Source organism: Panthera uncia, chromosome B1 (genome assembly GCF_023721935.1).
Source record: "Panthera uncia isolate 11264 chromosome B1, Puncia_PCG_1.0, whole genome shotgun sequence".
NCBI classification, from domain to species: Eukaryota; Metazoa; Chordata; class Mammalia; order Carnivora; family Felidae; genus Panthera; species Panthera uncia.
The window spans coordinates 90,623,816-90,695,713 of NC_064811.1; the positions used below are offsets into that span (position 1 = coordinate 90,623,816).

General features: G+C 44.7%; 1 protein-coding gene across 1 annotated transcript; it reads right to left on the bottom strand.

Annotated features, from left to right (window-relative positions):
• Nucleotides 1-13,539: 13,539 nt before the first annotated feature.
• PITX2 (paired like homeodomain 2) lies at nt 13,540-18,589 on the bottom strand. Its single transcript, XM_049631044.1, has 3 exons — nt 18,353-18,589; nt 17,287-17,492; nt 13,540-14,817 (listed from the first exon to the last, which is right to left on the bottom strand). Exons 1-3 carry the CDS (start codon nt 18,558-18,560, stop codon nt 14,254-14,256), a joined length of 978 nt encoding a protein of 325 aa, XP_049487001.1. The 5' UTR covers nt 18,561-18,589; the 3' UTR covers nt 13,540-14,253.
• Between the last annotated feature and the right edge of the window lie 53,309 nt (nt 18,590-71,898).

A 71,898-nucleotide genomic window follows, 5' to 3' on the forward strand; every position in this document is an offset into this window, starting at 1 on the left:
CTCTTGTGAAGAGAGACCATTTCTATAATTGGCAGCCTCCACTAGAACAATACAGTTTAAGTAAAGAAAAGAGCATTTCCTCCAAAAAGAAGACACTTCTGTCTCCAGAAGGAGAGCAGTGCTGGGCAGACAAAAGAAATATTCTTAAATTATACTTTTAAAACTCAGAATCTTATTTATTAAATATGAAGTAAAATATCATTTTCAGTTGCTTCTTATTTTCTGTAAGTTTATTTTTCTGTCTCAGAGTGTCTATCTCATATTTCTTCTAACTCAAATGTTTTTCTTTAAAAAATTTTTTTTAACGTTTATTTATTTTTGAGACAGAGGGAGACAGAGAATGAATGGGGGAGGGTCAGAAAGAGGGAGACACAGAATCTGAAACAGGCTCCGGGCTCTGAGCTGTCAGCACAGGGGCCCGATGCGGGGCTCGAACACACGGACCGCGAGACCGTGACCTGAGCCAAAGTCGGCGCTCAACCGACTGAGCCACCCAGGCGCCCCTCAAATGTTTTTCTTAAACAGCATCACTAAGTCCTATCCTTTCCCTCCTTCAAAGCTGTGCTTAAGATTCCCCTCCTTGGACTTCTGGTAAAATTTCGTCACATCAAGTGGTGTCTGGGTAGCTCAGTTGGTTAAGTGTCCCACTCTTGGTTTAGGCTGGGGTCATAACCTCACAGTTTGTGGGTTTTAGCCCTGCATCGGGCTCTATGCTGGCAGCATGGAGCCAACTTGAGATTCTGTCTCCCTCTTTCGCTGCCCCTCCCCCACTTGTGCTGCCTCTGTTTCTCTCAAAATAAATAAATAAACAAAAAAAAAATGGCAGATCAAATAGATTTATCTCTATTTTTCCCCCCAAATGCTATTAAAATGGTAGGGCGGGGGGAGAGAGAGAACCCTTAAGTGCAAAGAAGTGGGAGGACTATAAAAGATAAAAAGTGACAGAAACTTTTGGAAGATAGGAAGTCTGTATGTAGTGGATTAGTTACATATTGCAACGTAACAAATTACTCAAAATTTAACTTGTTGAAACAATAAATATTTATTTCACTCAGTTTTGAGGGTCAGGGATCTCGGAGCAGCTCAGGCTTGGGGTGAAGTTAATGACCAGGGCTGCAGTCATCTAGAGAGTTGGAGAATCCACTTCCAAGCTCACATACATGGCTGTTGGCAGGAGGCTTCAGTTTCTCACTGTAAAGAAACACTTCATGCTTGTGAAATACTAACTACAAAGAGAGGAGATGTAATAATACAATAGAGAAGCTAGCTGATGTCACCTAAACCAAATAAACAATGTAACATCATGAAATTTTAAGCAGGCATTGTGTGCCTAAGAACACAGCATCACTTTTGTGATATTTCTGAATATCATAGAAGATATGTAATTGGAATCTAATCACAGGAAAATATCACACACACACACACACACACACACACACACACACCCTAAACTGAAAAACATTCTACAAAGTAACTGACCTATAATCTTCAAAAGTGTTAAGTTCATGGAAGTGTGTTATATGCTTTTTTACAGGTATGTGAGCATACAGGAGGGGCACCTTGACCTAATCCAATGCTAAGATGTCAGGGAAGCCTTTTCCAGGGATATCTAAGCTGATACCTAGAGTTAGCATTGAAAGGGACAATGGAGGGTGAGGAGAGGCAAGAAAGGAGAAAGCAGGTCATAACGTACAAGACCAAGGAAAAATCATTTCATCATATGCCAACTGGTGTGTGTGTGTGTGTGTGTGTGTGTGTGTGTGTGTGTGTAAATTCTTTCTTTAATATTAGCAAGAGTTTGCTCCGTTTCCTATCATATCTAAAATGTCATAGTTCAAGGGAACCTGGCTGACTCAGTCAGTAGAACATGCAACTCTTGATGTTGGGATATGAGTTCAATCCCCATATTGGAGGTAGAGATTACTTTAAAAATAATAATAATAGGGGCACCTGGGTGGCTCAGTCAGTTGAGCATCCGACTTCGTCTCAGGTCATGATCTCACGATTTGTGAATTCGAGCCCCGTGTTGGGCTCTTTGCTGACAGCTCAGAGTCTGGAGCCTGCTTCACATTCTGTGTCTCCCTCTCTGTCTCTCCCTCCCCTGCTCACACTCTGTGTCAATCTCAAATATAAATAAAGAATTTAAAAAAAAATTAAAAATAATAAAATGTCACACTTCAAAATAGCTTAAGAGGTTATACCTATTACTTTAGTCTGAGAAACGTGCCTTGAGACACACAGAGAAGAGTAGAATAACATTACCATTAATGGTCTCAGTTACTATAATCATCATTTTTTTCAAACACTAATCATTTCATAAACTAGGCAACATTATTTTCATAGCACTCTTAATATATTTCCTTAATCTGTATGTCTTTTATGAATGACATTTTCTAATGACATCAACAGAAAGTGGTACAGAAGACTGAATTCTTTTACAGTGGTCATTTGTTTAGATTGGCCTGATTTGTCAGACTGTGCCTGGTTTGAGTCCTATTCTAGGCCTGGTCCTGGCCACTCACTGGCCAGGCATCCTGAAGCAAGTCACTTCTGAGCATCAGTTTCCTCATCTGACAAATAAAAACATAACAGTATCTATTTTATAGGATTGTTATGAGAACTGACTGAGATAATATGTGAAAAACGCTTAGCACAGTACGTAGCTCCTATAAATATTCAATAACTCAGATGATCTTTTGCATCACCCTATAGTTACATTTAGAAAAGATTATATATAAAATCAGGTCAAAATATAATGGAAAAAATATATTTAAAGTACTGTGAGAATAATATTGGCCCATTGTTTCTTGAGTGTATAGATCATTTTTTTAATTGATGATTAGAGTGCCTGAACCAATCAAAGGTAATTTGCCTATCACATCGTATAGTTTCCCAGTCATCTTCCCCCTTGAGCGTTCTTCTAAAGAACAGCAGGGCAGGGACGTAGAGATGGTGGTTTCGAAAGCCATATAGGCACCGTAAAACTCACCTTATTGTAACTCTCTGTCATTTCAGCCTCCCCATTTATATATTTGTTTGTTCATATGTATGTTTGTTTGCTTTTTTTTAGCATAATAAGGTAAAACATTTTTTTCTTGTATGTAACAAGAATTATTAAATGCTTCATACTTGTCTCATCAAAGGTAATGACAATCTTCCTACTGTTCTGGCGAAATGTATTTATTGTTTACGATAGCAGTTGGCAAGTGGGAGTGGATAGGGTAAGTGATCTAGGGAATATTTTGCCACCAATAAATTAATCAAAAATATTGGAGGTTTGTGGGGGCAACAATTAGCAGAAATAAAAATAACTGTGGTTTGTTTGGTCTATGACGTTAGTGAGAGTCTGATTGGGTTAATACTTTTTTGTTGTTCTGGGGTTGACTAACAGTTTAACTTAATTTCTCAAGTTCCTTATCTCTAACTATAAAAATGAAAAAAAGAACTTTGTCTATTGTATATTGTGAAGCACTATGTTTTACTATTTATTATAAAGAGTGAAATTGTTAAGTGCGTTAAGTAATTGTGAAGATTGGAGATCATAATACCTTAACTAGTAACATGATTCTACTTCCTGACATTATAAGCTGGATACATCCGTCATCTATGTGCCCCCCTCCTCCAACCACCACATACACATCTCCTTAGTGTCTCCCTCACCACACACATTCTCCATGCTATTTATTAAGAAACATTAAAATTTTTCCAGTATCTTACAAGCCCTGACTATCATCCTAAAAATGATGAATGATTTGATTCATTATCCTAAAAAATGCTCTGATGTAATAAAAATGATAGTAGTGATGATAAAAAAAAAAAAAGATCACGATGAAATTTCTACTATGGAATTCTTTCACATATCTGATTTGTTGAGAGAAAATTAGAAATGAATTAGAGTTGGGGTGCCTTGGTGGCTCGGTTGGCTAAGCGCTGACTTCAGCTCAGGTCATGATCTCATGGTTCATGAGTTCAAGCCCCACGTTGGGCTCTGTGCTGACAGCTCAGAGCCTGGAGCCTGCTTCAGATTCTGTGTCTCCCTCTCTCTCTGACCCTCTGCAGCTCACGCTCTCTCTCTCTCTCAAAAATGAACATTAAAAAAGAAAGAAATGAATTAGAAATAATCTGAGATTTAATTCATGCTATTTCTATAGATTTTAATCTTTGAACTTTAATTTTTGTGGACAAAAGTTTTAATTCTACCAATTGATCAGTAGGCATTTATTGAACACCTACTACTTAGCAAGTATTGTTCCAGGCTCCCACAAAAAGCTTAAAAGAAAATAAGTCCCAAATCTCAACTCATAGTAATACATCCCACATGGTAATTGACAAAGGAGTAATCTAGAGGTTTAAGGTATGGGAACACTAAGTGCCCAGAAATGAAATTTAAAAAGTAAAAAGGAAGAGAATTGTGAGATTTAGAATTATCCCTAAAAGAGATGTTGGAAGAAGTTACAAAGGAAAAGGAATCAAAGAAGGATGGTAATGGGACAAATCTTCTATGGAGAAAGACAACGTTCTATTAAGTTCTAATCTGAAAATGGAGGATGACAATGAAGGTGCTTTCCAACCATAAAAGGCAGGAAAATCACCAAAAAAATACTGCTGAGCCAATAACAATAGGATATAGTACAAGAAAAACAAGTACCTTTATACGGAAAGATGCAGAAAGAAACTCATGTTAGCACATAAACTCCACACCGAACTGTATCTTTGCTGTTTTAGAACACATAATTTTGAGAACGTGTCCAAGCCTACAGGTGGTGGTTTCAGGCAGAAGAGGAGCTTCCAAGTTGAGAGTAGTAAACTGAACTGAGATTTACCACCTTGCTGGTCATAATGCCAAGGGTGATGCTTCCTGGGATTAAAGGAGTGTGTTCACTGACCCTTCCACGATATCCAGTCTTCAATGGGGCTTTGTAAAAGAATGTTCGCAGTCCCTCTGTTGCTATGAAAAGACATATTCCAATGTTGCATGTTTTACTTATTGGCCCTGACACCTTTATTGTTCATACAAGCACTCTATATTTATGAATACACATAGTTTACAAGCAGGCTATTGATTGGATAAAACAACTTTTCATATCTGGAGTTGTAAACACTACAAACAATCTAAAGCCTTGATTCAAAAGAGGAGCCAGGTAGAGGATAACCCCAAGAGCAGCCAGAATTCTGGAGAGAGCCAACTGAGGTGGAAAAGAGCAAAAGGAGAAGGAGGAAATGAGGGTGACAGGAAATAAAGAGAAGGTAAAGACAAGGGCTGTGAAGAGAGAGACATAAGCTTCTCCTGTCCATAAAGTTGTGTGGATAGCTCTTCCTCTCTGGTCTCTGATGAGGCATTGCATGTGAATGTAGAGTCCAGCAGAGACTTGGGGCTCCCAGGCTGCTGCAGCCACGGTGGCCTCGTCTTTCCACCTCCACGGTGGCACCCCACCCAGATTCCTTTCTTGTCAAACTTGTTTCCAATCACCCAAGCCCTCTCGTCTATGACCTCTTGGTCAAACTGTCTGTTACCCAGGACACAAATAGATTGAGAGTGTCAGATAACATGGTAATTTGATGGGGGAGAAGACAGTTTGAGTGAACACTGCAATACTCTCTATCTTATCCCTTTCCCCAGCTACCTGCACCTTTAAAAGTAAATGTCCTTTTTCCACCTATGTTCCTCTGTGTCTGTAAGTCACTGTGGGCCAACTGGGTGTGACTCAACTCTCTTTTTATTTCTTTGCCTTGATGTGTTCATTCCCTCTGGGGAGCTAACTGGTAGAACAGTTGAGTCCATTCTATTTTTCTTGGAGAAGTGGGGTAGCACACAGTTGGGTGATGACAATCTTGGGTTGTGTTGCTCTTTGGGAATCACATAGAATATTGTGTGCTCCGAAGGCAGAGCACTGACATTACATGAAGTGAGGAACATTCTGTAATTACATCTTACACTCAAAGTCATTTCTCCTGGAACTAATATCCAACTAATACAAATATATGGTATTCATCACATGCTTGATGCCTGCTGAGTCTCTGAAGTCTTGTCCCCTGAATGTCACTGTTGTCGGTCTCTACCTCCTGCCAGAAATTCTCACAATTGCTGTACAGGCTATAAACACACTAGAGAAGAAGTAGTTTTTTAAGAAGCTAAAGCATGACCATGAGAGTAATGGCATGATGCACAGCTCACACCAAATATGCACACCACCACAGCCACTTCCTCACACCCCTAAGTACAAAGATTTGGGTGAATGCTCTCAGTAAAAATTACGCTGCTTCAATGAACAGGTTAGAGATAGACTCCAAGGTGTGGGTAAGAAGTAGGGGGTGTTACCTGTTAAAGAAATCTTTACTCAGAGGTTATTATGGGCCAGGCACCACATTTTGAGTAAAGCAGCCACTATGGATAGAAATAAACCAATCATCTTAAGAAGTACAATTACTCTGCAGGTTGATTGGCAACTCCTGAAAGCTTTCTATAACATTACAGCTTTCTCTTGCTAGCACCTAACTTTATCTCTTTTCTTGAATGGGAGAGAGGGGAATGGAGAGGTTAGACAGAGGGAGCGAGAGATACACAAACGGAATCACCTTTCTATTCAGGGATTTACCAAGCACCACGGGTTGCTAATGATTCCAGGTGAGGGCATAAGAACTGAGGACGTGCGCTCTCTTGAACTCTTTCCCCGCTGTTATCTTTTCATAAATTCTGTGTATTTGACTGGGCAAGTGGGTTTAGTCAGTACTTATGTTTAAAAAAAAAAAAATCAGAATCGGAAACAGGCAGGGCCCAGGCGAGGGGGGATGGGAATGCGACCTGAGCCTGGGATTTCAGCAGGACAGCTGGCCGGGGCAAGCGCACCGGCTCAGCCTCCCGGCCAGACCCCCCCACCCCCACCCCCGCCCCTTGCGCCGCCCACCGTGCGCCGCCCCTCAGGCTCCAACCTGGGCTTGCAGAGCTCCCGCTCCACTCTCTACCCGCCCAGCCTGCCTTTCAGGGTCCATCGGGAGCGCCAGGGCTGGCGGCCGATTCCCAGAGTCGACCGACCAGCCTGGGTTCTCGACCCTGTGGGCAGCGTCCCCTCCTAGAACCTCAGGTACTCCCACTAACTTTGCTAAGATAGGAAAGGCTGCTCCAGACCTGTATACCTCAAGTGTAAAAGGAAAGGAAATTCGCTTGCGTTAGAAAGCTTAAACATCAGGCCACTCAAGGAGAACGGCAGGTTCGATAACCCCCATTCTCCCCGCCTCCACCCACCCTCAGCCGCGGGCGGCTCAATGGTCCCTAGGAAGTGGATGCCAGAAGGGTCTGTGCATTGGGCCGGGGACGTAGCCGGGCAGCTCCAGGCGCGGAGCTCTCTATAGGTCCTCGCTCCCAGGATCGGATAGATGATTCATTTTTATATGTAACGTTTTACCCCACTCTATAGCTCCGGCTGGTTAATGTTCAACCCTAGGGCTTCGAAAGGCAGCTCTAGGGAGGCAGGCAGGAATGACCCACTCAAGGTATATGGCCGCTCGGGAATGAAGGCACAGAAGCCCAAGAGAGGGTGAGGAGAGAAGTGGTGGGGGTGCGGGAGGGGTCGCTGCTCCGGCCTGGGCCTCCTTAGGCCGCCTCTGAGACTTCAGAGCAAACAGCGGGTCCGCTGCCGAGGCGCAGCAGGCGTCCCCGAGGCGCAGCCAAGAGGCTGCGCTCTGGCTGGGCCCCGACCGCCCACGACGCCGCTGCTGGGGCCGGGAGCGGCGCGTGCGGGGGCGACGAGTGCGCGGAAGCCAGGGCGGGCACTTTGCCCCAGAAGGACCCCGGGGGCGAGTCTGTGCTGCCCCAGCGTCCGGGCTTCGACGCTCGCCAGCCTGCCGCTGCCGGTTGGGGACGCCGGAGGGAGGTGCGTGCGCGGCGGCAGTTGAGGATTAGATTCCGTTTTGTTGTCCCAGGGGACGTGCAAACACTAGTGCGGCGACACGAAAGGGATCCCCGGAGGTGCGTAGGTTGCCTTCTGGGCCGCCACTTCTCAGGGTGCCTCTGAAAATATCGTCAGGGTAATGCGAGGCAGCACGACTTGCCATCGCCCTTTTCCCCTTGTTGCAGGGCCAAAAAAAATTAAAAAAAATAAAAAAGAACATTAAGATAAAGCAGCTGTTCTGGTCAATAGAAGGCGGTAGGACACGGCTGTCCCCGATCCACAGTTCAGGCGCTTCAGTGAGGCCCAAGGCGAAGCTACCCTTGGGGGCAAGTTCAGGTAGAGCGGCGGCACCTAGGGTCCTTCTGAGAGTTGGGCCACGTGGCTCCCGCGGAATCCATGGGTCCAGAAAGTCCTGGTCAGATGTCCAGACTGCCATCCCTTGGAGCTCAGAGGTGGACCGGGCAGAGGTGGGGGGGGAGGGGTGCTGCACGGGAAAAGGAGGTTCCGAGCTGGGGAGGGGAGCTTCATGCCGTGGAGCAGCAGCCTAGAATTCCGCAGGCGGGATTTTTTTTTTTTTTTTTCTGTCAAAGAAACAAACAAGACTCTGCCTCATCAGATAAGAGTGGCTCCTAAGATTTCACGGATTTTAAGCGAGGGGTGGAGGCTCTAAGGTTAGTAGAACACTGCGAATGAACATCGCCCGAGGCCCGCAGAAGAAGGGTTTTAATTTCCTTTTTTTTTATTGGTTTGTTTGATATTATATTATTTTCTAACAAAGTGACCTGTCGTCTGTAGCCTTGGGCTCTGGCCGGCAAAGCCCCTTCCTCGGCACTGGGGATGGCCTGCAGGGTCTCTACCTCTGTCCACATCAGCGTCCCCTACCCTCCCACTACCCGGTGCCCGCACACTTCCTGGTGAAATCAGCCAGATATACTCGTCCGTAACCAAACGCAAGCAGCCGCGTTAAGTGACGACAGAGAAGGCCCCGCTAGTCCATCCCGGAGGACAGAGAAAGATACCATCAAACTTCAACTGGGTTCAGCAGCCCCACCCCGAAACCCAGAGAAGCGGAGTTGAGGGGGTTGTTGACACAAGCCGAACGGGGAAAGAGTCCAAGAAGTGGGTTGCCACTAGTCTGGGATCCACGTCACATTGCATGTGCTGCCCCACTGCCTTCTCAGCTGAGACAGTTCTAGGTCCCATCTCCCCAGAGGGACGAGGATAAAGGTTCCTGCCCAGGACCGCGTGCCAGGGGGTCCCGCGCTGCCCTGCCGCAAACTGTCGCAGAAGACAGAAAGGCCTTGCTACTTCTGGACAGAGGAAGCATTGGTCGAGAGTCCTGGAGCTCTAAGGAAACCACCCCAACCAAGCCTTAGCCTTGCTTAGTATATGAGGTCCCAGCATCAGCGGACCATTTTCTAAGTTGATAGAACAGGAAAAAAGCAAGGACAAAAAACTTTAGAATGGGTAAAGAAAGGAGAGAGAGAAGATGGGGAGGGGGAGGAGAAAGAGACAGGGCAAGGTTGGGGTGGGGGACATTTTAAACATTTTTGCAGGAAGAACAGGAGAACTAGGTCTGGAAAGATCCATCAAAGTCAGAGGGTGCAGACACACACCCGGCTCAGGGAGGACCAAATCAATGAGTCTCAACTTCTCTTAGCCCTTCAGAGAGAGGAAAAAAAATGCAACCCCCACACAACCTTCCAAAACCAAACAACTTTACCATACATCCATTAAATAGTTTTTTTTTTAAATGTTTTTATAAAGAGGAATTTAGATAGTTCTTTTAGTCACTTTTTTTGGCTAGGTAACTTAAGCCTCAACTATCTCCTCTTTTCCACAATTGCCACTGAACTGTTCATACGTTGTTACAACAGAAGTAGCAATGATTTTTTAAAGGCAATTAAGTAGAATTAAATACATCTTTAATGGTATATTTTATGTTTTCCAGGCCTTCTCTAATCTTCAAACAAAATCTAATATCAACATTTACATAAAATGCATAAAATACTCAGAAGTGAATGGAGTTATGCATCCCAAACACAGTAAATTCTGGATTCTATCTTTCCAAATAGAAAGTTAACAATGAGAAGGCCTCCCTTCGTGGGGGGTGGGGGTGGGGGGATTGGGAAGCAGGATGATAAACTTTTAAGATGAGAGTAAAATGTCCCTGCTTTAGTCTGCTAAAACCTGAAAAGGAAAATTAGTTATGTATCTAAAATCAGATTTCTACTTAACCCATTATTATTTTTTAAAAATCTCTTCCTCAATTATCACTTTCTCAAGTTCAGTTAAAATGCAATTGTCAGATTAGGGACACTGGGGAAGGAAGGATAGTTTTTAAAAATTCCTTCTGAAAATCTGCTACAAGAAATTTCTCCCGTTTACTTCAAGACCTCTCCTCTCTCAATCAGCCACGTCTCTTGCTTTCCCCCTGTGCTTAGATTAACTGCTGCTTGCCGGGGGGGGTTTATAAATCAATCAATAGGGACCCTATATTCATAAAGGCCTCTGATCTGATTACACCCTCTCCCTTTTTTCTCCCCCTCTCTAAAAAATTTACATCGGCTAGCCTGAGACTCCCAAAGTTGCCTGCGTCGACGGAGAGCGGCGGGCGGGAGGCTGGCCAGCCCCGGCGACGGCGGCGAAGGCGCCCGTGGATTAGGATGTGGATTGCAGGACAGACCTTTGTTTGGTCACATTCGCGACGCGGGGTGGGGGTGAGGGTGGGGGGATGGGGTGGGGGTGGGGGTGAGGTTATCCTCCTTGGAGAACGCGCCAGGTTTTTATAGACTCTCCTTAAAAGAGTTCGCTGCTTTTCACAGGGTTAATTTATGGGGCTTTCGAGGAATACTGGGACTTTTAAGATGCTCTTCATTTTTTTCTCATTATTTTTTGTTGTTGTTACACTCCTAAAGGCACTCCCGGGTTTCAGCACCTCGCGGGACAGGGGTGGGGGGTGGAAGAAAGAGCAGGGCCGGGAGGCGAAGGGAGGATTTACCTACAAATCAAGACGCCTACACGGCTCAGGTTGCCCAACATTGTTTTTAAAATTAGATTTCTAACCAAGTTGCGGGCAGTAAAACTCAGATTGAGGACCTGGAAGGAAGTTGAGACAAACGTGGGGCACATACACCTTTTCCTAGGTCTCCGCCAGTCTGAATTCGCTACTAGGGGAATGAAGAGTTTGAGGCCTCAGGAATTTTAAAAGTTTAAAAACCGAGGGCAGGCGGGAGAAAGGGTTAGAGTAACAGGTGAGGGGTGGTTGTTTGGGGGAGGGGGGAGGGGAAAGCCCCGAGACCGCGAACTATCAGTGTGGGGTTCCTGCCCCAAGCACCCCCGCCCCAGCCTCTGGGCGCGCAGAGGGCTTAGGCCTGCGAGGCCTGGGCTCCTGGGGGCCAGACCTCCGGCTCGCCATCTTTGGTCCCTAGCGGAGGCTGGTGGTGTTCATGCTATAGATTACCTTAAAGGTTCCTTTAAGCGCTTTAATACACAACTAGCTCAGAAATCATTAAGAGACCTAGAGAAGGAGAAAAAAGACCCTCACACTCACCGGTAATAAGTGTTGACATGCAGCAAAAATCGATTGAGTGGAACCGAGGTGGTGGCAGTAGCGGTGGCTGAAGGGGGCCCCGCGTGGGAGCGGGAGGGGCGAGAGGACCGACTCCACTGGCTCAGGAACTAAGCTTTTCTCACTTGAAGGGAAAAAGAGGTGCAGAAAAAGGTTGGCGGGAGAGCGGGGATGGGTGTGGGGAAGAAGGGGGGGTGAGGAGGGTAATTCTTCTTTCTGGAAGTCCAGGGAAAGGAGCTGAGGTGGGAAAAAGGGCTTCTCCTCAGTCCCGAGTCTCCGCCCCCAAGCCCGCACCACTCAAGTTGGGGATGAGACAACTCTTCCCAAACCTCGACTTCCATTTTTGTTTTTTGCAGACTGATTGATTTCCTCGAAATAGAGTTCTATTTCAGCCAGCAAACTAGGCCCAGGTCCGCCTCCTCTATCCCGCTCTCCCAAGTCACTCTTAGACCTGCAGGAGACGCAAGTCCTCCCAGCAGGTCTCTTTAGCGTTTCCAGCCCCCATCCCCAAATCCCCTCTCCCAGTCCCCTCCTCCCCCTCCCCCGTCGCCCCTCCCCCCATACCGGGCGGAGCTCGGGGAGGCCCGGACCGCTGGGCTCCGCGGCTCCAGAAGCCAAAGTCCGCCCGTGGGGACCGTTTTCCTCTCCACTGCTCTCAAGTGAACAACAAGGACGGAGGTGACCCTCGGCCAAAGGGCTTTTATCTGCCCCCCACTGCCGCGTGATCCCTCCGTAGGTTAGAGGCAGAGCTTAAAAAAGAAAGAAGAAAGAAAGTTAATGTGCATTGAGCACTGATCTTAAACCGGGGACATTATCTGCGATCTCTTTAAGTGGCAGCAGCAGTCCTATGCAGAACAAAGACTCAGTGTCCGAGGCTCAAAAGCTTATAGGTAAAGTTTCAGTTAGATAAAAGTAACCTAAGCGCAAAAACACAGGTTTTCTCGGCTCCAGAAAACTCCGGGCTACTTTTCACTCCCTGTTCCCTAGGGTTGTGTTTATCCTCACCCGCCGGGGGGAGGACGGTGACCAGAATAGCAAAGGACCTCAGGATTTACCCCTCACTCCCCCTCCCCCAGCGCCTCGGTAATGAATTCCTTCGGACTAAGTCGTATTTGCTACGATTTGTTACGAAATCGAATTTCACATTAAAAAGAAAAAAGCTGAAAACCACCAACAAAGGAAGAGCGGGTGCTTAAAAGTTCTTTGAAACACTCACACGGACCTCATTCCCCGTTTAGATGTCAGAGGATGGGAGGGAGGGCCAGGGTTGTAATTCATCTTGATTTGCTTCATTGTCCCGCAGTTTGCAAACTATAATCCTGTATAATTTCAGGAACAAGCAGGTTTAGAATTAATGGGTCAATATTATTTAAAACAAAACACGGGGAGCATGACCTTTGCCTCAACTACATATTGCTCGACAAGATTCAGGAAACTCCACTCTCACCTCTCACCCCCTGGGCTCTTCGGGAAACTAAGGGGCTGTAGTTATTAGAAATGGTCTTTGTTTCTTTTAATGTCTCCTAAGGATTTGGAAATAGAATGCAATATAACATGAAGAATCTCTCTACTTAAGCCTGAAAGATAAACGTGGAGGCCTAAATATTTTGAACTGGAGGTGTTTCCTTGTAAACTTATTATAGATGTATTCCTCTTGAGAGGAATGTATATAAACTGTACATGTATACATACACACATGCTTCTCCAGAACAATTTACCGGATGTGTAGAACCGCCCTCCCACCCCCACCAAATTTGAGAGTCATTGAAAGCTGGCATACTTTCTAAATTTCTTTCTCCTTTCTTCTTTCTCTCTTATATTATTTCCTAGCAATAATGGAATCCTCTGGGTTTAAGCCAAAGAAAAATCTGGGAGACAAGACCAGACTTTACAGGCTTTTTTTTTTTCCCCCCTGGGAGTGGCTTTTCTTTTTTCTTTTTCATTTTTGATGAATGACTATAATTTATTTCTACCAAATTTAAATAAGGCCTGCTGCCTTGTGTGTTTAACTAGGTGGGCAGAGGAAAACTGGTTTGTTTAGGAAGCAACGACTGAGAGACCCTGGCCAGGTGACAGAGGAGGGCAGAAAGAATCCAGACCAATTTGTACGTAGTATATTTTACTCCCATGAAATAAAACACATTTTTTTCATATTTGCTGAAAAGTAAAACAATAATATTGTACGAAATGTTATACACAGGGTAGGTTGTACATAGCAGTTTCAGAAACATCATTGCATCCACCAGAGAAACTATTCTAAAACTGATATTCACACATTTTTATAATAATAATATGTTAGAAACATACAGTGTGGCATTTAGTATATACATTCCTTTGCTCACAAGCGAAAAATCCTAATCGCTTCTGTATAACATGCTTTATTTTAAAGCCTAACCTTTAAAAACACTGTTGTGAGAGTACTAACAACTGCTTTTTATAAAATTAATTTGACATTTCGATATATATACATCCTTTCAGTCATTTTAATGTTAACAATGCTAAACTTAAAAAATAACAAGCTTATAGTAATGTTAAAATGTCATATCCAGTCAAACATTTGTGTATGTCCTTGCAACTGTTGGAAATACTTTTAGTGAAAGATGTCAGACATTGAGGAAATTCCTTTGAAATCAAAGGAGCTCTCTTTAATTCAGTGGTTTCCTTTTCTCTTTATATCTTCTCTTTGTCTCCTTTTCTTTAGTGCCCACGACCTTCTAGCGTAATTCCCAGTCTTTCAAGGGCAGCACTGCCCCATCCGGCACGGTCCTAGGATCCCGGTGCTGTGGGCGGGGCTCACACTGGCCTGTCCACGGCGTACTGGCAAGCACTCAGGTTGGACGCCGGGTTCTGCACGCTGGCGTAGCCGAAGCTGGAGTGCTGCTTCGCTTTCAGTCTCAGGCTGGCCAGGCTCGAGTTACACGTGTCCCTGTAAACGTACGGAGGAGTCGGCGGCGCGTAAGGACAGGCGGGCGTCGGCACCGCGGAATTCAGCGACGGGCTGCTCAGGTTGTTCAAGTTATTCAGGCTGTTGAGGCTGGAGCCCGGAACGCCGGTCACGGCTGAGGGCACCATGCTGGACGACATGCTCATGGAGGAGATGGAATTGGGCGGGGAGAACATGCTCTGCGACGACAGAGGGTTGACGTTCATAGAGTTGAAGAAAGGGAAGCTCTTGGTGGACAGGGAGGCTGACGTGAGACCCTTGGCGGCCCAGTTGTTGTAGGAATAGCCCGGGTACATGTCGTCATAGGGCTGCATAAGCCCGTTGAATTGCGGCCCAAAGCCATTCTTGCACAGCTCAGCCTGCTGGTTGCGCTCCCGCTTTCTCCATTTGGCCCGGCGATTCTTGAACCAAACCTGGGGGTGGACGGCAAAGGAGCAAACAGATGCCACAGATCGGATTAGTAAAACCTTGATCACAGAAAGCACCAGAGGCCACCCATGTCCAGCGCGCGCGCACACACACACATACACACACACACACACCATAATTTCCCCCACCCCCCACCGCCCCACGGGCGGGAGCTGCCTGAACCGCGTCTAAAGCGAGGGAGGCCTGGCCGGCTGAGGCCCAGGCTCTGAACTGCGCCACAAACCCCAGTCCAACGCCTGGCAGCCTGTGGACGGCTTGTTCACTAACCCAGGCCCTCCTCAGGATCCAAACTCACTTACTGTAAAATAAACGCGGGGCAGCAGGTTTTCTGCCCAACTCTTACCCTGCCACCTTGCAAACTTGCTTCCATTCCAAAGCCACAGACACAGTGGCTATGCCACAGACACAGGCACAGGACTAGTGGCTAAGAGGGCACCAGAGGCCCGCGCTCTCTTGCACAGCTCCTCCCTCCAGTCTCAGACCTTCCCTGCAGCCCCCACACCACAGAACTCGTTCTCACAACTGGCGCCAGGCCGCGACCCCTATCCTCGCCTAGCAAAATAGCGAATTAAAAAGCAAAAGGCCTTCAGTCTCCTAAACTCCAAAAGCTTGGCTTGTAAATCTCTGGGAACCCAGAATGGGTCACTCTGCAACCTCCCCCTCCCTTCCTCCGCTCCTACTCATCCTCCACCCTCTCCAGTATAGGCCCCGGCTGCCAGCACTGCTCCCGCCGGGCCCAGCGGGTTTGCTTGGCTTTGCAAGCCGTGGCCTGGCCCGTCAGCCCCCACCCGGCGTCCGGTGGCCCCGACGCAACCCTTCTCTCAATCCACATCGGACCCGCCCGTCGCCGCAGACTGCGGCTTTTGTGTATTGGAGCGAGGCCTGGCCCCAGATTTCAGAGCTGACATCGGTGATGTTTCACATTACACATCTCAGCCGGGCCCAGACGCCTAATCCGCTCTTTTCCCCCCCTTTTCCCTTTCATTCTCGATTTCCTTTTTATCCTCCTTCCTCTTTGCACCCGACTGCTATAAAAAAGCACGCTTCACTCCCACTTGGCTGGACACACAGCGGGCCTGGAAGGAGGCAGCCAGAAGGAGCGACAGCCCAGCGTGGTAGAGGCGGGGACTTGGGAGAGACTCCTGGAAAGCTGGAGGGGTGGGAGAGGTCTTTTCAGAAGGATTCCAGAGAACCCACTGATTGTGTTTTTATTTTAATTAGTTTTAATTTCTACCCTAGGCCGTGTAAACTTTGCTCAGGCAAGAAGAGTACGTGCAAGGCCCGTTCCCCTGATGCACGGGAGGGCTAATCAAAGCCTGACCTTGCTCAAAACCACGCGGCCAGAGTCAGAGCTCTAGCTCTGTGCAGTTAAACTAAAACCATCTCCAACTTCATCCCGGCTCTTATCCACCAGCAAAGCCTCATACCCTACACAAATGCAACCCAGAGAGTACCTTCCTTCCCTCTGCTTTGGGAATGCATTTTGGTCTTTATTCTTTTCATCATTATTGCCATCTTATTGTTCTTTCATCTCTGCTTTAACTGGAGGCTCTATTTTTCTATCCAGAATTGTTTTGTTTTTGTTTTTAACAGCAAAGCCTCTGGATCTTGCTATGGGTGTTTCTGCTTCCAGAATCCTAACACATTTGGAGTTTTCCACTGACCAGCATAAACCAGGATGTTGCTACCGGGTAATTTATTTAACTTCACTTTTGCCAATCCATAAAGTACAGATTTGCTACAAAGGTAAGCCCCCCCCACCTTTAAAAAATAAAACTATTATCATTGGGAAGAAGGGTGTGAATAACAATCTCCTGAGAAAGATAAATAAACCAAACCAAAAAGTCTTTCTTCTTTTTTCTTTCTAAGAGGACTAGCAGGATAGTAGTTGTGTGTCAAAATGCTTCCGTGTATCACAAAACTAAGGGATAGGGTGTGGGAGAAACCTGAATGGCCGAAAACCGAAAAGACTGTGTAAGGAGGATGAGCCGAGTAGAGAGAAAGGGCCGGGCGAGCCTGGGGGGAGAAAGTTTCCCTAGGAGGGCCAAGCCTTGCTTGTCTCCGGTGGGTTTTCCTTGTAAAAGGCGCACAGGTTGGAGCCTGTTCTCGGCTCCTGGCCTGGGAGGGATTTTATTAGCACTCTTCCGGCGACCGCAAGCCGGGAACACAATGCCCTATGCAGGGGAATGCCACGCGGCCCAGTTCCGAAAGGACTCAGGGTAGCGGGGCAGTGAGCGGGTGCCGCTCGCGGAGCCTGCGCCGGGCCTGCAACCGCTGGTCTGTAAGGGGGAGCTGTAACCTTGCGACTGGGGCTGCGGAGAGGCCTTCTGCCTGTGCAAAGGCACACCGTGCCTTTCGGGAGACTGCCTTCCACACTCCCTCCGGTTCTAAGTGGCCCGCATTTCTACAATGCCTTCCTCCCTAGCCTTCCCAGGCTCCGTGAGGGGTCCTACCCGGACTCGGGCTTCCGTAAGGTTGGTCCACACGGCGATCTCTTCGCGCGTGGACATGTCCGGGTAGCGGTTCCTCTGGAAAGTGGCCTCCAGTTCCTGCAGCTGCTGGCTGGTGAAGTGAGTGCGCTGGCGCCGTTGCCGCTTCTTCTTGGACGGGTCTTCGGGGCCCACGTCCTCATTCTTTCCCTGCTGGCTCTTATCTTTTTCTGAAAACGAAACACAGAGAGGTTCCCGTCAGCAAGTCCCACCTGCTACCCGTGAACTCCAAATGGACCGGGCTGCAGAGGCCGCGGAAGCGATGGGCTGCCAGGCAGGGGAGGAGTGTGCGAGCGGCCTCTCCGGGCCGCGGCGAGCGCTGCGACTGTGGGGCGTGCAGACGTGAGTGTGGGTGTGAGCGCCCCATCTCCTCCCCTCCCCCAGCGCCGCACGTTTTATTTACATGTTTATCTCACTGTGAAGGCACATTCATTTTTACAGCCTCTTTCAAGTATATTTATACTCTTCTGCGCAGACACACCAAATTTTTTCCGGACACCTACACGCGCGCATTTTTCAGACCCCCACAGATCTCCATGCGGTTTCAGGAGACTGGTAAAGGTAGACTTTGGGATTCGGTGACCCACCCAAGTTCCTCTACCCTTTAGAAATACCGCCTCTTCTGCGGCATCGTTTCAGAAATACTTTTCTAACAAGTGGAGCTTTTCGGGAGCGGAAAGCGGAGAGAACAGACTCTGGGTTGGGGAGTCGGGGGTGGTGGCTTCTGAACGTCTTCGAATGGAGATGCTGGGATTTTTGTGACCCAGAAAACAAACATAGGGAGGCCAGGATAGGAATAGGGCAGGGAATGGCTCGCGCAGTTCGCCCCACCCCGGCGGGGCGGTCGAGGTAGGGCGAAAGAAACTCGGGGCCAAAAGAATCCCGGCTCCGGAAGTTCTGCGGGAGGCAAACTAAACGACCACTCCCACTACGCCTCCCCCTGGAGGGGTCGACTTCCTTGCGGGCGGGAAGAGCCCAGCGGCGAGGGGCGGCTGGACCCCGGTGTCCGCGGGGCCGCGCGGCGCCTTACCTGCGGCCTCGGGGCTGGAGGTGTCAGAGATGGTGTGCACCTCCAGCCTGTGCTTGGAAGAGTCCAGGGAGCGGGTCTGACCGGGAGCCAGTACCGAAGCCATGGCCAGCGGCTGGGGATGGTGACAGGAGGAAGACGAGGAGGCGGCCAACAGCTTGGTCCCTACTGCTCTGTGCTCCAAGTGCAGCGGGCCTTTCATGCAGTCCATGGACGAAGGAGCGCGCCGCCCTACAAGTCCTGGGCTGCCGCCCGGCCGTAGCCCCGTGGCCGCCGCCGCCTGCTCCGCTTGGCACTACACGCGCAGAGTTTCCGCGCTGTGGCCGCCGCGGGCAAAGCCAGGGAGCACAATCCCTGCTGAGTCTTTTTGAACCGAGCGGCCCCCGTCTCCTTCGGAAGGCTCAAGCCTTAGGGTCCGGCGGCGGAAAGTCAGCGGGCAAACGGAGACATGGGGATGTAAGTAGGCGGGCGCAGCTCGGAGCGTCTTTGGATAGCAGGCTTCCAAGCTCCAAAGCGAAACAAGAGTGGGCAAAGACCCCTTTCTTCCCTCCCTCCCTCCCCCACGTACCCCTCCAATAAGGAAAGCTAACGGCGACCGCGCTCTGCCCGCCCCCCGCGCGGCAGCCCTGACAGCAAAGTGTCAAGAGTGACAGGGACAGGTAGCTGATATTAGATCCCCCGCAGCGGCGGCAGCGGCTGCGGCAGCAACGCGGGCCTCTGGGCGCACCCTCCGTGGCACGCACACGCACACCCCCCTCGGGCCGTCGAGCTCGAGCGCGGCCTCGCAGCAGCTCAGCTCCCGGCACCCAGGCGAGCGACGGACCAGCTCTGCGGCTCCGAGCTTCCCTGTTGGCCTAACATCTTAAAACCAGAGGCGGGCTTCCTGGTGCCCAGACGTCACTTTGCCGCGGCCCTCCCAACGCTCCCCGCCTCCGCCTCCTCCCAGACCCTTCGCCCAGCGGGAGTGACGTGGCTCCGCACCAATCAGAAGGCCCCGAGCCCCGGCGGAGGGACAGCCCTGTCTGCACCTATCAGCTGTGCGGGGCTGGGCTAATACCTCACTGTGCCCACCAAGTCTACACCGGCCGGCTCCCGGGAATTCTGCTCCGGCCCAGCCGAAGAAGATCTTGCTTTTAGTTCAGGCGGGGAGGCGGAGAGATGAGGCTAGGAGTAAGAGGCTCGGGAGAAAGGAGCGGAAAGGTCCAGAGCTGAAAGGTACAAGGATCAACATGGCTCGCACCCCTTCCTTTTTGTATCTCACTACATCCATTTCCAATCGAGAGATGCCTTTTTATCCCCCTTGTGTGGAAAGGGGATATGCTACTTAAAACCAGAAAAAATTGAAAAACAGCAACACATCACCTCTCCGATCTTAAATTTTCCAAACAGCCTGTCAAGTGAATGCTGCGCTAATCTGAAGAAGCTTTATTTTAATTGCAAAGAAGACAAAGCCCTGAGAAGGCCGGCTAATAAATTAGAAATCGAGAAGCAAATGGACCCGTCAAAAGAAAATTACCTTGACTTTAAACGAACAACTGTTTGGCGGTTCACTCTGGATTTATACAAGAATAAAAAGTCGCCTCAGATCACGTTCTCTGTAATGCTTATTAGACCCCAGACAGAAAATACACAATAGAATAGAAACCCTAACCCAGCATTTTCAAAATGCTGAAAGCTTATCCATTCTACTTAGCGTTGATTAAGACACATATCCAAGATCTTTCAAATTCCTTGTACACTGTATTAAGCTTGTCCTAACCCTAGAGAGAGCCCGCTTTAAATTCGACTCTCTTGTTTACTTTATTATCAATCAGATTCAAATCCATAAAGCCTGCAGAATCAACAACCTTGAGCTAATTATATATAAAATGTGCTTTAATGAATTTCCATACAATTATGAATGTTGCCAAATAACCACTTTCAAGGATATTTTTTTAAGTCATTTTCTTTTCCTAGAGAACTCAAGGCTGCTGAATCTTTAAAGTCCAAGCAGGCAGAGGCAGTAGAATGGGGGCGAAGGGCAAAAGCTAGGAGAACACTCAGCTCAGAAAAACCAAAGCTTTATTTATTTATTTTTTAAAAAAGAAAAAAGAAACACCTTGGGGACATACAACTCTTTACAACACTATTTCCAAAAAAAAAAAAAAAATTAATTTCCAAAGGAATTAAAGAAATACAAACGTATCATTCAAAATAACTTTTGAAAGTCCTTTTGTCCTTTGCTTACTTAGGTCATGGGGAGAGCAGAAACTAATCTCTTCTGGGTTTCTGCATTGGTGATTGCTTTATTGTGGAGTTAGTGTTATCATCCCTGAATGTGTATTTGTTTGACATTACAGTCAATGATTTGTAACATCAGTATGAGGTATCTTCAGAAAACTCCCTCCTTGTCCTTGTTCTCCTTGTTCACAAGATTGGGAAACTTACTCAGTCTGGGGCAGAGTGGATGAGGCAGACTGCAAATTATGTTTGTAACCTATGTGTCTCTACTTTGCCGGGCTCTCTCTGCCAAACCCTATCTGCAACTCCTCCCCCATTTTAAACATGCTTGAGAGCTATCCAAAGAAGCAAATGACATTTGTTCTTCAGTTTCTACCCAGAAGTATCATCCCACTTTAAGAAAAATTTAGCTGAAAGGAGAAATTTTCTTTATAGTAAGCTTTAAAGCAGCATTTCTAGTTTTAACCTTTTATTCCAGTTCACCCCATTCCAAGCATACATACACCTGCTCAGAGCAGAACACATCCTCATGTGACAAGTCTGCATTAGCTGAGGCTCATACATCCAGCTATATTAGGTCCTGCAATCTTATCACTAAATTATACATATTACACCAGCAGCCTGTTGGTAAAGAAGGTTAAATTAATTTACATTCTGCTCATTATCTGGTGCTTAAATGACGCATTTTATCCCTGAGATTTGGCGGAGAATCTCCTCAGACCCCACAGCGTTTCACCGAAGACAATGCTCTTACATTTGTAGTGGTTTTTAATCTGATAAGACTCTAATTTGCTTAAGTCTTTTAAATAAGGGTTTTAAATGTTTCTAGCCGTTTTCTTATTGAATTTCCTCTAATTCCCCCAAGATCATAAAGTGTATGTGTAAAGTAAATATTTCCTCCCATTGCACTGCCAGCCGATGACCTATAACTAAGTCAATATGAATTCAGCTCTTTTCTGCCCAATGTGTTTACTAATCATATTCCAGTTTCTTTTTTTAAACCTCAGTATAGCTCCAGTCCCCAAAATAACACCCCCATAAAGCTTAATTTCATGAAGAGATTCCATCATATGAACAAATGATAAACTATAGTGAGTATACTTTCTTTCTTGGTATTAGTTTCTTTGAGATTCAAACCCTGGAGAGGCAATTTTTGGTGGAGGCTTTGGGTGTTTCTCACAACTCCTTACTCAGGAGAGCTGAGGAGCTCCACAGAAACATATGGATTTCTAAGCTCATCTCTCATTAAACCCACAGAATTTTGATTTAAACTCGGTGGCTCTGTTGACTAACAACTCTCATCAGGGCAGGTACACAAACGGGAAGACCTAGTCTCCAAACCAGCTTCCAAAGCGGCTGAAAAACCCCAGGGCGAGTGACAGCTCAACATAGTGCTAAAGGGTAGTAGAGGTTGGAAATGCTGGTGATCTTCAGGCAGCCTAAAAGCCTAAAAAGATGAGGAATCTTAAACTGTACCTATCCACTGCAAAGTCAAGTGGAGAATAAAGACAATTATCTGGAGATATCTGGTTAAAGTAAATAAAAAAAAAAACATAACATAACCATGTCTATGTATCTATCTACCATCTATCTAGATAATGCACATATGAAATATATACCCCCCCCCCAACTCAACTGAGCCAGTAAGGCATTTCTTTGCATTTTTCCAACCAGAGTTTAACTCTCTCCTAATCTCCTAATCACTTCACACATGGTGAGATCGGCTGACCCCCTTCTCAGACCCAGTTCCATGGATGGTGGGAGCACACCAACATGAAAAGTCTAGATGGAGAAAAGCAAGTGAGTAATGGGAACCCCCCCCAAAAAAACAAACAAACAAAAAACAAACCCAAAAACAAAAGAAACAAACAAACAAAAAAAACCCCAAACAAACAAACAAACAAACACTTTTCAATGAAAACAGTGGTGATGATGGTCGGCAATTTAGGAGACTTAGTCTACAAAAACCTAATCCACTTAATATTGTGGGTGCACAGATATTGGTAGTATAGATAAGGAAGGGGTTGAAAGCAATCCTATGTATTTTGCAGGTTGAGCACTACCTCTGCACCCCCCACCTCTGCACAGTCTTCTTTAACTGGTTCTAGAAATCACTATGACTTCAGCCTCCATCACAGAAATTTCCAATCCAGAGAAATATCAGGATGGTCAGTTCAGGGAAGCTGGAGGTGCTGCAAGGCCCCAACGGAGGGCAGGGGTGGGGGGGAAGGGAAGCCCAGTGCGGGTTTAGGTTTTCAAGTCCGAAGACATTCAAGAATTGTCTCAGTTGGGTTTTCTTTGCTTATTCTTGCAAAGCCAGACCCTTGAGGAGGGAAATGTGTGACACGGGGTCAGGCGTGTTTTGAGCTGCTGGTATTTGCCACCGATTACCAGTCTTAAGGTCTTATTTAATTTCACACTCTTTAGTGTTAGTTGCGCAAAGCCCCTCTGGCCTTCGCGAGGAGATTGGTTGGGTTATGCTTCCAAAGTCTGGGATGCGGGGTCCAAGTATGGACTTCAATCCAACCAAGCAATCCACAACTTTTTTGGGGGGGGTGGGGTGGAATCTGTCTTCAAAGCTCACCTGTAAGATCGCTCATTAGATGTCTCCCTGTGCTGGCTGTCAGGCCTTAGAGGGGTGGGAGTCTTGCTCTGGCCCAGGCCAGTTCAAGGCCGAGGCGGCCCAGACTCAGCTCAGAGCCACGTGACAGGCGTGAGTGTGTGTGCGTGCGCGTGTGGTATAAGGCGCAGAGGTCAGATGGAGACCTTGCACCCCGCTCAAGAAGTGGCCCTTCCTCCCCTCCTTCTTCTTCTGCCTGCCTTTTCTCTGCACACAAACCAATCTGGAAAGGCCCCCTTTGCTGTACCCCGTGCTCCAGGCACGTAGCGGAAGCACCCAGACATTTAAACGTTACTGTGGTTGATCCCCTCCTACCCCATTCTCTAAATGGATTTAAAAAGTGCTGGTTTGTGAAAAGGGGCAGATTGTTTTCTGAATCAAAGTCTGTGCACGTACTGAGCAGCACCTACATTCTCTGGGTGTCTGCCAACGGCACCCATATTTTAGTCTCACACTTGAGCTTCGGAGTAACTAGCTGGGGGTGCTCAGTGTCGGGGTGGGAGAGGCACCCCCACACTGGCAGGTGAAGAGAAAATCGGGGATTAGCAGAGTCAGGACTGGTGGGGGATGCTGCTGAAATCATTAAACTCACGTGCTACAATGCCTTTTCACGTTAGTTTGTTAACACAACAGGTTTATTCCGAGAACGTTTAATCCCAGAAAACTAGTAAAAGTAGAGTGGTATAAATATGTCTTAGCAATGGGGGGGGGGATGAAAATGAGATAGACACTAATATCCAGGTCTAGAGAGAACTGGAAAGGTACTAACTAAAGTCACTTTTAAAAATTGGATTAAAACTCGCCTTTTTCTCTTTTCTCCATTTCTCCTCTCTAGCTCATGTCTGTTTCCCTTTTCTATTTCTCTTGCTCTCCCTTCTTTCTGTCTTCCCTCTCCCAGACATGCTGGTAGCTAACATTCAGCATTAGTTGTCATGGTGACCATAAATCACATAAATCCAAAAATACCCACCTATAATCTGAGATGAAGCTTTTATTTCCCTAGCGAAATAATATTTTAAAAGCTGTCAGCTGACAAAAAAAAAAAAAAAGGAACCCACCTCATCGTAGTAACCCAAGTAATATATTACTTCTAAAGGTTTAAATTAAAATGCCATCCTGTTAAAAACATGGTGGAAGAATTTTGGGTACTCTTCATGTCAGATCCTCACAAGGAAGTCGACTCCACTGCTCCTGATCACTATTTAACACATATACCCAATTCTGCTGCTCATTCTCCTTCCATTAATTTCTTCCCACCCCTCTCAACTATCTAAGTCTGCACAGACTCTGCCTTAGGTTGTAAAAGAAAGGAGTCTCCACCTGGATCAGAAGGAGCTCAATCCTCTGCCTGAGCCTTTTGAGGACCTTGTGTATTGGTCCTCTGTTATCAATCACTTCCCCAAATGAAAGATGGGGGCTTTGGGGAAGAAAAGGTTCTGGTCAGGATCCAAACGAGGGTGACTTCCTAGAGGAACTGAGAAGAAATGCAGAGAGGACTGGTGGGGGCAAATGGAGTAGTGGAGAACTGAGCTGGGTGACCAGATTCAGTGGTTAAGCCCAGCCTAGGAAAGGTACCTGTATTCTCCCACTTCTGCCCTTTTCTCCAGAAAAGAAACTTTGCTATTTGGAGTTCCTGGTGGGGGAGGGGGGTGGCGGCCACAGTTGGGCCTTTTGTCTTCTACCTTGGGCTTGTTGTCTTTTGCCTATCTTTGGATTACAGGGTATTCGCCTAGATGAAGAGCCATTAATTACCCATTCAGTCAATATTAGGAAGACGACAAAGCTTTTTACATAGGATTAAGAAGACATCAGATTGTTCCATTAGTATATTCCTGCTCACGAATAAGCTTTCGTTATACATTTCCTTTTCCCTCCGAGTCGCTCTAACAACTGCTGCATATATTAACAGCAGGCGGTTTGGAATAACAACCCAACCAGCCTTATGAAACTTTGAGCGCACTTGGTGTCAGTAGCAAGGAACACGACCTGTAAAAAGACTACCTCTGCGGGCGGGGATCCACAGGGAGTGACTACCTATTGCACAACTGGTACAATTTCCCCTGACGGGGAAAAAAACCCACAAAAGGCAGAGGCAGCTGCTGACAATAAGCTAGACTCGGTGGCGGGTGGAGTAGGATGGGGTGGGGAGGCAGGGGTGGTAGAAAAGAAAATGGAAATCCCTCTCCTTAACCCTGTTCCCCTCTCTCCTGGCTTCTTCCTCGGACCTCCTGCCCGTTCTGCAAGCCCCTGTCCCTTACCCCGGGCCTCACCAATGGCCCTCTACCCTTCTAAGCATCCCCTTTCTTTCTAACAACGCTCAGGCCCCAAGCACAGACGCAGGTACCACCACATCGCGTTTTGCAAGAGATGGTCTGAACCTGCTCTAGCTAGTTCCTTGTTAACATTAAAGCTGCTTCATAACGGTGAAGGGAAACCGGCTTATTTGCTTTCAGGGGGTACATTAGGAATCCACGTAGTATGTGCTCGGCAAACATTTGCTGATTGAATGAATGAAGGGTTTGCTGCCGCCAAGGCGGCGGGGGGTTATCCCGGGTTCTCTGAAGAAGACTGGGGCCAAGCTGCCACTGAGAGAGTGTGTCTCGGCTGGGGGCGCCCCAAGGGGCCTTGGGGTCCCCCTCCCAAGGGAAGGACGTCGGCACACGCCAGAGACCTTGGTGAGACTCTTTCAGCTCACCCATTTAGCCAAGGCTACTTAAAAATTAATGGCGTCTCTGGAGAAGGTACCCGCCCAAGTCTGGTCACCGAAGCTAGGCACCCCGACCGCGGGGCGGCAGCTCTGTCCGATTTCAGCCCGGAATCCAGAGCCACCGCCCCGAAACTTTAAGGGTTACAGACAAGGGAGGATCGTTCCCCCCACCCGCCTTCCTGAAGGTCAAGAGCGCTTTCTGAATTCAGCAAGCAGGCTTTTTTGGGGGGACACTCAAAGCAAGGAAGTCAAGGATCTCTGTTCTAGGGGGACGTTCTCAGCAGACCTCTGAGCCTTCTTTCTGGGTTACAGCTAAACTTGCCAACTCTTCCCGCCTCCACTTGGATGCCTAGCCAGTCCTTTTTCTACACTCTCTCAAACCCCTGGATTTAGGGGTCTCCAGCCGACCTCCTACTCCACCTGCTTCAGGGTTTGAGCCAGGCCGTGGGCCAGCCCAATGGGTATCAAGGGGACAAAGATTTGCTTGGAAAGGAACGCAAGAGTCCCAGCCTTCCAGAGGTTAACCTTGTCTACTTGGGGACTGTTTTCAGTCTTTAACGAAGACACGGTGTTTTGGAGGGGTTGAGGAGAGGGTAGTGCCAATAATAAAGTACCATGGCCCCTTTTGAAAAAAGACATGCCATTGTAAACATTTTTTTTCTTTCTGAAAGAAAAAAAAAGCTATCAAAAAAGGGAGAAAAATCTTTCTTTTCAAAGCAGGCTGTGGCCAGGGGTTTGCATATGACATAAATTAAATTTACTTATATTTAGTAAAGGGGACTCTGGCAACCTTCCTTGGAGGCACTGTAGTTTTGCTTACTCATGTGTGACATTTTTTTTTTGTCTATTACATCCCTAAAAGCCAATAAAATCAAGATTTTCAGCATTTCTCCCTATCGCATGCCTCTCCTTAATTAATGGTATTAAACATGTTTAGGCAGCAATTTTCCTCTTCTGTCCAAAAGGTAGAAAACAGATTGTTGCCAATGTGGAGGATCAGTGCACTAGAATAATCCGGACCTGAAAGTTAATGGGTAAGGAAACAGTCCTTCATTATTTCTAGTTCTTTATTTATCTACTAATTATCAAAAGTGGATGCCCAGTGGCAACTGTGACAGGAACAGAAAGGACTCCCCGGCTGACCACGGCTTCTTGCCCACGTTAAGAGGCTCCCATCCCATCTCTAGCTTCCCCTCGGACGGGCTCCCATGGAGACCACCTGTCCTCAGAAACCATTCCTGAGGTCTAGGAGCCCTGGGTTGGGGTGGGGATAAGAGACGTTAGGCAGCTCTCCAGCTCCCAACGCATCGGGAAACGTCAGCTTCCGCTGGGCGATTGTCAGCCCGCCCCGCGCGAAGCGAGATTGGGGAGCTCCCCTAGTCTGGCCAGACGGGAACCCGCACGAAACATTTCTCCAGGAGTCATCGCTGTTCTTGATTTTTAACCATACCCCAAACATACTCCGGTCTAATAATTTATTTTTTACGACCGATTATCAAACAGAGGAAGAATTTAACACAATCTTAATGACAGAAATCACCCGACGTTATCTCTGCACGGCCCCATTTAACCCCATGGGGTTAATCCCGGACAAGTGAGCGTTTAACTAGCCCAGCGGGAGGACTCGCGATAGTGTGCAGTGCCAGGCTGCTTCGCTCCCGACCATTTTAGAAGTTTTACTTATGCAAATGATAATTTTCTCAGGTTTACCGGGAAGCACGAATGCAGGGCCTTTGTTTTCTTCTTAGCAACACGGTTTGTTTATTTGGCGGGGCGTCCCAATTCGCCCCCCTCCTGCACGCATTACATTTGTATCCTTACACTTTAATCCGGAAAGAGGGGGTTAGGGGCCGAGGGCTGTGGGGGGGCTTTATCTCCTCACACTATCAAAGGTCAACAACTTCCTAAGGCTAGGCACTTGTTATTACAGTAGCCTGGAAAACCCGGAGAATAGAACAGTTGTTAAATTTGAATTTTTCATGTATTCCAAGGGAAAGCTTGCACACACGCGCGCGCGCACACACACACACCTAAAGGGCAAGTTTCCGTTTAGCAAAGGCCTGTGCAGTGAGTTGGAGACATTCTGGCTTTTACACAAGCCTTTGAGCAGCAGGGCCCCTTGACTCGTCCACAGTGAAACCAGCTAATCAAGCAACGACACCACCAAAACCCGAGGCCTTGCAACCTGCACAACAGGTAGGTTCGCGTCGACAGGGGCGCACACTTCATTACACCCTTGGCTGCGGCGCACAGTCGCTGCCCTCAGGCTCTGCGGGGCTCTAGTCAGCTCCTCCAACTCCCGGCCAGGCGAATCTTCGCCCTACGCAAGCCTCTGGTGCATGCCCTCCGCGGCAAACCCCGCGCGCACAAGCCTGGGCGGGGCAAGGCTGAGAGAGGCCGGGGCGGAGAGCACCCTTGGTAGTGCTACACGCAGTGGGACATGGCGGGCGACAGAGGTCGCTGTTGGACTACTTTTCCACGCCAGCTAGCGGCGCAGAGGTAGGTTGGGGTGTGCGTAGGAGATGAGGCCACAGGGAGAGAGCGAAAAAGAGCAAGAGGGAGAGGTGTTGGGTCTCAGGAGTGCAGTATAATTTTGGGGAAAGGAATTAACGTCCCTGGGACGGCTGCTTCCCGTCCCACACAGGGGCCAAGTGTCTAAGTCAAGGGGCAGGCGCGCCTGTCTGGCGGCCTAGCCTCGGTGCGCTGTACCCGAAGCCCAGAGGCCCAGAGGCGGGTGACCTGCGCGCGGCCTGCGCTTCGCTCCCGGCCTTACCAGTGGCGCCGGGATGCTGCCGCGGGAAGAGCTTGCTGCTGGCCGCCTCTTTCCGGCTCTCGGGAGAGTCTGTGAACTCGACCTTTTTGATTTCGGAGTCTTTGGAGAAGAGGCATTCAACGGCCGCCGGCTGCACGCCTGGGCCGCGCGCGCCCGCCCCACAAGCGGGTAGAGAGACGCCCCGGACCGCGGTGGAAAGAAGCGAGGGTGTTGGGGGTGGGGGTAGGAGGCAGGACGAAGAAGAGAAAGAGGGACAAAGAGCAAAGACCCAGTTAGAGGAAAGGGCGGAGGTCACTCGCGTCTCCCGGACCCTCTGGCAACCCGGAGCAGGGCGGCACATTCTTTCCGCCCCTCCCAGGCTGCCAGCGGCTCCCTCAGAGGGAGGAGTAGGCCCCGGGCATCGGGACGCGGTGAGCGGCTCCCTCCCTATCCATAACCCCCAGTTCCTACCCCCGGGAGAGGCTGCCGGTGTCCCGGTTCTGATTCCCTTTCCGCCCCGGCTGGTCTCTCTGGGAAGAGCCCCTCGCCGCCGCCTCGCCAAGGGACCGGTGCCCTCCTGCCGCCCTCGCATGGTGCGGTGTCCCGTCGAGTGACCCCGGCAGAAGAAGCGCGTTCTTACCTAATTGCACACACGCCGACACTAGTTTGCGGCAGTTGGTCTCCATTCCCCGTTGTCTGCAAAATAAAAGAGAAGGAGGGTCGTGAGAAGCAGCGGGGTCTCCGAGCGTGCAGGGTTCAGTGGACGCTACCTGTAGGGCGGACAACTGCAAACTCGCTCTTAAGTGCCTACTCTGGGTTGGGTTTCGGGCGTGCTTCTCAGCCTCATCCCCACCCTAGCCCCTGGTCCAGAACAACTGAATGTTTACCAAAAGGGTGATCTCCCTCCAGAGTTGCGGTGAATGGGCGCAGGGGCTCTCGACGGATAAATCCATCATGTCCTGGGGGACTTAGGCTGTGGAACTACTCTCAAGGTGTTTATGTCAGGAGTTAAGAGCCCGTCTGAACACGGGGGCAACCTTAGCAGTTACAGAATTTGGGGGTGAGTGGAGAGGACTTTTCTGTGTAAGAGGTTGTGTGGAAGACCACCATTCAGCACAGGACTTTCGGTCAGTAGACGCTAAGTAAACATTTGTAGACTATCAGACTCAACTTGTACCTGCCCTAGACAGCGGTTTTCCTCGATTTTCTGTAATTCTGAAATGAACGGGACTCTCAAAGCTCTTGGCCTAGGGTACTCCAGGAGCGAGCTGGCTTCGGGCCTCTCATCCATCAGGAGCCACTTTTCCATATTTAGCCACACTTTTCCCTGGAGATACTCACCCGGCCATTTATTTACCCTAAACTAAGATTTAAGATCGCAGAGGAGGGAAACGAAGTGGACTGAGTGAGACAGAAGAGAACGGGGCAAAAGTCCGGAGGGTTTTCTACCCAGCGAGAACGTAGAAATAACTCTCAGAGAACGGCTGCCCCGATTCAACCCCGGCAAACCAAATCTTTTTCAAAATTCCAACCACAACGCAGCGAGCCAAGCGTTTAACGCGCGCCCCCTTTTTCCGCCACAGGCAAACCGGGAGAGGTGGGTGGCAAGAGGCTCTGTCCGGGTGGGTAGAAGAGCCGCGGCAGCTTTAAAGACAGAAGGAAAGAAAGAAGGTCTCGGGCTCCCCAGGCCCTTTGGATCTCGGTGCCTGCCTCTCTCCACGCTAACCAGGGTATGCCGGCGGCGGGAGGGCCCACTTCTCTGTGGTCCAGGGTAGAGGGGAGGAGCGGGCGTTGCCCCTTTGGCGCAAGAGCAGAGGCGGGGCAGGGAGCTGCGGGTCTGGCTCTAGTCTGGGTAGTGTTTCCCCGATCCTTGGCCTCTGCTGGAACAAGCCGAGCCCCGGGAGCCTCTGGCCAAGGTCGCCGCTTAGAGGAGGGGCTGCCCGGCGCCGCGGCGTGGGTGTCCAGGGGTTCCCCCCCACCCGCTAGTTGGGACGTGGGCGGGGGCTCTGCCGACCCTTGCAGGCCCGGGGACCCAGAAGTAGCAGTTTGGCGGCTCCAGATTTAGTGATTCTGCAGTAAAATCACAGGATTAGTCCCTGATTGAGATGTCTGTTCGTGAGATATTACAAAATTCATTATCACAGCTTTCTACTAACTCGATATGAAGTAACACAGATGGGATTTTATTAGTCCAGACTTCAAATGTTTACTTATGATAATTTCGGGGGAAATTTGCATGTCACCATCAATTCGATAATCTTTTTTTTTTTTTTTTTTTTTTAAACATCTGAACTGGCTGCATTATTAGCGGGTAGGCGAAGCATTGCAGATGGTAACTGCAAATAGTTTTCATTTTTTTAAGAAATGAAATATACAAAAGAAAAAGATGGGGTCGCTCAATATTAAAGTCAGCCAATTATTACACATTCTCCCCCCCCCCCCACTCCCAAGCTTCAGTGCTGAAGGCCAAACAAAGCAATACAAAACAAATCAAGAACTCTGCTCTAAGGATTGAAAAGAAGGTCAAGGCGTGTTCCTTAGCTCACTCCTAAGTGTCCTTGTGACTTGGGGATTTATTTTGCAGTCAAAATGAGCCGTGAGACCTGCATTTTTTTTCCTTCATATAATTACCAGGCCTACTGGACGAACTGAATCTAAATAACTGAGGGAGATAGTTTTTAAAAATAACCTCCAATTCCTGCCTGCTGATCCTTAAACTTGCCCTGTCAAGCAAGACAAGTCTTACTAGGCAAATTTGGCTGCAGGATTTAGGGGCCAGCCTCCACCACTAATCTCACAAATTAAGATGCGCAACTTTTCTTGATGAGAAGTTGTTCTCACCCCAAAAGTTCAAGTCCTGGTTTGAACGTATATGCCAGGCAATCTTGTTTTGCCTAATTTGACTTTTCTATTGTGAGTATGCTAAAAAACACCACATAGTTAATGAAGCATACTGAACCACACTGGCCAAAGCAGGCAGTAAAAGCCTGAGAAATAAAACAATTTTCTTAAAAGTAATTTCTGATGATTGCCATAAGAGGAAATCGCAGGAAAAAAATACAGTTCTAATAATTCCAAATTCTTTTACATTCCCCCCCTTTCCATTTTCTGTTACCCCGTAACAAAATCTTTAGTGGAAAGTTTAAAAATAAACAGCACAAGAACATATGTTTTAAATGAACTAAATTAAGGAGATTAGCCACTAAATTAATTTGCAGTGGGTAATCGTTTAAGGAAATTAAAATACTGCCTAACACAATTCTGTATTTTACCAGTTTAAGCCTTCTTTTAAACCAATTAATATTGATGCTTTAGGAACACTTGAAGACAATATGCTCAACTTGAGGAACAAAGCACCTGAATAATTTAAGTGTAGTTTTGCTGAGGTAAAGTAAAACATTCCATAAATGAAGTAGCTATTCACATTTTAGGGACTGTTTGATTATTAAAACCTTGTACGCTTATTTTATGTTACACTAGTAAAAATCCTTATCGATTCTGTGCCGGTGCTTTGTTTCCTTGACATAATTGGTATTTGAATTTTAGATAAATTTGTTCCAAACTTATATTAAAACCACCTTTAATTCTTACTAATGGCCTAAGAACTGCAAGGAAATCTCTGTAAGTCAGATTAGTTTTCATAAAAATATTTTAGAATATATGAATGCCTGTGTTATTTTAATTCAGAATAGTAAAAGTTTTTTTTTTTTCATTTAGTTTACTTTACTAAGACATAATACACACACAAAAAGGAGTAAAAATCACACTGCCCTATGGTGGCTTGATTTCTGAATTATTTAGGAAAGTAAAGTCATTGAATTGGAATGAAAAGAGAACCATATTTCTCAGATTTAGAATCATAATTTTTTTCTTACTCGACAGTTGGAAAATAGTCCTCTCCTCTCTACCCATTTAAAATGTATCTCCTGAAGTGCAAGATTGGAGTTGACTGGTGATCAATTTAAAGGATTTATAATCCGAAGTAATTGTGTAAGCTTGGCATCCAGGCCTGGTTCCCAGGTAATTCGCTTGGGCCTGAGAGGTCACTAACTGCCAGTTAAGATGGAATCTTTTTTCCAATTGGTAACAATGGGAAAGGGGCTAATCTTCCAGTAGCTGAAACTTTGTACCCTGCCCTTTATCTTGAGAATGCTAATCCTCAGCCTGAGGATTTGTCCCTGCAGTGTTGGCACCGAGATTTAAGGGAAGATACCTCGTTTTAAATGCCAGCCGTGATCTCGCTTCCCACTCGACTTCAGCAACCCCATAGATTGTTAGTGTCTGCGACTGGGGACGAGAGGAACAGGGCTTTGCGAGGTCTGTTTGCCAACTGAGTTACTTCGGGGGGGGGGGGGTGGGGGGAAGGCAGCCCCAAGAACCACAAATCACCTACGGTGAAGATTCTCCAAAGTGGAACAAATTTCCAAACTCGCATTATCTCACATCCCTGCGGAAAGAGACGGCCTCCACTTACCGGCTACCGGGAGAGAGCTGCTGTCTCCGCGTCCCACCGCTTCCCGGGGAGACTTCCAGCGATCCGAGGCGCAGGCTGCACCGCAAGCGCCGGAAAGCCAAGCCCGAGAGGACTGCGGGGCTCCCGAGGGTGCCAAGTTCCGAGGGAGTCCACGGGTGCGCGGCGGCCGCCGGAACCTAGCCGTCACTGGCAGTTTCTTTCTGCTCCTCTCCAGCTTTCTCGCTCGGTCTCGCACTCTCTCTCCCCTCCCTCGCTCTCATCCCTCTCTCTTCCCTCAGCTCGGTCTCCGTGTGGGGAGTGACGTGACGTCAGCAGAGATTCCACCAAACTCCACTGCACAGTGGCGGGCGGGCGGGCAGCCGAGCCCGGCTGCGCGGCGGGCGTTCAAGGAGCGAGCACAGCGTTCGGGCGAGCGCGGGGGGGAGCGAGCAGGGGCGACGAGAAGCGAGGCAGGGCAGGGAGGTGAGGCCGGCAGGCCGGAGACTCGGGGGCCGGAGGAAGAGCCCGGAGAGCGAAAGAGGGTTTAGGGGACCGGGCAGGGCGCTGAGACTGTAGCAGAAGAGCAGCAGGCGCAAGCACTCCCACTGTGGATGGGAGGATAGGAGGGGAGGGTGGGATGGAGCAGAACTAGGAATCTGCGCCGAACCGGGAGCTCTAATAAATCAGAGGTGGGGTGGGGGTGGGGGTGGGGGTGGGGAGGAGACCGGAGCGTCCGGGAGACAGAAACGTACTCTTGGGGAGCAAACCAGGACGGAGAAAGAGGAAGGGCCAGGGAAAGTGGCCCAAGAAATGGAACAAAGGACTGTGTGCATGGGTTTTGTTTGGGGCGAGGCATGTAGGGTGTGAGTACGAGAGTGCCTGTATGTGACCTTCTTTCAGGCCTGCAGGGTTGAGAGACGAGTTCACAGAAACAAGAGATTGCGGAGTGGGGGTGGTGGTGATGTGAGGGACGCACTGGAGGCTGGAGAGAAAGTAGGCGGAGTGGGGGTGAGAGAGGATGACTGAGGAGTAATCTGGAAAAGTGGGGCCAGCGGGGAGGGGGATGGTGGGGAAGAGGGCTGGGAAGGCGACAACCGAGACTAGTCAGCCGGGGAAGGCCCAGAGACTTGGCCCAGCACCGCCGGCCGGGACACCACGCCCGAGGTCAAGGCGGGTGGACCAAGCACGCTGCACCCGCTGTCCGCGCGCAGGTGGGCACGGTCGCGCACTGACCAGTGTACACGAAAGGATTGCTCTGGACGAGGTTCGGGCGTTCATAGAGTCTAGAATTTCCTCTGCTGTACCTACACTCAACAAGTTCACCCCGGGTCACGGATATCTCATTTTTTAAAATGACGAGGTTAAGGTTCCTGGCGAGCATGGTATTAAATTGCAAGGCATGGTGGTGGGGGTGGGAGGGGAAGCTACTCTCAAATTCACATTTGCTCTTAAAAATCGAAGAACACGTGAAGTTAGAGGAGTCATTTTCATTCGGAAAGTGTGTCTTACTTCTAAGCCCTGATTTTCCGATTTCTTGACTGGAGCAAGGCATGTATTTTGGTAGCCAGCAGGGTGTTTTTGCTTCGTCCTGCCTTTGGGTGTAAGGACTATAAATATGATTCGTCTGGAAGACCAGGTGTGAAGGCTTCTGCCAGGCATACTAGACAAAGTTTGTTTTCAATTTCAAGGGCGTCCTGTTAATGTATGTTTTTGGAAAGCGTCGGAAAGCAGTCATAGGTTCCGGTTTGGTTTTCCCATCAATATTAATTTCTGCATAGGAACAAAATTCGCCCAGGCGCGCCATGAAAAAGCCCTCCCCTTTTGTCCTCAATAGAGAATAAAGTTCCTTCTAAAAGTTGTATTGCTCTTCCTCAATCAGGATACCAATTCTCTCAGTTCTAGGGAAATAAATGACTTGTTGGGGGAGCATGTGTGAAATACATACATCTTTAAAAAGCTTGGCGTTTAAAATAACCCAGGTCACCCTATAGGTGCTGGGCTTTCCCTGCATTTGGGGGCTGTCTAGAACGTGTTATGTGTTTTCTTGAATTACTCCGTGTTTTGAATTCATTTGAGTTAGCAGTAAAAACAGGCAAACAAACTTGCTCGATTTGTTTTGAGTGCTAAATCCCTTCACTTTGAAATAGCTAACAGTCGACAGATGGACTCATTTTATGGAAAGGGCTAGCCTCTTCAGCCACGAAGAAAACTGACTGAGAGATCTACATTTTAAAGCCATCTCTAACCTCTCCATAACATCCATGAAAACTCAAACTTTCTCTCTCTACCCGTTGGAGAGTCAAGACCGTTTTACTTAAAGGGAGAGAAGAGAGGAGGAACAGCTCACGTGCTGTTTTTATCTTTATTTCCCCTCTGTTCCTGAGAATTTTTATTTCTGGTTTTTGAACTCTTGCTGAATCAAGAAAATCAAATTCTTTCAACAAGTTCCACAACCGAAATCTAAAGTCACTGAAAACCAGAGAAGGTGGTCTGAGAAAGACATTTTCATCTGTATCCATCAACGATTTCTGCTGTCTCCCCACTCCCCTGAGTAATGGGTTAATGTCCTCCCCATTTTTCCTTTTCATTTTATAGAGATTAGGAGACGCTTCTAGCAGAACGACCTCCCTTCATCTGGTGGCGAAGATGAGGAATCTCATGGAAAAGTGGGAAAAGAGTGAGAAAATCAGAGACGGGAAGATTCAGAGACTTGCAGAGAGACGAAGAAAAGAGAAAGGGGCAGCGCTGGAGAGACGCGCAGATAAGCGCGTGCAACCCCCCACCCCCTTTCAAGATTCGGAGGTTTGCAAACCCGGGCTGGGATGAAGGGGCTCCGGGAAGCTCACGTTCCCCTCCCCACCCCCCTCCTTCTGTCTGGAGTCTCGTCCGCCAGAGGCTGGTTAACCCCAGTCCCGGCCGCCTCAGACATCGCGCTGAGCTTTTGGGTCTTCGCCTCGCCCAGCGCCAGTGCAGCTGAAGTGAGCAGCTGGTGGGAAATGCTAATGGCTCCTGGAGAAATAGAAGATACAGAATGATTCTCATTCCCTCCTCGAGTGTGCGGAAGGAGCTGGACATACGTTTCACGCTCCTAATCCTTCTTTTACATTTTTAGTCATACTCCTATTAAACAACTAATTAATGCTCAGAACCACTAGGGAATACATTAGGCATGCAGCGGAGAGGCAGGGTGCTGGGGGGCTACAAACCACCGAGCTGATTTAAGACACGGATTTCAGGTTTTTCCCTCGTCAGAGCAGAAATGAAAGAGTGGGCCGTGGCGATTGTATTTAGATTCCGATTACTTCAAATTAGAAGGGGGTGGAGGGAGCGTCCGAGCAAAGCAAGCAATTCCCTGCCCGGCAGATGTAAACAAGATTGTAGCATCAAAGGTACCAGCTCCTTAAGGGCCAGATCGCCTGGGCCGGGAGTCGGGGGTGGGGAGACACTGACCTTATGTATCTGTGAATTTCAAGGATGTTACACTTTTACGTAAACAACTCCGGTGGATCTCCCGGTGATCCCCAGTGAGAGTCACTGTTCTAGAATATCTCAATTTTTTGTTGTCCTCCGGAACAATACCCCCTTTTTACTTTTCCAAACATTTAAACTATATCTAAAGGTAATAACCTTCCAGTAAGCCAACGCACTACATAATTTCTCACAGCCGTTTTTTCTGTCTTTTTTGGTCATCTAATTTAATGGTGGGAGGACACAGGGAATTAAACATATGCGTCCCCTCCCCCCCACCCCCAAATCAGCATAAGAAGAGCGGTGTTGGCTAAATGGATTCGTAGAATTTTTAGTGAGATTCTGAATTATACCCCTCCCTCTAGTATTTTCAGACGGGTGACAACTGTTAGAACAAAAATTAAAGCATAGGGAGGACAGACAATTTTGTGAGCAAAGCGGGCAAAACCGAGGACAAATTTAGGATGACCTCCGCCAACTCACTCTCACCCAAGAGTCAGGATTTGGGAAAGGTACAGTATTATTTTAGAGCCCGCCCTGACGGGGTGCGTGCTATCATTTACTTTCTTCACTTTGGATTATGATCTCAACCCAGGCAAGCAATTTCCCCAGCTCCTTATCTGACAACAAGCGAGTATGTAAATACCAATGGCTAGAGATGTTTAACTGCCTCAAACGTTATTGATTTGTTGGCGGTTTTAGAATTTCCCTCCCCAGTCCAGGTCCGGTTTCGGAATTGTCCATTCGGGCGCTTTGATCCATACCCCCGATGCTACAATACAATAATTGTTTTTTTTTTTTTTTTTTTTTTTTTAAGGAATTAAGATGAACCAATTGATTTGCATATAAATTAAAATTACTATGCGTTGCCTATTCCTGTGTTTTATAATCATTTCGAAATTAGTACTTAACCACTCGAGCTAAAAGAATATATAAATGTCTGTATTGACTCACTAATGAATTACCTAATTAAAACGTCCCGGGGATGCTGGGCTCTGGAAAGATTGTTAAACCGAGACATATTAGGGAAGGGATGAATATTGGAAGGGTAACAGACCAGTGTCTGGAACTCAGAACAGAGTTTCCGGTGATTGCAAGCGTTAATTTTGGAGCATTGGTTCTTTCCTGTGGGTAATGATTTTGTGCTTGCTTGTAAATAAATGAGTTAGAAGGAGCGCTCTGGTGGCCGCGGTCACTCAGGCCCTTTGCTCTGGCAGAGACTGTTCAGCCCTAACCCAGCAGTGCTAAATCCTGGGAGAAGCTGGGCCAGCCCCGGAGGTGTGTGGACCCGCTGGCCGCCTGGCCAGTCTTCCCCTCTCCTCCTGCCTAGCGGACTGGCTGGCCAGCTGCGGCAGCGCGCTCTCAGCGCGCTCGGAGAGCTGGAAATACAGCCGACATTTAATAGATATGCTAACTGAGCACTTACCTTCGTCCTGAGAATAAGAATAAAAGGTAGCTCTTCTTAAGAGAGGAGGTGCAAAGGCACGCTAGGAGTTCAGAAAAGGCTGGCGGCGGGAAATCTGTAGCCTGGGGGCTCGCCAACAACCCCTTTCATTTCAAGCACTTATTGATTTGCTGTTGTCATCTTTGGCGACGCAGAAGGACACTTGAAAGAATTTCTGATGGGGCTCTGATCTGAGAAAGGAGGTGACCTGCCCAGGCTCTCACCAAATTCTTAATTACCACATCAACTGCTTTTTTTTTTTTTTTTTTTTTATCCCCCACCCCCACCTCCTTCCCCCTTGGCAACTGAGTTTGCTTCCTCTTAACTTTTTAATTATTCAGAAACTTCCTTACCTTTCATTGGTTTCCCTTTTGCAGCGGTTTTCCATCCGCGTCTCTCCCCACCACCTTTCCTGTGGTAGGGTCTGTGTATTGATCCTTCTGACCTTTGGCACATCTGGGCCTTCCAAAATCTCTCAATCTTTTCAAATTTGAGGATGGAAGACTCCACCCTCTCCACAACGTGCACACACTCAGAGTTAGGAAGACTAACACAGACTGCCCTCCAACTCAGGGGTCTAACAGATGTTCCCTTTTCAGTTGTCTCTTGAAATCTGAAATGCCTGCCTGATTTTAACTCGGATACCCCTCTCTCGCCCATTCCTTTTCCAAATCAGTTGGAACATGTGTGCAAATGTGCCCACAGCATCTCCACCTACATTCTTTACCAAACTGGGAATAAAGAGGAAGGAACTAATGCAGTAGATTGGGATAGAGATTGCATCAGGAATCAGAACCCCCAATTTCAGGATTCCTCAGTCCGCTCTGGCCATCTTCTGCACTGAATCATTTCAAGTGGGAGGCCCACAGGGACCAAAACAGGTAAGGCCACAGTAAAACACAGAATCGTTTCAGGATTATTTCATTCAAATGCAAGTGATGACTCGGAGTTTTATTTATAACCGTATGGTTTTAGTACATGCAGAATTGGACAGGAAAGGGTATGTCAACATGGTTATTGGTGTTGGGGAGGATAATAAATACCTTGGGATCATCAGTGAGAAAAAGACCCCCAAAGTCTACAATGTGTTACTTCATTTATAATAGGAATTGAGACACAAACGGCTTTATATATTTTATGTACTTTGACTAATCTGAATTTCCATCAAAAGTAGCTACACGGAATTTCTTTTAATTTCTGATAGCAATTTCGGAAAGTAAAGCCATCGAGAGACACCCTGAACTGGGTAAAGCCTTTGGGTTGACTGCTCTTGTAAGTTCAGGAGTATAGTATTATTTTTGTTTTAGATAATCTGCGAGGGTTTGCAAGTCTTTAACAGACTTCACTTAACAGACATCATTTTTTGAGTCTACATTCATTATAGGAAAAGTCCAGTTACTGTGCTGATTTTAAAATGGCCTTTCTGCTGGCATAATCTTGGTTTTCAAATAAAAATTTTTAGTTTAATTTATAGACCTCCCGGTTTTCACTTCAGAACTTCCATTTCGATTGTTACGACAAATAATTTGTAGTACTCTATGTATTCCCCTTACTTTTCAGGGAAGTGGGTTGGGTTTCATCATCACCACTGCCACAAACAACAAACTCTAAAAGCTAAGCTCTTTCCTGTAGAATAATCGGTACTTGAAATGCTTTATTCAACACCATCCTATAGATCTACCTGGTAAACTTCCTTGGAATTTCTAGCAAGAGTTTGCAGCAACTGGACCACCTCTCTCATAGAAAATATTCTCTCTGATGGGCTCTCATTTCTGGAGGAATGGATTTTAGAGCAGTGGAGGAGGATGGGGACCTTGGAAGTTGCAGCTGGAACAAGCCAGAATTCAGTGAAGTGACTGATGCAGGGCTCAGATCTCCCATCCTGCATTTCTCTTTAATTGGAGCACTGACACCCCCCTCCCCCCACCCCAAACACACACACACAGTGGGATCCTGAAGCACTTGATGTGTACGTGGATTGTCCCCTTGTAGTCTTCACCATGTGGTTTTATAGAAGGTCTCTGGTTCCATGGTGTTTTTTAGTTGTAGCTCTCCTACTTATCATAATCTCAGTGTTTAGGTTTTGGTGTCCGGAGGTGAAAGCTGCTGTGTTCATAAGCTGTGACGTACAGAAGAGCTGGGACAAGTGAGGACTCATCACAACTCAAATTCAGATGTGTTTCAATGGCTCTGGCTGCGTAAAAAGTCTGGCAGTCCTTCCAGCTCCCCCAGCTTTCTACTCTAAACTTTGTATGGACCATGAGAGAAAGCCTCTGGCTAATGAGGTATGCTGAAGTCTGGGTTGAAGAAATAATAGCATTTGTATTGAGAACAAAGTGACCACAAAGTGTAGACAGTATGGGTCTACGTTAGTGATAACGATAATAACTAATATTTATGGGCTGCTTAGTTTATTCAGCAATTATGCCAAGGAGTTTTGTATTGATCATCACATTCATTCCTTACAACAACATTATGAGGTAGGCAACTGTCATTTTACAAATGCGGGGGCAGTGAGGTTTGGAGTGATTATGTCGTGGGCCCGAGGTCATCTAGCTTCTAACCACTGGTGTGCAGAATGAGTGGGAAATTACTTTAGATCACATAGGTGGTAAGTAGCAGAGTCGGAATTTGAATCTAGATGTGTCTACCTCCAAATATTAACTAGTGCACTGAACTGGTGGTGACCATAACTACAGGGTTAGAATCCTCTGGAGAAAGAAATATAGAATGTCCATGTGGAAGATTTGAAAAAAAAACGAGAGGAAAATGCAGATATAAGAAAAGCAAATATATTACATGGGGGATGGAGAAAGTCAGAAATGTTTTACCTGCTAGAGAGAAGGAAAGGGAAATGATTGAATTAAAGAGAACAGAAAAACCAAGCTCTACTATTTGTCCTGGGCGGGTCATTCTAGAAAAGAGAAGGTAAATTCAGGGATCATTCTGAACAGTAGGAAAATTAATGCTCAGATTGTCAGGTTGACCTAAGCCCAGTATAAGAGCTCGGAAATCTAGTTTACAAGAACTCTTTCCTAGATACTCCCAGGGAGAATAAGATGTTGAAATTGAGGTTTGAGTAGTTTTATCTTGAAACCGAAGAGAAATGCGAGTAAGGACTGAGTGACAAGGACATCCACATTGTAAAAACATGCAAATGGAGTGAGGAGCAAAATGTAGAAAACCTGTTAGGAATCTGGTTATTGTGCTAAACCACACTGAACTCAAAGGAGAAATGAAATTTTACCTATCATTACCTACCTGTCTAGTTTGCACCCTCATGCCTTTGTTATTATAGTAAAGTCATTTGAAATTTTAAGGAAGACGACTTCTCGTGCTGAAGAAGAAACCCTGGGTGGATGGGTGTCAGGAGACAAAGGGGAAAGATAATGATCCCAAGGACACAGTCTGTTGGTAGCAATGCTGGACTGTATACTAGTTGTTGATGGTAGAATGTGAGCCAGGGAAGAATGCCAGGGAACCTTCTACAAGGTCCCTTTCATCACAGCAGACCAGTTACTTACTGATCCAAAAGGTTGTTCCCAATTCAAGTTTGTCTCATTGTCAAAAATGATTTAAAATTGGCTCATTTTGACCTTTTCCAGAAGGGAAAGATAAATGTAAGTTGATGTGTAGCTTCCCAATTTTATGAAGCACAGGAGAAGAAGAAATGGGAGAATCAATACAGTTTCCTGTTTTCTGGCAAAAATTCTTATTTCTTTGTGTGATGTGAGTAAGGTAGCATGAGGAGTGGTTCATATAATGAAAAATGGTAGTTGAGTGTATTTTAAACTTTCTTTAAAAAAATTAAAAAAAAATTTTTTTTAATGTTTATTTATTTTTGAGACAGAGGGACAGAGCATGAACAGGGGAGGGTCAGAGAGAGAGGGAGACACAGAATCGGAAGCAGGCTCCAGGCTCTGCGCTGTCGACACAGAGCCTGATGTGGGGCTCGAACTCACAGACCATGAAATCATGACCTGAGCCGAAGTCGGAGGCTCAACCGACTGAGCCACCCAGGTGGCCCTAAAATTTTTTTTAACGTTTATTTATTCTTGAGAGAGAGAGAATGGCAAACTGACAGACAAACAGAATGTGAGCAGGGGAGGGGCAGTGAGAGAGGGAGACACAGAATCTGAAGCATGCTCCAGGCTCTGAGCTGTCAGCACAGAGCCTGACACGGGGCTTGAACTCACAAACCACGAGATCATGACCTGAGCTGAAGTCGGACGCTTAACCAACTAAGCCACCCAGGCGCCCCTATTTTAAACTTTTTCTTAATGTTTATTTTTTTATTGAGAGAGAAAGAAAAAGAGAGCAGGGGAGGGGCGGAGAGAGAGAGAGGGAGAGAGAGAGAATCCCAAGCAAGCTCCGCACTGTAGGCCCAGAGCCCGATGCAGGGCTGGAATTCACAAACCTGGAGATCATGACCTGAGCTGAGATTAAGAGTTGGATGCCTAACTGACTGAGCCACCCAGGCACCCCTATTTTAAAGGGCTCTCAATCTGTGCTGTCACACAATCTCTTGAGAATTCTATGGTATTTTTGAAAGTAAAGTTTGAGGGCACACACTGTCTTATTTTCCATCTCTATCCCATGGATCTCATAGCACTTTTCTAAATGTGCAGGACAAATTAGGATCCAGGGGTGCCTGGGTGGCTCAGTTGGTTAAGCGTCAGACTTTGGCTCAAGTCCAGATCTCACGGTTCATGAGTTTGTGCCCCGTGTCGTGCTCTGTGCTGACAGCTCAGAGCCTGGAGCCTGCTTCGGATTCTGGGTCTCCCTCTCTCTCTGCCCCTCCCCTGCTCATGCTCTGTCTCTATCTCTCTCAAAAAAAAAAAAAAAAAAAAAAAAAAAATTAAAAAAAAATTAAAAAAAGAGAAATTAGGATCAATATACAATAAGAATTGGAAAGGATCTGGAGGGTGACCCCCTCTCTCACCTTATGTTGAAATCTAGGAAGATAGTCAGTTACACTTTTCAACAAAGAGCCCCCTGAGGACCCTTCATAATTCATTCTGTATATCTTGTCTATTGACTGAACTCCCATTACTGAATAAAATGATGTCATGTCAAATAGCTCCAATTAATAGAAGGGATTTCTGGGGCGACTGGGTGGCTCAGTTGGTCAAGGGTCTGACTTTGGCTTGGGTCATGATCTCACCATTCATGAGTTCGAGTCCCTCATCGGGCTCTCTGCTGTCAGCACAGAGCCTGCATCAGATCCTCTGTCCCTCTCTCTCTCTGTCCTTCCCCAGCTCGCGCTCACTCTCAAAAAGAAAAATAAACATTAAAAAAAAATAGAGGGCATCTCTTCCAGAGTCTTTTAAATATTTCATATGTCTTTTGCCCTCAAAAAACTGTATGAAAATACCATTAGCCTCATTTAACAGATAGAAAACAGTGTCATAGAGTCTTTTAGAGTTTTTCTCTGTTATGCAGCATGACACTGTGAGAACTAAATTAAAAACTAAGTCAGAAAATTCTGTGTTCAAGGTTTTCCTAGCAGACCCATCACTTCTTGGGGCAAGTTATTATCTTTCTGTCTGAGTAAAGTCCACATTTGATTGTAACTCTATCTGTCCTTCTGTTTGTCTGCCTGTGAGTAGTTTATCTTTTAATCCATCAATTTATCTCCTTGCTAGTTTTCTAATACACCATAAGTTAACCAATGTTGATAAAATTTCACCCTTACTATGAGAGCTACTTGAGCAGATTGAGATGGTTGTCATATTTTTCAAATATTACATGTAGCTAACAGTGCTGTTGCTGTTTAAGTGCCATGATTTCATTCTTATCTTGAAATTGTACACATACCACACCTTCTGTCATGAGGGGTCAGCCTCCACTTATTAGCGCTTTTGATATTTACACTGTCTCTTGGGAGGATGTTGGATCATTTGTTTATGTCACTCTTGAAGTTATAATAACTACCTTTTTGTTCAGACAGGTGTATTTAGTGTGTTTCCCAAGCCCAACTTCCAAGAAACTAAAATCACTGACTCACTGAAAGATGTTTAAATGTCCTGCTGGAGTAATCCTGGAACAAGTATGGTTTTCCATCATTGTCCTTATCTGAGTGTAAATATACACAAATTCACATATGGCAACTTTTTTTTCCCACCTGAATATGTGAAAAAGTCCCTTTTCCTGCAGGCAATTTATGAATCAAAAGCAATAGGATTCTTACTTTTTAAAAATTTTTTTTTATTTTTTATGTTTGCCCTCTGTATTCTCCCCTGAAGTATCTAGTCTTTTCTCTCAAGGATGCATTTATGGAGAATATTCTGTATTCTCTTCCTTTCCCACAGGAGAGGTACTGTGAGTTGTAGGAGTTAAAACTGTATTCTTATAGCTCTTTATTCTTTTTTGCCGCCGTTGACAACTCCTCCCTCTTTCCCCAAAGCATTAATGTCATTCTACTGGTTTCTGATTTGCAAAAATCAAGTAGGATCTACAAAAGTCAATAAAAATGAAAGTAATGTTTTTCATCTTGAAAGATTTATTTATTTTCTTCTTATGTGTTAGAAAGGGCACACAGATCATAGATGCTTTCCTCATTCTCCACCTTCTCCAAGTACATGGGAATGTGTTGAACAGAGAGAGAGAAAAAAAAAATCAAGAAAGGAAAAAGAATGAATGAATTAAAATGAGAACAAAAAGCAGAGTCAGGGTCTAGGATTGTGGTTCAACCAGATGATTCAGTTAATTTAGTAGGTTCACTTTGTGGTCATTTGTTAAACTGAGTTCTGGATGATGGAAACAATATTTCTAAATCTTTAATGGGCATAAGCTGAGTTAAAAAAAAAGACTGACTGAATCTTTTAATTATATTGAAATGATCACAGAAAAATCAAAGAAGAGAGAGATGGTTATACTGATGTGCCTGGTTGGGGGAAGATGAGAGTAGGATGGTTTGCAGATTAATTTTAGGAGACTTTTTTTTTTAAAGAATTTTTTTTAATGTTTATTTATTTTTGAGAGAGAGAGAGAGACAGACAGACCGAGTGTGAGTGGGAGAGGAGCAGAAAGAGGGGGAGACACAGAACCCAAAGCAGGCTCCTAGCTGTCAGCACAGAGCCTGATGCAGGGCTTGAACTCGTGAGCCAGCAGATCATGACCTGAGCTGAAGTCGGACGCTCAACTGACTGAGCCACCCAGGTGCCCCAGGAGAGTGTTTTTTGAGTCTTTTGTTACCCACATTGAATTTAAACAGTATTGCATTTTTAAATTGAAAATTTACTTCTAACTACAGGTTAAGTTAACGTCTCACCTCCCCAGTCATTTTATTATAATCATTTGTATTGTAAGAAATTTTGTGATTTGGCTTAAATGTTGCCATCTTATATTTTTTCCTTTAAACATATCTTTTGGAGGTTTGTAAACACTGGGAAAGTACATTATTTCCAGGTCCCTCCAAGGATTATTTCACTGAAAAGCTACAAGCCAATCAGTGAGCTTATCCTGACCTCAAAGGGCTCCCAGGATTTGAAGGAAGGCAGGGGTGAGAGTTTAGTTCAGGTTCAAGGCTGTTGTCACTTTGCTTTACCACCAAACCAGCAGACCAGAGTCTCCCATAGGTAAGGGTATTTGTGAGAGTTCCTCAAAAGAGGATACATCCCAGAAGTTCCAAATTTGGGGGCCATATAGTATAGCCCATGAGGAATGAGGAGTCTGCCAGGGCAGAGGAACTTGAGCCATGATGCTGTGGTAGAAGCAGTGGGGCCCTCAAATTATCTCCTTATTACCATGTCTAAGAGTCTTTACTGCCCCCTATGAACTTATTTCTGTATTCTACTTGTTACTGGATCATTGGCTTCTGCCTACCTGGCTAGGACCTATAGATAGTGAAGGACAAAGACATATGTGGGGCTGAGGAATAGAGGGAAAACAACAAAAATAAACATTTCTTTGTGAAATGAAAAAAATTCAATTATCTCTAAAATAAGATGAATTACTGATCTGGATAAAATTCATTGATTTTAATTGATTTATTATGTCTGATTTCCTACCTCACATTATAAGCAGATATCTGAAAACTAAGAAATTGACATAAATTAGACCTTCAAAACAACTGATATTCAACGGGTCTGTGATATAATAGCCGTATTTATTTATTTATTTATTTATTTATTTATTTTACTATTAGGTGTTAGTTGATAAACATTACTGTTGAGCTGAAAAAATATCTCACTGTTTTGGAAGTCACTGATGGTGGTTTTCATTCTTTTTTTTTCTTTTCCTTTTTTATTTTTGTTAAATGTTTATTTTTGAGAGGGAAAGAAAGAGACAGAGCGTGGGTGGGGGAAGGGCACAGAGAGCGGGAGACACAGAATCAGAAGCAGTCTCCAGGCTCTGAGTTGTCAGCACAGAGCCCCACGCAGGGCTCGAATTCATCAACTGCGAGATCATGACTTGAGCTGAAGTCCAACACTTAACCGAGTCGGACGCTTAACCGACTGAGCCACCCAGGTGCCCCCATTATTATTATCAACAAGGGCTTTTGTTAAGGTTTTTATTCTTGCCAGATTTTTATTCTTTATATTTGAGTTTATACTAACTAAGACAAAGCTTATAACAAATAAGTTGTCATAAGCTAAATCAGGGCTATCCACTTAGAAGTAAAATGCCTCAACTTTATGCTGGTGCTTTGTTTCATTTGATTTTTCACCATTTTTAATTAAGAAAGAGTTTAAAACAGTCACATAATTATGAGCATATTCTCTCTGTCTATATTCTGTTTTTCACATATAGAGAAACTAATATATAAACATTCCTAGTAGGAGGTCCATGTAAAGCATTATGATTTTAGATAGGTCACCCTGTATAAATGTATGGATAAATATTTATGCACATATATACATATGCTATGTATCAACATTTCTTGTAAGTCCTATCTGCTTATAATTTTAACTACAAAAACAAATAAAAAATGAGATAAGTAATAACCAAACTGGGAAAACTCTCTGACTCATATAGAGAACTGAAATATAAATTCTTTAAATACTTCTAATTTATTTATCAAAGATATCTCATTCCTTAGTGAACTCACAAAATCCGTAAGCTCTAGCACAAAGTTTAACTGCACACTACATTTGATAGAGGATAATGCTTAAAATTTTAAAGTAACACCTTATATTTTTGCAAAGCAATCTCTGAAGTGTTGCTGAATTGTAACAGAACAAGCAATTCACTTCAGACTCTCCCTGCCTCTCCTACCCCTAATCTCCTCATTCATAGAGGTGATTTTCCTATAATAGTGATAGCCAGTTAGGATATATTTAATAAAGGATTGACTCTTAATTTAAGTAAGAGCAAAGTCCCCATGGTAAGATTCTTAGTAAGGGTTATGAGGAAGCTTTATATTTTTTCTCCCCAAGAACACCTTGACACAGTTACACATAATTAAAAAAGTATATGGCTTTATTTGAAGCTGACTCTTCTTTGGAAGAGTGTTGGTAAGAGTTAATGAAAACCTCTTTGTTTCAGACCAATTAAAAAAAATAAGTGACATGGTCTTAGTAGCATAAAATGACGTGTTGGGGGGCGCCTGGGTGGCTTGGTCGGTTAAGCGTCCGACTTCGGCTCAGGTCATGATCTCACGGTCCGTGGGTTCGAGCCCCGCGTCGGGCTCTGTGCTGACAGCTCAGAGTCTGGAGCCTGCTTCAGATTCTGTGTCTCCCTCTCTCTCTGCCCCTCCCCTGTTCATGCTCTGTCTCTCTCTGTCTCAAAAATAAATAAACGTTAAAAAAACAATTTAAAAAAAAATGATGTGTTGGAATATTCTTAGATGACATCTCATGTGCTAATTCCAATTACTAGATTGTTTTGGCCCTGGGAAGGTAAAAACTAATCCCTTTTCATTCATCTTAATGCTCTATGTCAAAAGGTCTGGCTAATTATGCCACTGTATTGAAACTGTATTGGAAATACAACAAATTTAGATTTTATGAAAAAAATGATCTACCTCTGAATATAATGTTCCACATGAACATTAGCCGGTCTGGATTACATTCAGTATCGTTTGCCACTTTCTTTTGAAATGTATTTATATGAAAAGAAACAAGAAATCTGATTTGTTGTACTCTTGAATCAGAGCTGTGGGGAAGGTTTGGACAATAAAACCTCTTCAAACAGGGGCGCCTGGGTGGCTCAGTCAGTTGAGCGTCCGACTGCAGCTCAGGTCATGATTTCATGGCTGGTGAGTTCGAACCCCATGTCAGGCTTTGTCTGACAGCATGGAGCCTGGGGCCCGCTTTGAGTTCCGTGTCTCCCTCTCTCTCTGCCCCAACCCTGTCATTCTCTCTCTCTCTCTCAAAAACAAATAAACATTAAAAAAAAACTCATAGAATATTAACACAACACAAATTTATTTCCGAAAACATTCATCATACATCTTGATATCTTGGGTGAAGAAGAAGTAGTCACGATAAGTAAATTTGGGGAAGGTGAACATGACAATGGAATAGACTTCTTATTCTTAAGCATATGTGCTCTCATTATTTTATTTAAATCACAGCAGATTAGAATGAGTTTCTAGTTTTCAGCCTGACTTTGTAAGAAAGAGGGGAGTCTACGTGCACTTGCATTCAGTCCTAGCATGCAAATTCTAAAATATCTGAAGAGTCCTTTTTTGAGTCAGCAGAGGGGCCGAGTTTCACGTCCGAGGACTTTAGTAGCAGCATCTCTGCTCCTGCTCCCTGGTCTTCTGTCACCTGGTTGCTCACATCCAAATATCTTGTGGCATGCATTCCACAGTTAGAGACAAAATAATTGGAAGGCTGCCACAGGTGGCATTTTGGTTATGAATCATTTCAGTTTTATCAATAAACATCTATAAATGACAAATTCCTTGCCTGGAAGGGTTACCAGTAAGAGGGAAAAGGAAAGTGCAGGGAAGCAGGTGAAAAGTGAAGTTCAAACACTTTGCAACTTTGGTTAAGATCAGATCTATTTACTCTCCCCTGGGCAGGGCAAACAGAAAGAAACGACGTGTACCAGGCAGCTGCCTTCCATACCTTCTCCACGTGGGTCTACACTATTTCCCCGTGGCATTCTTGCGGGTTTTCCTATTTTCCACAAAAGCCAGACGGGTTCTGGAAGGTTAAATGACTTTTTCTTTTTCTTTTTCTTTTTTTTTTTAAATTTTTTAATGTTTATTTATTTTTGAGACAGAGAGAGACATAGCATGAACGGGGGGGAGGGCCAGAGAGAGGGAGACACAGAATCTGAAAGAGGCTCCAGGCTCTGAGCTGTCAGCACAGAGCCCGAGGCGGGGCCCGAACTCACGGACCGCGAGATCGTGACCTGAGCTGAAGTCGGACGCTTAACCGACTGAGCCAGCCAGGCGCCCCTTAAATGACTTTTTCAAGATCTCATAGAGTTGGCACAAATTTCAGATGGAACCAAGTCTCCAGAAACCCGTGCGCTTGCTTTTCTGGCACAGAGTCTCCCTACAGCACAGAAGAAAATCGGGTATGCCTGGTGGCAAACAAGGCCGCTTTGCTTCTTCAGATTAGTTTTGCCAAGTTTCTTCCTTCTTTCCTTTTTTTTTTTTTTTTCCCCCTTTTGGGTAGGATTGACTTTGTATAGAACATGGTGAGATTGGAAGAGTCCTCAAAGAACATCCCACACAACCCCTCTTTTACGGATTAGAAAACTGAGGCTCTGAGGGGCGCCTGGGTGGCGCAGTCCGTTAAGCGTCCGACTTCAGCTCAGGTCAGGATCTCGCGGTCCGTGGGTTCGAGCCCCGCGTCGGGCTTTGGGCTGATGGCGCAGAGCCTGGAGCCTGTTTCAGATTCTGTGTCTCCCTCTCTCTCTGCCCCTCCCCCGTTCATGCTCTGTCTCTCTCTGTCCCAAAAATAAATTAAAAACGTTGAAAAAAAAATAAAAAAAAAAAAAAAGAAAGAAAACTGAGGCTCTGAAAGCATAAATGAATCATCTAAGATCACACACCCGGCTGTCAAAATTGCTGGGACAGGTACCCATTGTTCTTTTCTGGTATGCTCTATGAGGCATCCCTATACAACCTCTCATTTTAGTATTTTCCTTGATGGGTGGGGTGGAGTGAGGTTCTAAAATAGCGTACTCCTCCATTTATGTTCCCATTTTGTTTACTTGTTCTTCTGATGGTATGTTGAATGGTATTACCCTACAATATATGGCTACATCCTAATCCCTGGAACCTGTGAAGGTAATTTATTTGGGAAAAGGGTTTTTGCAGATGTTGTTAAGTTAAACATTAAAAAAAAATTTTTTTTTAATGTTTATTTTTGACAAAGAAACGGAACACGAGCAGGGGAGGGGCAGGGGGAGAGGGAGACGCAGAATCCGAAGCAGGCTCCAGGCTCTGAGCTGTCAGCACAGAGCTGATGTGGCGCTTGAACCCATCAACCGTGAAATCACGACCTGAGCCGAAGTCAGACGCTTAACCGACTGAGCCACCCAGGCGCGCCCCTTAAATTAAAAATCTTGAGATGATGAAATCATCCTGGATTATCTGGGCAGGCCTTAAATCTAATAAAGTGGTTTTATGAGAAAGGCAGAAAAAAAATCTGAGACTGAGTGAAGAGGAGAAGACCTAGAGGAGAATTTGATGTGAGGGCAATGTGAACATGGAGACAGAAATTGCAGCGGTGTGACCAGAAGCCAAGGAAGCCAAGGAATGCAGACAGCTACCAGAAGCTGGAGAAGGCAAGGAAGGATTCTCCTCTAGAGCCTCGGGAGGGAGTGCGGCCCTGCCAGCACCTTGGTTTCTGACTTCTGGCTTCTAAAAACTATGAGAGAATACATTTCTGTTTAAGCCACCCAGTTTGTGATAAATTGTTACAACAGCCACAGGAAATTAATACAGTAGGGGGAAGAACTGATATTATAGAACTGATGTTATATAGAAATGATGTCCTATCATTCCTGACTTCACAGACTCGCAGAGGGAGTGGGTATCTGCTGGTGGCAGTGGATAGTTGAAGAGCTTCAGGGACAGATGAGTGTCCTTGTTCTGATACAGATAGGCTATAATGGCCTTCTGGAAAGTGACAGGGATTTTATAAGAAAACTCCCCCCTCAAAAGGCTTGGGAACATCAAGTCAAATCAAGTGAAGGTGAGAGAGGGGCAGACCATTCTCTGTTTTGTGTTGGCATTCTTTCAGCCTTGGTGCCCTCGCACTGCTTCCTGGATACCTGTGAGCCCTATGAGCTCCCCAGCCTGAGAACTCTCTTTCCTTCTTCTCACCCTTATTCAACCTGCCTCATTTCCTCAGGGCTCTTTGCCTAGAGCTAACCCCCACCTTCACATGAATATATTGCCAGGAGTTTATACATCATGGTTATACCTATTTTAATCAGACTTCTTTTTCACAACTGATTTTGGATGCATTAACCCCAGCAGAGAAATCAGTGGGGATTTCATGCAGGTTCCACGCCAGCCTAAGGGGGAGACATTTTGAAGAGAGAAGAACATTCTTCCTGTCCTTCCTGTCATGTCCATCAAGGCCAGCCCAGTTCCTGAGTACCACTACGTGTAGATATTTTCTTACAGTCTCAGTTGTATTGGGAGTAGAAACCCTGAACAGAGAAGAAAAGAAGCTCTTCCATCTGGGCTGGACTGTCCATGAATTTCTAGAGGTGATATAATGTTGTTTGCCTCCTGGTAAGCTTTCTACTTGGACATGATTTCCTTTTCTCTCATTCACTTACTGAACCTCTCTGTGCCTCAGTGTCCTCATCTGTAAAATGGAGACAACAATGGCGCTTTCCTTAGAGGAAAAGCTTGTTGTGAGGATTAAATCAGGTAATCTAGGTAAAGCTTTCAGAGTAGTTCCTAGCACACAGGAAATGTTAGCTCTTAGTATTTATTCCGGAGAAGTACCTACCCTCATTCCTTGTTTGTGTGAGTGTGGTCATCTGTGTGTACTCCCAACCTTTGGACCAATTCCTTGCTCCTCCTGGTGAGGCGTTTGCCTAGGGACAGCCATTGCTCAAAGTTCCTTGATTGTGGGGAGCTATTCTATTAAAAGTCCTGAGCATGAGGGGAGTTGATCTCTTTCTTTTCACTTCCCACTTGGAGAAGTGGAGACAGTGACCTGGGCAAGTGTGTCAGCCTCATGGTCCCTTCAGGATGAGGCTGAACACTGAGGATGAACAAGCTCATTCAGATTCTCACAGTAACCTAAGTCCTCTAACCCAGTCGGTATGGGTAATAAAGTTGGTAATTTCACTCATTAGCTGACTCTTTTGTCTTACTTCTTATTGGTTCAGTGCTCAAGTTGAGGTCCTTCAAAAAACCCAGTGACTGTTAGTGTCCGGGAAAATCTTAGGCCAGGGTGGATGGGGTCTTGTTTGAGGGAAAACAGCCCGTGTCTCAGTAGGTGCCTCAAATCCTTCCCAGCGTTTGAAGGCACAACGCAAGGCTGAAGATCCATGCTCTCCTCTTCCCGCTATTCATCCACAGAGTTAACTTGTCTTGTCTTTCTAAGACTTGCTAAGTTAATCAGCAAGGGAAGAACAACTGAAGTCTCTCCTTATTTAAGCCATGCCCTCCCGTGAAAGGAGCCTTTAAAGACACACCAACAATTCCATGCTGTGGAATGAGAAAACTGTGCCGTGGAGGGATCACAAACAGAAGATTTTTATTCCTGAGCAAGCAAATGAAAATTCAGCAAACAAAGCAAAGAATCAAGATAAAGACCTAAAAGATGAAATGGGAACACGAACTATATAACAATGAACATAAAACAAAATCCTCTCAACACTCTGGCAATTACTCTGGTCCTGTGGTGAGTCAGAGCGAGCAAAGTACTCCTAGAGGGAAGTGTTCATTTTTGTTGAAATATGAACATCTTGCATCTATATATTACGTTGTGCCGCACAAAGTGCCCTCACACCTGTTTCCTTATATGATTTTTATGTGAACTCTGGTGTTTGTAGGGGATTTTCCTCCCCTTATTATAGATGGGGAAAAAGGACATTTGGGAAAGAAAAAAATTACCTGACCTATAGCTGGTCTGATGATGGATGTCTGATCCAACAATAGACAAAAGTTTTCTTTAATCACACAGCCTTTTCTGCCACTTTTGATAATGGTAGGAATGTTACTTAAGCTAATTTTTCTTTTTTAATGTCTTGGGGACTATGAAATCTGCCTTCCAAATTATGACTTTGAAAAAAAACCTTTCACCCTCTACCATTTTGGAAACATGTGAATTCTTCTACTAGTGCCTGAATTCAGAGGATTTTTCTCCATAGGTTTATATATGGGAAATATGGATTTGCTCATTTTAATAATGATTCAGAATAAGAGGATTGTCTCTCTAGTTAAACTCAAGGGAGTAATAAAAACTGTTTTCACTAATGAGTGTATACAAGTTGAGTTGTATGACTAGGAACAGAAAAATTGAAGACCTGAAATGAGTTAGCTGTTGGTTTTATTACAGGAACAATCTTATTTTTAGGATTAACACTGGAGCTATCAGATGTGGATCAATGAAGACATTAGCATGCTACTTTAAATACAAAAGTACACGTGTTTGAGAAAGTAGTAGTAAATTTTTCTCTCGCTGGGACTTGTCCTCACTATTAGTAAATGGATGTCACCAGCAGGTTGTGCTGGAACTTCCACCTATGAAGGTATTAAGACATGTTTTCTTCGCTTACTACTTGGCAAATATCCTCTGCTTGCTTGCTCCTTAGGACAAAGTTCCAGAAGATACTCTATTCTGTGGTTGTGGTTGGCAATACCTGACAAGATTTTTCTGAATTTATCTTTTTTTTTTTTTTTTTTTTTTTTTTTAGTTTATTTATTTATTTTGAGAGAGACAGAGTCAGTGCAAGTGGGGTAGGGGAAGAAAGAGAGGGAGACAGAGATTCCCAAGCAGGCTCCACACTGCCAACGCAAACCCTGATGAGGGGCTTGAACTCGCGAAACTGTGAGATTATGACCTGAGCTGAAACCAAGAGTCAGATGCTGAACCGACTGAGCCACCCAGGTGCCCCAATACAACTGAATCTATCTTTGGTAGAGCCTTCTGACAATCTGTCTCCCTACTTCACAGCTCTTTCATTTCTGGTTTTCTTTGTCTTAGCTTTTTGGTCTCTAGTAGGGAGTTAGGGCAACCCACTACTCTGGCTGGCTTATTGGGGGTTGTTTCTGATCTCATTCCAATAAATCCTATTTCCTAGAGCAGATTTTCCTCCCCCACCCCCTTTGTATTATGTTAAGCTAACTCTTCCAGTTGATGCCGTGGTCTGTAATTAACTCTGAGTATTACCATTCTAGGAGATCCTGAAGCATTTCTTTCTTCCATCAGCTCAGATGAGATGCCCCCTCACCATTACCTATACTGGCCTTAAGTTTCTATTGTTAAACAGTCGTTCTTTTGCCACATTTGGGAGTGAAACAAACTGCTTATTTCCTACTGAAATGGAAGCTGCTGCTTCTTCTATATATTTTTCCCCAAGTTCACTTGTTTCCTTCTTTGGGATGCAGTCCCCTATTACTTGAATCATTTGCTTTCATTTGTGTCAGTTTTGACAGTTACCCCAATAAGATATAGGGGGATATTACCTCAATAATGGATTAGCAATCAAGGCAATTGAAACGACTATTGCACTCGTCAATACATGTAATAACTTTTTAACTGGTACATTCGGTAGAGACATCACAGTATTCTATGGAGGTCAAACAAGCAAATAGGTAGTACTAAGGAAAAAAATAAAAAATAAAGGGGAACTATTGTAAAAGTGTGATCATTTCAGAGGTTAGAGTACATTCAGATCCTATAGAGACACCAATTTTTTATAGAACATAGCAATTCAGGATGTTTAGTTCTTAAAAAAACAGTCTTGGGAGGTTATTTGACTATTGGGACAGAGGTGTTTAGGTGTTTTTCAATACTATTTTCCATTTCTTCTTCTTCAGTAATAGAATCTTTAAATTTTAATGGAGCAAATGCCTGCCCAGAATAAATAAGAACTCCTAGCTTTCCTTGCAGCTAGGTTTGCCATATGACTAAATTCTGGCCAACAAGATGTAAATACTAGTGATATGAAAAATTTGCAGGAAATTTTGTTAAAATAAAAGGTTGTATTCTCCCCTTTATCTTTTTTACCTTCTAGGTGTCTGGGATGCAGAAGTGATGATTGGAGATAGAGCAGTTATCTTGGTCCATAAGGCAAATTAAGAAGAGAGGCCATCCTATTATAAACAAGATAGAAACAGTTTGAGTTCTTAACAACATGGGCTACATATGAGCTATATTGACATTTCCTCCTACTTGAGTTTTACCTTGGGAGAAAAATAAATTTTTCTCGTTTAAGCTGTTATTATTTTGAGAGTTCTTTCATTTGTAGCCAATCATAATATTAACTTCAGAGCTTACAAGAGTGTAGTGGGTTCAACTGTGTCCTCCAGAAACATATATCCAAGTCCCATCCCCGGTACCTATGAATGGGACCTTATTTGAAAACAGGATCTTTGTAGATATAATTAAGGATCTTGAGATGAGGTCAGTTTGGGTTTTGGATGGGCTCCAAATCCAGTGATGTGTCCTTATAAGATGGAGACTTGACACACAGACTCAGAGATGAAGGCCATGTAAAGACAGACAGAGACTGGATTTATGCTGCTACAAGCCAAGGAATGTCAGGAGCCAACAGAAGCTGGAAGGGCAGGGAAGGATTTTCCTCTAAAGCGTGCCATCACAGTGATTTTGGACTTTGGCCTCCAGAACTGTGAGAGAACACATTGCTTTTGCTGTAAGCCAACAAGTTTGTAGAATTTGTTATGACATTCCCGGGAAGGTATTATAAAGGATCACACTTATTATTATTTTTTTAATGAACAAATAGAAGATTCATCTAAGTCATAAAATGATAATTTAAATACACACCTGGTGACTTGTTCTCAGGCACCATATTTATGGAAGAAAGACTTGGAAAAAGTCATTAAAACCATTAATCTGTCATTTCAAAAAAAATCCATTTGCTCCCAGAGTATATTTATCTTGCTGAGATTCTTCATAGGACCGATCCTATTAGCATATCAGAAATCCATTGTGCTTATATGTAGGTATACATTTTTCTTTGAAGATTTATCAACTGGCTAGTGTTCATCAATGAAAATCAAATCAACATTTTGCTTAAATGTTACTGCCTTTCCTGGCAAATGGATGAAGTGTTTCTCCTCAGGAGGAACCCAGGTTCTATAATTAACAAAGAGAGCAAATAGGTTTGGCAATAAAAGAGGGTGATTACAAACACCATTTATCAATTTTGCAGAATAGCAAGCACTGTATTAAAAATCAGTTATTGAAAGACACAGAACTGCTGAGTATTGATGTGAACTCATCTATTACTAGTATGAATGAACCTTAGGTGATAGTAGTGTGTGTGTGTGTGTGTGTGTGTGTGTGCGTGCACGTACATATGTGTGATTTACAAGTATGTGCTTTATTTTCATAAACACTATGTTACATTATTCCACTAACTACAGACTCACTACTTTGTGAGCATTTGACTCTACAATGTCTCCTGGCAGGTTAAGGAGGAGCACTTAGTCTCCTTAACTGAGGTGAATTGGATCTTGTCACTCTCCCTCACCTCCTTTCCCCATTTCTAAATACCTGAAAGCTTCCTATTGTACTTTGAGTATACTAAATATTTCTTTTTTTAAAAAGTTATTTATATGTTTCTGAGGGAGAGAGAGAAAACAGAGGAAGAGCAGAGAGAGAGGGAGACAGAGAATTCCAAACAAGATCTGTGCTGACAGCACAGAGATGGACATGGGCTTGAGCTCACAAACCGGGAGATCATGACCTGAGCCCAAATCAAGAAGTATTGCTTAACCAACTGAGCCACCCAGGCCCCCCTACTACATATTTCTTCTTTTTTTTAATGTTTTTATTTATTTTTGAGAGACAGAGAGAGAGAGAGAGAGAGAGCGAGCACAAGTGGGGTGGGACAAAGAGAGAAGGAGACATAGAATCTGAAGCAGGCTCCAGGCTCTGAGCTGTCAGCACAGAGACTGAAACAGGGCTTGAACTCAGGACACTGAGAGCATGACCTGAGTCGAAGCTGGATGCTTAACTGACTGAGCCACCAAGGTGCCTCTCTACTACATATTTCTTAACACAACTGGAGTCCCTAATGACGCAGACCTCTCAGCTTAGCCCCCTCTCCCACTTCACATTGTCTCAGCCACAGCTCCTTTTTTTAGTTCCCTGACTCTCTGCCTGGGCACATTTGCACATGCCGTTCCCTCTGTCTGGAGCACTCTTTCTCCAGCTCCTTGTCTGGTAAACTCTCATTTATCCCTCAAATCTCAGCTTACGTGTATTGTCCCCAGACAGGCTTTTACTTCATGGCACTTATTATAATTTATAATATTTGGTTTACTTTTTAAATAGTCTTTGTTTACTTGTTAAATGTTTGCTTTTTGTTCCATAACCTCCCTAAAGGAAGGGACTATGGCTCTTGCTTAGTACTTTTTACCTCTGCTCTATATGTAGAACGGGGGACGTAGCAGGCACTCAGCAAATATTTGTGGAATGAGTGAATTACAACAACATTTTTAGTTGTAATTCAAATATCTCAAATAGCAACTTCAGGCTAAGTAAGGAAATAAATCAAGTTATAATAAAGAAAATCTAGGTTACTGGTATAGAAGAACAGTATTTCTCAATCCTGGCTGGTCACTATAATCACCTAAGAAGCTTTTATGAAATGATGATGTCCAGACCCCATCCAGAGGTTCTGATTTATTTCATCTATGTGGCCTGAACATCAGTATTTTTTAAAAATAAATTCTGATTCTGATATGTAGCCAAGATGGAAAACCACTGGTGCAGATTCTGGGTGGTAACTAACAGTAGGACAAAACCTTCTATTCCTCCAATATCTTCTTTCATTTCATTGCTATTAATAATTTCATTCTAAGTATTTTGAACAAAGATGGCAATGCTTGGAAGGAAGAAATAAAAATACAGTATTTCACAAGTTATCTTTCTTGTTTTTTTTCCCTTAATTTTTATTTCTTTATTTTGAGAGAGGATGCATGAGTGCTGGAGGGGCAGAGAGAGAGAGGAGAGAGAGAGAGAGAGAGAGAGAGAGAGAGAGAGAGAGAGATTCCTAAGCAGGCTCCACACCACCCCAACAAAGCCTGATGCGGGCTGGAAGCCATGAACCATGGGATCATGACCGGAGCCGAAGTCAGACGCTCAACTGACTAAGCCACCCAGGTGCCCAGGAAGGTATCTTGACCTAAACATCTGCAGCATATTTTGTGTTGTGAGATATAAAATGTCTTTCCATAATTTGAAATTATATTGAATAGACAGCATTGCACTTTTGGATTAAAAAAGAGTAATTTTTATGACTGTTAGCACAAGCAGTGACATAAGCCTAAATTCTGGGAAAACAAGAAAGTGTGTCAGGAAGGTCCACTTTCTTTTATTACTTATACAAGAAACTGATCTCAGTTGGAGAAGGAATGTCCACATTGCTATCTTCCTGTAAATAAAGCCTAGGGCATTCCTACGTAGTAAGATGTTACCATGCTGGAATGTCTTAACTTAAACTGGATAAATGCTCCGGAGGTAGGTAGGAAACATGCTGTGCTGGGAGATGAGCAGCTTGCTGTGGTGGAAAATTGCAGAAAATGAGTGCTACTCTGATTTTCCTGAGAGTTCTGGCTTAGGTGCCCAGTCTCCCAAGCTCCCATTAGAGTAATTACCTGATTATATCGTACATGCACGTCAGTATGTCTTTCCACTGGTCTGTAAGCTCTTTGGGGTCAGAATGATACTTATAAATTAACTTTGGTATCCCCAATACTTTGCATACTTCCTGGCACACGGTGCACTCAATCGCAATTTCCGAATAAATGGACTTTGGAGTCGGACAGACCTCACTTGTGTTAGTATCCTGGCTCAGTCATAACGGATAACGTTCCTTTGTTTCTGGGGATGGTTATTTCTTCATCTGTACGCTAGAGATAACCTTTTAAATTTGTTACAAGACTGCTTATCGTAGCCAGACATGGTAGATTGAATCATTGGCCTGATTTTTTTTTCTTTTTTTGTACCTCTCCCTATACCCAGGTTCTTTGCCGTGAAACTTGGCAGTTTCTCACTAGGTGCATTTCTTCCCCTCTTTACATGGATTCAGCCATGTGGCTTGCTTTGGTCTATGAGAGATGTTATATGATGTGACTCAAGCAGGGGCTACGGTGCTGCCTTCTTGCACTTATGCCATCTATGTAAGAAGAACTTTCCTCACTGCTCCTGCAGTCCAAGTTCCATGGCTAATACACAAAACACGTGGAGCGGACTTGAACCCAGCTTGCAGCAAGGAGCCAAGCCCAGTCGGACCCACAGCCGGGAGCAGAGTCATGTCGCTGGTCACACTTTGAGGCAAAGCTGCCCAGCCAACTGGCAGATTTGTGAGTGAGAATTAAATGCTGCTGGTCACATGCCCCTGAGGTTTTGTAGTTGTGTTATGAAGGCATAGCTAACAAGTGTACCAAGGTTTCTCAGAGAGTAGACAGACTGAAGTGTAGAGTCATGTGCCACCCCTCTTAAATAGAGGGGTAGAGGAATGATAAAGGAATGCAGTCCTGGGGAAACAGGAGTGAGGGGAAAGGGGTTAAGAAGGAGGCAGAACAAATACAAGGGGATGCTACCAAGCCTGGGTCTACTGGGCACACACTCTCCTGACACTGTCTTTTGAAGGACATGAGGATTGTTGCATCGTAGGGAAACTCATGGGGATGGAAAGGGAAAACAATTTCGTTTTTCTAGTTTCCTGTTTCCTAGCCTCCGTTGGTCAAAGGTTTCCTCCGTGGAAACCTTTCACTTCCGGGTTGCTGGTGTGAGGGTGGTGAACAAGTCCTGGGCACCTGGTGCCAAGGAGGTGAAAGGTGAGAGGTGTGCAGAGCATGAGAGGTGAGGAGCTGTGGGTGGGGCTGAGGCTTGGGGAGCCCAGGTGACTGGGAGGAGCCCCTGCAGAGATGGTTGAGAGCAAGCAGCTGAAGCAAAACAGGCAGCCTAGAGTCCCAGAGGCAGCTGGCACTCACAGGCTCAGAGGTGACATGTAAGAGGTGGCTGATACTGTGCTTTAATTAATGGTAGCTATTATTATGAATACACTCGGGGTGGGGGAGTGATTGAAATTGATTTCAGTTTTAAAGGTAATCCATGAAAGGGGCACCTGGGTGGCTCAGTCGGTTGGGTGTCTGACTTCAATTCAGGTCATGATCTCGCGGTCTGTGGGTTCGAGCCCCTTGTCGGGCTCTGTGCTGACAGCTCAGAGCCTGGAGCCTGCTTCAGAGTCTGTGTCTCCCTATCTCTCTGCCCCTCCCCCGCTCAAGCTCTGTCTCTGTCTCTCTCAAAAATAAATAAACATTTTAAAAAATTAAAAAAAAAAGGTAACCCATGAAAAAAGCAGATCGTCGTGTTATACTATTTTCAAAAGTGAAACTTTGGTTAGAAACCAAGTGAGCACTGGTTATTTCTTTTCTCTCTTCTTTTTGCTTTTAGGTATTCCAGTTCTTTGCCTTATAACTCCTTTATCGCATTACCTTCTTTTGTAAGTGTATTTCTACATAAGGTCACTGGAGGTTCTGCAGGGGTTTTGTAAGTGAAGTGAACCCCTGATGTTTATATTGTACTGTAACTCCAAAATGAAATAATTGACAAGTAAAGAAAATAAGAATTTTAAGTGACATTGAAAATCAAATGCTTTATTATTCTTATAATTCTAATAGAGATGAGACTTAGGACAGTGGTTGGAGATAATGATTTTATAGGAAATTTCTTGAAAGCCCTGGTTTTGAGGAATTTATAAGCAAATCTGTTAGCAGAGTCGTAACAACAGCGATAATAAAGTTAGGAAGAAACAAAAAGAAAATATTTGTGGTAAATAAATTGATTAGCAAAGTTGTTTTAGACTGAACGTTTCCGCTGCTAAAGTAGATCTATCTACTGTAGTGTTTCTCACCAGCAGGGATTTATAAAATGAAGGTACTTGAAATACTAAAATCCAGAAGACAAAGATGATATTAATGATATCACCATGGGGCTGATTATTAAAACCCAAAACTTATCTAAGCCTGGAGTGAATGGAAGATAAAGGAATTTAAATGCCAGATACATCTTAGACCTATATTGCTCCTCCAATCGGTTTCTTAAGCCCCCCCCCCCCAACCTTGCCAACTGGTATTGGTAAAGAAGTGTGGTACAGGAGTGTTACACCTTGTATACCAAAGGAGAAAGATAATACTTATTTACTGACATTTATGGATAATATAATCCTTAGAGTACTTAAATTAAATCTTAAAGTTAATCCTCTTTACATAGTAAACCTCATCAGAATTTGGATGAGAGGACTCAAGGCAAAAGTAAAGTCTTGGGCACTAAATTAATATCGTTTCCTACAATTTCTCATAAATGAGTACCCTAAAAAAGAGAAACAGAACTTTCAATGGGATACATGCCTTTGGGGCTTCTTTTGATTAGAAATTCTTTATTAGCAGCTGTGTAAGAAGAGGTATGTAAAGTGGACGTTTTCCATGCTGGTAACTATTTACATTTATTTAAATAGTTTTTTTTTTTCTGCGTAGATCTTAAAATATCTCTTTTATGTTTATTCTGACTCCACTACTGCCGTGAATAATTTAGGTACTGGTAAGCTACAGATTCCACAGCCCTGAGAAGGTAACTGGGAAAGAGTTGGTGCTTAGAGGTGGTTAGCAGACAAAATTGTGCTGCAAGGTGTAGGGGAGTGAATGATCCAGAGGTCTGCAACTCCTCTTGTGAAAATGTCCTGGTGATGCAGATAAAACCAGGCTCTTTCACTCCCCCTGCCAAGCAAGCAGGTCTGGGAGCTCTGCTCGGGCTGGCTTCCAGGAACGTAGGCTGAGCGTATAGAAGCAACTGTCCCCAGGTTGCAGAACATAAAGCCATGGGACACTGGGGTCAAGGGTGGGACAGGAAGTAAAAGAACTGGTAAAGCCCCGGCTAAGTTTGCTGGCAGAGAATGAAAACGGAGAGCTGGAGAGAATTGATGGGTGTGGGTCAGACAACAGGCAAAACTGAATGAGCCAGTTTGGGAGGTGGGGGCTCGAAAACGTTTCTGAGGCTGCATGACTGTGTCTGAGCCTGCTTCAGACAGTTAGGTCCTGTCGAGCAGGAGTTTATACACCGTGCTGGACTATACAGTACCATGTGCCTCCTTCCACCTTCCCCTCTCTTGATTGGCCAAAAAGTCTTGAAAGAGAAGGGTGGGGAGGGTCAATCAGGAGGGCATTCCTGGCCAGTGACTCTGCAACACAGGTCATCTACAGCCCATTGGAACACGTCCACTGGGAGAACCTTCCCTACAAGAGAGCAGAACCAAATGCTTTGAAACGAAGCGGAAAAAAGTCTTCACATTTGAACTTGAAAGTTTGAGATGTTTATGCATTTTTTTTTTTTCTCCCAAGACATCGCGTGCTCCTTTAAACGCTTCCCTGGGTTTGGTGGCCCACGGTGCCCTCTGGTTAGAAAGTGTGTGCAATGACAGAAGCTACACAGGTGGAATGTCAGTACAACTGTGACCGTGACTGCCACCACAATGATCACCAGGAATGCTGCCGATGCCGATGCTACTGTCAGGAACAGGGCCTCGTGTGCCGGAATCTACCCCCCCGCTTAAAAAAATGTATATAGGCTCAAAGGCATTTCAGAACAAAACTATACCACGTGAAGTTAAATGCTTTTGTAATTTGTTAAATCACCTAAAATTTATTTCATTCCTTTTTGAGTCCTTTTTAGGCCTAGATGGGCACAGAGTGATATTCGAAACACTCAATAGACTATATGGCATGGGCACTGGCTATCAGAAGAGATCAGCTACAGGGCTTCATCAGGGCCCAGGAGCTCCCTGGTCTTCCTGACCTTGCCTGTGCAGCTGCAGAATTGGGGTGGGGAGAGCAGAAGGGCCCAGGGTAGGACAGGGAGCATTGGGGGTGGCCATGGCAATGAGACAACACTGTGGGGGCTCAGAGCATCAACTCTGTACCAGTCAACACAGAAGTATTTACATCCTGTACCAACAGCTTGGCCCCACCAGCTGAATATCAGTCCTGCCCATGGAAATGGCTCGCTCGTTCTTATCCTATGTCACTTGAATGTCATTCCTCAGCTCTTCAGAATTACACTTACCTGGACTACTTATGTCCCCATTTCCACAGTATGGACTGTTTTTGTTGGCTTCTGAATGAAAAGTTACTCCCACGCCTTTCCCCCAAAAACATTCATGTTAAGATGTTCATTCCAAGGGTGGCCTGCAGACCTCTAAATTTCTTACTTTACCCTCTGGTTTTGGATCTGTCATATTAAACCTTTGTATTTACAGAGAACTGAAAATATGACATATCCAACATGTTTTGAGATCTTCAGATGGTTGTGAGGAAGCAAATATAAAAGAAGGACTTTAAAATTCTTCTAACAGAGTCTTGCTGCCCACAGAATGGCTTGTGTGAGTTGCTGAGAGAGCGCTAACTGCCAACATGTGTTTTTGCTGAAATGTATTTGCTAATGTAAACAACTCATGCCTGCCTGTGGCACCCAAGACTGTCACATGAGGCTTGCATGATACTTGGAGAATGCTGCTTTCACGAAGATTAATACATATAAATCTGTAACTCATATTTCTGCAGTCACATGTGTCTCATGCAATTAAAGAGAGAGGGAACTCATTTACATTATGCTAGCACTCTGAAACCTTTAGCATTTGATCAGCAGAAACAGAAGGGGAAAAAAACCAGTGAAAAATGGGAGAAAAACTCAGAAAAAGTTAACTGAAGTGATGGTTTCTTCCCCCTACAGCATTTTGTTTCAACTTTTTTTTTTAACATTTATTTATTTTTGAGACAGAGAGAGACAGAGCATGAATGGGGGAGGGTCAGAGAGAGGGAGACACAGAATCCGAAACAGGCTCCAGGCTCTGAGCCTGATGCGGGGCTCGAACTCACGGACCGTGAGATCATGACCTGAGCCAAAGTCGGCCACCTAACCGACTGAGCCACCCAGGCGCCCCTACAGCATTTCTTGTCAATTTATTTACTACGGCCCTCTTTTTTTTCCAAATGCAAAGTATGTTTTTCAAGTAGTTCATGGCTTCTACTGTTAGGAAATGAACTGGCTTAGGAGGCATTTTGGATGTTTAACAAGATTGATCATAAACGAAATATTTTAAGGCATTGGTTCTCACACCTGAGTGTGTGCCAGAATCACTTGGGAGCTTCTTAAAACAGCTTGCTGGGTCTCACCCGCAGAGTTCTGGCTTTAGTAGATCTAGGGTGGGGCCTGAGAATTTGCATCTCCAACAAGTTCTCAGGTAATGCGGCCGGGCTGCTGGTGTCCAGGACACATTTGGAGAACCACTGAAAGGCAGAGGTTATCAACCTTGTGTGTACAGAAGAATCACGGGGAGAGCTTTGAAGCAAAAAAAAAAAAAAAAAAAAAAAAAAAAATTTTAGCTGGGGCTCCATCCCCAGAACCTCTGGTTTCATTAGTCCGTGGAAGGTCCTAGGATATGGTAATGTGTAAAAACTGTCCAGCCTAATGTTCAGCCTGAAGATGAATCACAAGTGTGGGATTTGTTGCTGGATGATTTTTGGCTAAATATTACGTTATTTTGAGCCTAGGAGTAACTTTGACATACGGCACATAACCACCTAAATGCTTTTTGAGCAACTGTAAAGTTTGGTGGAAGCCAAACTTATTTAAAAAAATAAGTGTGAACCCATTAATATCACAATTAGTAGCTCCTTTAGGAAAATGGCAATTTTCCCTTAATTCGGGCGATGGGGATGGGAGAAGAGTTGAGAATGAGGTCTCACCCCTCTTTCTTTATATCATCCCTTTCCACTCCATCCTCATCTCCAGTTTCTGAGTCTTCTTCCTTTTGTCCAACCTTTTGTTCAAAGATCAACTAACTGTCCTCCAGACGAAAGGTGGTTTGAACAGAAAAAGCTCTAAAAGTGGCCACAAGAGGGCTCGAGGGCACCCCCTGGAGGCAGAGTGATTTATTGTACAGGGTGCTGCTCTGGGAGTCAAATGACCAGGGTTTAGATTCTTACTACCTTCTCAGTATGATGGCTCTGTGATCTTAGGAAAATCACTTAATCCTGTTAAATTTCACTTTTCTCAACCATAAAATAGGGATAATGTCTACCTCTTGTGGGTTTGTTTCAAGGATTAAATAAAACAGCCTGGGCAGGACTTTGATTTCCTTGTTGGCTACTTACACCAGAATGCCTAGAACAATGCCAGCACGCAGAAGACACCTGATGAGTTTTGGCAAAATAAAAACAAACTTTGTGAACTGTAAAGTATTAAATAAAGGGAAGAATTACCCTAAGTGAACATACCTTCTAACCTCCAGCTCTCTCTGTACTTCCCATGCCCTTTGGCCTATATTCAGCTCTACAGGCACAGTGTTTACCATCAGGTAATGGAAGCAAAAGTGGGTATGAATCCATTCTTCCTTGCAGGAGTGAGCATCTGATTATTATCACATTTCATTCCTAAAATAGTCTTTCAATAAACAATGCAAAATGTAGTCTGGCTGATATTTTTCTACGATTCTTTTTCTAGAACTTCAGAGATAATTCTTTAAGTTGAGAAAGTTGTTAGCTGAAGTTAAGGATTGAAGTCCTGGGTTCTATTTATTCCTAACAGTACTGTGGTACCTCATGCTTTATAAATAACCTTTATTGACTAAACTTTGGCACGCGTCAGGTTACCGATTATAATTATGCCAAAATCACATCTTTTTCTCTTCTGATAATAATTTCTCTGTTTCCTTATAAAGTTGGACTAATACAGTGGAATCAGTCTACTTGAATGGATTGGGGTGGGAGCAGGGATATCACATGTGTCAGATTACATGATTGTAACCGTGGAAGCCAACCAGATTTGGCTCTAAAAGCAATAGCCTTCACATGCTTGGCAAAGGATCTTCATTAACTATTTCGGTTGAACTAGTTTTACCGTGGCATGTAGAGTTTCTCGGTCAACGAAGGCTTGTACAATGTTAGAACCAAGGGGATGGACATAGGCATACATGTGAAATATAGGCAAAACCTTACTCATAAACTATGGTATGAGGCAGATTATCTGTTGATGCCTTTGTGCAAAGCTGACATGTTGATCCAACCTCTTTATTTTTACTGTATAGTCAAGATCAATGAGAAATAATTATAACGTAATTATTTCCTTTTTTCACACGGAGTATTTATTTTTGAAAAGAGAGAGTATTTTCTATTATTATATTTGTAGATATTGCTACGACATGTATTTTTCTGTGTTACAAACAAAACTCTCCGAAACATAACTTCAAAGGGAAATTCAAGATTTACAAAATAAGTAGAAAGTTCCCAAGGCAGGGAATCTCAGAGAAAGCTCCTTCCTCCACCCTCACCCCCTGGCCTGAATTTCACAGGCAGCAGCTTTTTTCCAGTTGTAAAGTTAGTCTTCAAATATAAACCGAGGTCCTGGGCTCCATTACTGTTGCTGGCCAGAAAACTAGAGTCAGTGTTATCTCTAAGTTTGTGAAATTCAGAAAGAACAGCTCTGTGGTGGCAGGGCTAGAATTTTATAGCCTGGGTAAGGAATGCCATTGAAGTTGTCAGACTCATAAACTTAAAATGTTTAGATCTTTAGGAAGGGAGGGAGCACGGTGCGATGGTAGAAATAAAGAGCTCCAAGTCTTCAGGATGATGTTTTTTTATTCCGAAGACTCTTGTGTGTTTTTCCAACTGTATTTTGGTGTCCTCCGGCCTCAGTTTCTCTATCCACATAATGGAATACTTGTGAGAATTAACATACCTTTGCTTGAGGCTCAGCTTAGATGCCATTTTCTTTGGGGAAGGCGTTCTTTGAGATCCTGATTTTTGGTTTGGTGCTTAATTTTTTTAACCCCCTGCTCCCCCCCTGCTCCCCAAACACCCTGCCTGAAACTCTATGCTTTCTTACCACAGGGTTTTATGTTTGCTTGTTTACTTCTCATTACACTCCTTTTCCTCTGCCCCTCATCCCTCCAGATTTTAAACTCTGGTCTAAAATGATTTTCACTGTTATAATTGTAGTGCATAGCCCTGTGTCTAAGTAGTGAGACATTCCGGTAAATGTTTATTGACAGAATAAGGGGAAAAAAGAACAGGTATCATTCTTGGTGCCCAAGGACACGTCTACATGACATAATTGTTACAAGATTAAATTTTATTTTGCATGTGTATGTAAGTGTGGGTGGTAAGTGATATAGCCTTATTAGCATGGCTCAAGAAGAAAAGAGAAGGTCATGTTGGTGAATGATTCTTAACAGCCAAAATGATTCATGGAGGTATGCTCGCTTGGCATGCATTCGCTGCTAGAGTGATGGGCAGGGCACAGCTGCTGTGGAAGCTTTCTCCCTGCTGGACTGCCAGCCTACACCCACAAAAGGAGGGAAGCTACCTTCTATCCTACATTCAGATAGGGACACACCATGTGGCCGTGAGGGAACTGGGCAACCAAGACTGGTTTAAGTTAGTTGTGCTAGCCGGCCAATAATGCTGACATTTATTGAGCACTTATTATATCCTGATACCTAAGTCCTGACACGATGAATTCAACGAATTGTCACAATAAAGACTATGATGGTTCCTATTTTAGACATTTTTAAGGCACAGAGCAGTGAGGCAAATTACCTAAGTATACCTAATCAGAAAATGGAGGAGGCAGGTGTCAAACCCAGGGGGTCAGGCTGTGGCAACATGTAACCATCCTGGAATCCTGCCTCTCCGGAGCAGGACTGCCTGCACTCTGAGCAAAGCAGCCGAGATGGCCGGTTGTTGTATTAGTTGGTCAACCAAACAATCGGTCAATACTTTGGACTACGGCTTGGTGCTTCGGGAGTCATCCAAGCAGTGGATGTCAAGGCCCTGGTCCAAGAGCCTTGCCATCATGCAAGTCAGGCGGGTTCTTAGAGAACATTTCAGGGGCGCCTGGGTGGCTCAGTCGGTTGAGCGACTGACTTCAGCTCAGGTCAAGATCTTGTGGTTTGTGAGCTTGAGCCCCGTGTCAGGCTCTGTGCTGACAGCTCAGTACGTGGAGCCTCTTTCAGATTCTGTGTCTCCCTCTCTCTCTGCCCCTCCCCCACTCACACTCTTTCTCTCTCTCCTAAACATTAAAAAAAACAAAACAAAACATTTCAAGTCAGGGATATGATTATGTGCTTGTTTGCATGGTGTAGTGAGTACCATTCATGCCCAGGTACTGAGAAGCATTCTTGCCCTCCTGCGGGTGAGTTCTGAGGAAAAAGGCATTCTGCGTCCTGCATGTATTCCTCACCTGAAATGATTCAAATTGCAGACCACCATAGGCATCATCACTTCTGTTCCCTTGAGGAAAAAAACTTCAGGCAGGGCTGGCTTGATCACTGCTGAAGGAGAGGAGGAGTTTTTGGTGTGACTGAGAAAAGGACCAAAATGGTAACAATGCTATACTCCTAATAACAACAACAACAACGAAAGAACACTTCGGTGCCATGTGCTATCCTGACATATATGTGCTCATTTAATCTCTATACACATTTCCCCATTTCCTCCTCCAAATAACACTGCAAGGTAAGTACTGGTACTATTCCTATCTGGCGAATGACAAGACTGTGGCACAAAAAGATAAAGCAACTTTGGTAGTAAAAGGCAAAGTCTGGGCTTTTATTGATTTTGCCTTCATACATCCGGTTCTTACTCTGCACCAGACACTGGTTTAAAAGCTTTACATATGTTAACACATTTAATCCTCATAGCACTCTCGTTTCACATGTGGGGAAACTGAGGCAGGGAAAAATGAAGTGACTTGTTAAGAGCACATGCCTGGTAGTTCTAACCAGCTGGCTGAGGTGAAAGCCTGATCTTGTAACCATTTTGTTCTACAGCCCCTGCTTGACTTTCTCTCATGACTTTCCTAAGACTGCCTGGGTTTTGTTACCTTTCAAATAACATCAAAAACAGTTAGGCCTACTTACAGGATTAAATGTGACAGTTTATGTGAATCATTAGCACGAGGTCCAGCACATTGTTAAGACTGAATGTATGTTAATTTAGAATGTTACCAGAATTTTTATATATATATATATATGTATATATTTATAATGTTTATATTTATATATTTACAATTAAATACTTATTAATATTTTATTGTATATAATTTATATTTAATTTAATATATTTTATTAATATTAATATTATCAACCAAATATTTAATTAATTAAATATTATTTAATCAAATATTTATTTAATTAAATATTATTACATTAAATATTTATATATCTATAATATTTATATATATATAATTTTACTTAGGAATTAGAACCAGGTTCAAACATGTATTTTTCACTTATTAGCTGGGCAACATACTTAACTTTTCTGTACCTCAGTGTCCTTCCCTGTGAAGTGGAGGAAATAATAGTATCTACCTCAGAGGATTTTTGTGAAGATAAATGAGACCATCTATTTAGAGAACAGAGCTCTGTGGCTAGTGCTCAATTGATGTTCGCATCTATTATTAGGAGAAGTAAGGGAATGGAGTCCGGAGGGACACAAAGGAAGGAAGTTTACTATGGAGACTTCATGGTGTAATTAAATATGAGTGACTCAAATGGCATGCCTCTAGGGGTGGGATCAGGAGAGCAGTTTGCCAGGACCACCTGACTTCCTGTAGACATCTCCTCACAGTGCTGCAGAACCCGTGCTCAGGAACCAGGCAGTCCTGAGTTCTAGTCAACGCTCTGTGTAGCTCAGGCAAATGATTTAATCTCTCTAAACCTCTGATTCCTCATCTATGCAATGGGGATAATATCACTGCTTTCATGGGATTGTCAGGAGGATTAACTGAGATATTGTATACAATTCACTTGGCACAGTGCCTGGCAAATAATAAACTCCCAGTAAAAGGTAATGATCGGTGTCACTAAAAGTTGTCATGGAGGATGGAAAACACAGCCTCATGACTTACACAATTGTGTGACCATTTCTGACTAACACATGGGCTACTCCCATGTTCCTAAAGATTTTTTTTTTAATATTTTTTTAATATTTATTTTTGAGAGAGAGAGAGAGAGAGAGAGAGAGAGAGAGGATGAGTGGGGGAGGAACAGAGAGAGAGGGAGACACAGAACCCGAAGTAGGCTCCAAGCTCTGAGCCATTAGCACAGAGCCGGATGCAGGCCTCAGACTCACAGACCGCGAGATCATGACCCGAGCCAAAGTCAGACACTCAACCAACTGAGCCACCCAGGCGCCCCACCTAAGGATTTTTAGTGTGAGGTTATGTCATTTGCTCTAGCTGCTACAAGCTTGGCCTTGTCGTCACAGGGTCGGGGGATCTTTGGAACTGGGAAAACAATTGGTAAAGTAGAGAAAGATGATAGAGATAGTTTCATTTGAACGTTCGTTTTAATAAATCAGAAAAATGAGATCAAAAGCATTTAAGGGTCCCGCTCAAGAGCAGAGATCTGAGCTTGGGTAAGTAAGACGAGAATCCATGTCTTCTGGTTCCCATACCTAAAAATCTCTATTGAAGGGAACAAGCAGATTTCTAAGTCATGTCTAAGTTATTTCAATTTTATGTCATTGTGGTGAGGGGTGCTAAATGCAGCCTTAATCACTTAAAAGGGTTGATATGCTGACTGAGGCATTGAGGAAAATCTGATTGAATGAGTTTTTGTTTATAAGGGACTCATGATCCTACAAGTGAAAGTTCTATGTGTACGTGTGCTCTTTTACAGAATACGGCGAGAACAAATATACATACCTCACTCTGAACTTGCAAAGACACAGAAATGCATCTTAGTTTTCACTAACTAATAACCAATATTATTAATATTTAGGCCACAGAGAAATCACATGTTGTATTGCAAGGTACAGAGGCAAGTAATATTGGGGAAGATAAGAAAAATTTCCATTTTGGATGCTAACTCAAAATTGCAGCCATAATTTTCAACGTTTCATTAGAGTAATCCTTTATAGTTTAAATTCCATAATCGTTTAACTGACCATATGTATTTTGTACTCATAAATCAAATTGTTCTTATGTTTAAAGGTAAAATTTGATAATTTGTACCATTTAAGATTATGTTTGGCTGTAAAGAAGGGGAGAAAAACCTTTCAAAATAAGAGTGGCCTGATAACATAAACATCGATTTTTCTTTCAGCTAAAAGAAATGTCGATGTAGTCAGTACAGAGTGCAGCCCTAAGGTGTCATTAGGGCCCAGACTCCTATCATCCCACCTTACCTTCTGTCTAGAGACTGGTTTCCTTTTATCAAACTCTGTGTCTCTTCTTTTCCCATAATAATAGAATTGTAACTGAGATGTGGCTCTCCAGTTGGGCTCATGGAATCTCCCAGTCTCCCTTGTAGCTGGATTTCGCCATGTGATAAAGCTCTTGCCAGTGGTATGAGGAGAAATGATGTAAGCAGTTTCCTCTTCATTTGCCTAAGAGGAGATCTATGATCCCGGCTTTCCACTCTTTCCCCCACTTTGGCTTTGGCTGGACGGTAATGGCTAGAGTGGCCGTGGAAGCCACACAACAAAGAGGACAAAGTCACCATGAGCCTAAGTCCTTGGATGACTGGAGGAAAATTGCCCATTGCTGGGAAGCCTCACTTTCTCTGAGAGAAATCATCTGTCTTCCAAGTCACCAAGTCTGGATTTTCTTTGTTACAGCAGCCTAGCCTACTTTATCTCAGATTTCTTCCCAGGTGTGATTTGCATTCCCAGGCTCACCTCATGGTCCAAGATGGCCCCGTGAGCCATCCGTGTGTGTGACAGCTCCAGTCATCATATCCGTGTTGCAAATC

What these genes read in the sequence shown, in the direction of transcription:
- PITX2 (XM_049631044.1), bottom strand. Translation starts at nt 18,560, where the DNA reads ATGGACTGCATGAAAGGCCCGCTGCACTTGGAGCACAGAGCAGTAGGG. An exon ending in CTCCAGCCCCGAGGCCGCAG is followed by an intron (nt 17,493 to 18,352) that starts GTAAGGCGCCGC and finishes TTTCGTTTTCAG; the next exon opens with AAAAAGATAAGAGCCAGCAG. An exon ending in TTACGGAAGCCCGAGTCCGG is followed by an intron (nt 14,818 to 17,286) that starts GTAGGACCCCTC and finishes GTCCACCCCCAG; the next exon opens with GTTTGGTTCAAGAATCGCCG.